At 34.6% G+C, this 72,089-nt stretch overlaps 3 protein-coding genes across 8 annotated transcripts; all 3 read right to left on the bottom strand.

The window, feature by feature from the left end:
• Positions 1-9,363: 9,363 nt before the first annotated feature.
• On the bottom strand, positions 9,364-15,996 carry LOC142541166 (metal tolerance protein 4-like). Its single transcript, XM_075647802.1, has 7 exons — positions 15,647-15,996; positions 15,029-15,198; positions 14,749-14,947; positions 13,758-13,936; positions 13,530-13,680; positions 9,835-9,965; positions 9,364-9,713 (listed from the first exon to the last, which is right to left on the bottom strand). Exons 1-7 carry the CDS (start codon positions 15,882-15,884, stop codon positions 9,534-9,536), a joined length of 1,248 nt encoding a protein of 415 aa, XP_075503917.1. The 5' UTR covers positions 15,885-15,996; the 3' UTR covers positions 9,364-9,533.
• Positions 15,997-16,655: 659 nt separating this feature from the next.
• On the bottom strand, positions 16,656-19,902 carry LOC142541167 (GTP-binding protein BRASSINAZOLE INSENSITIVE PALE GREEN 2, chloroplastic). Its single transcript, XM_075647803.1, has 3 exons — positions 18,499-19,902; positions 17,718-17,885; positions 16,656-17,180 (listed from the first exon to the last, which is right to left on the bottom strand). The coding sequence occupies exons 1-3, from the start codon at positions 19,753-19,755 to the stop codon at positions 16,776-16,778; spliced, it is 1,830 nt and encodes a 609-aa protein (XP_075503918.1). The 5' UTR covers positions 19,756-19,902; the 3' UTR covers positions 16,656-16,775.
• A 7,320-nt stretch (positions 19,903-27,222) lies between these two features.
• On the bottom strand, positions 27,223-49,578 carry LOC142541168 (chromatin modification-related protein EAF1 B-like). Of its 6 annotated transcripts, XM_075647806.1 has the most exons (24): positions 49,267-49,578; positions 45,587-45,706; positions 44,281-44,479; positions 44,131-44,185; positions 43,954-44,048; positions 42,458-43,868; positions 42,243-42,362; positions 41,941-42,096; positions 40,979-41,167; positions 40,631-40,711; positions 39,880-39,937; positions 39,273-39,784; positions 39,137-39,190; positions 38,467-38,524; positions 38,183-38,373; positions 38,024-38,083; positions 37,807-37,887; positions 37,542-37,679; positions 37,254-37,370; positions 32,011-32,102; positions 31,653-31,865; positions 31,213-31,564; positions 28,104-29,699; positions 27,223-27,756 (listed from the first exon to the last, which is right to left on the bottom strand). In XM_075647806.1, the coding sequence occupies exons 3-23, from the start codon at positions 44,367-44,369 to the stop codon at positions 28,188-28,190; spliced, it is 5,634 nt and encodes a 1,877-aa protein (XP_075503921.1). In that variant the 5' UTR covers positions 44,370-44,479; positions 45,587-45,706; positions 49,267-49,578; the 3' UTR covers positions 27,223-27,756; positions 28,104-28,187. The 6 variants fall into 6 exon arrangements, with proteins under 6 accessions (XP_075503921.1, XP_075503924.1, XP_075503925.1 ...); XM_075647809.1 differs by lacking the exon at positions 45,587-45,706 and having other exon boundaries at positions 42,458-43,697; XM_075647810.1 differs by lacking the exon at positions 45,587-45,706 and having other exon boundaries at positions 39,273-39,613.
• Positions 49,579-72,089: the final 22,511 nt, after the last annotated feature.

Raw genomic sequence — 72,089 nt, forward strand, 5'->3', positions numbered from 1 at the left:
AGTGTGTGATGTGTGTTTTTTTCGGCTGCTGGTAAGAGTCTTCAAGCCTAGGTTTTGTTTTAAAGTTTTAAAATTCATGTTTAAAAGTTGGGGTTTTGGGGTTTTTGGGTTTACAAATAATTCGGCCCTTCAATCTTAGTTAAATTAGGCTCATTAAAGCCCATTTAATTATAAAATAAAAGTTTACAAAATTATTTTTCAAAAATAATAACTTTTGGGCCTTTAAAACGCCTTCTTTTGACTAAACCAGCTTCTTATATAAAATCGGGCTCGTCTCATAAAATAATTCGAAGTCCAGCATTTTTTTAAGAAAATTTTCATCTTAATAAATCATTTTATTGAGCCGTAAATAAAATCCAGATAAAAAATTTAATTTCATGAAACCATGCAATCTAAACATTTATTCATGTAGTATGTATCATTTAATCATTTACAATCATTAAATAAAGCAATTAAGCAATTTAAATAATTTGTATGCATGTGATTTACGTGGACTGATTTTTGAACGTTACAAATCCTCCCCCTTAAATAAAATTTTCCTCGAAATTAAGACTTATCGGATAACTTTGGATAGCAACTCCTCATCTCTGTCTCGGTATCCCAAGTAGCTTCTTCCTTTGAGCGATTCAGCCACTTGACCTTGACCATCTTCATCATCTTGTTTCGCAGTCTTCTCTCATGTCTGCCCAAGATTTGAGTAGGCCTCTTCTCATAAGACAGGTTTGGTGTAAGTTGCAATGACTCAAAATTTAGTACATGTGAAGGGTTGACATGTACTTGCGGAGCATCGATACATGGAAGACATTATGAACTCCTGCGAGATTAGGTGGCAACGTCACTCGATACGCTAACGCTTCTACTCTGTCGTTCAAATCTTGGACTGAGTTTGACTTTCTTGCCAAAACTCATAACACCTTTCATAAGTGCTATTTTCACAAACATGTGGTCACCGACTGCAAACTCAAGATCTCGTCTTCTCTTATCTGTGTAGCTTTTCTGTCGAATCTGAGAAGTCTTCATCCTGTCTCGGATCTTGGCGATCAAATCCGCGGTGAGCTGAACTATTTCGGGTTCTGATGTAGCCCTTTCTACTACCTCATCCCAATGTATCAGCGATCTACATTTTCTTCCGTATAGTGCCTCGTATGGATCCATTTCTATGGATGACTGATAATTGTTGTTGTAAGTGAACTCCACTAGAAGTAGCTTTGGTTCCCAATTCCCTTGGAAATCGATCACGCATGCTCAGAGTAGATCCTCTAAAATCTGTATGACTCTCTCAGACTGACAGTCTAACTGGGGATGAATGTGGTGCTGAATAGTAGATTGGTCCCCAAGGCTACATGCAAACTATTACAGAATGATGAAGTGAACTGTGTGTCTCTGTCCGACACTATGGAAACCGAAATTCCATACAGTCTGATTATCTCTCGAATATATATCTCCGCAAACTGGGTCATGTAGAAAGTCGTCTTTATTGGTAGGAAATGTGCTGACTTTGTAAGACGGTCCACTATTACCCCAATGACATTGAATGATTTCACCGTCTTTAGAAAACCTACCACGAGGTACATAATGATGTTCTCCTACTTCCACTCGGGAATGGGAAGTGGTCGGAGCATTCATGTTGGTCTTTGATGTTTTGCCTTCACTTGTTGACACGTCAAGCATTCAGATGCGAAATGCATAATATCTCGTTTCATACCCGGTCACCAATATAAATATGCAAGTCTTTGTACATTTTTGTACTTCCGGGGTGTATAGAATAAGGGGTACTATGGGCTTCTGTCATATTTTCAACTCGAAGTGAATCCCCACTAGGAACCCATATTCGTCCCTGATATTTGACAATGCCGTCTTCGACTGAGTAACATTCCGCCTTTTGATTAATCTCTTTGTCTCCATTTCTGCAGTTGTTCATCGTAAGACTGTTTGGCTCGAATATTATCTTGGAGAGTAGCCTGTACTGTTAAAGTAGTGAAATTAAGAGCATTTCCCCTAGCATAAACTTCAAGATCAAATCTTTGAATCTCCGTCTGTGTAGGTTTCTGCAATGATAATTAGGTCAAGACTGTCCATTTTCTATTCAAAGCTTCCGCAACTACATTAGCATTACCGGAATGATAACTAATGTCAAAGTCGTAGTCCTTTATAAATTCTAGCCATCTTCTTTGTTTCATGTTCAGCTTTTCCTTTTTGGTGAAGAAATATTTGAGACTTTTGTGGTCCGTAAAGATCTTGCGTTTCTCACCATACAAGTAGTGTCTCCAAATTTTAAGGCAAATACGACTGCTGCAAGTTCAAGGTCATACGTCAGATAATTCGTTTTCAAAAATAATAACTTTCGGGCCTTTAAAAGTCATTCATTTGACTAAAACTGGCTTCCCGTATAAAATCGGGCTCGTCTCGTAAAATAATTCGGACTCCAACATTTTTTTAGAAAATTTTCATCTTAATAAATCATTTTATCGAGCCTTAAAAATATTTATCGAAAAATATTTTTTATCTTGGTCATCCACTCGTCCTCGATCTCCTTTCCCCAGCGTAATATCGAATATCCGGATAAAATCCTTAATTTCATAAAATCATGCAATCTAAAAAGTTTATCATGTAATATGTATCATTTAAGCATTTAAAATCAATTACATAAAACAATTAAGCAATTAAAATAATTTGCATACATGCGGTTTACTTGACTGATTTTTGGACGTTACACAGGTGCTGAGCAAGATGCTCAAAAAAATAAGAAGGCATCGGCTAGGACACTAGTTAAGAGGAAAATGGTCTATTCTGAGACTGCTGAAGAGGACAACCACGAGAAAGTCCATCTAAAAAAGTATTCACCAATCCCCAAAATCCGACCGCTTCATCAAAACGGTTGAATACTGATGACCCCAAGCAATCGAAGGGTGATAAGCAGCCCAAGAAGAAAAAGATTGAGTTGGTGTCTGAAGTGACTCAACTGGAAACTGCTCCACAAGTCCAGTCCACTCGATCGGTGGTTGGCATCCGAATTTTTGAAGGTGGTGTTCCTTTCTCAACATCTGCTGCTCTTCCCCTAGACCCTAAGAACAAGGACAAGGGCAAGGGAAAGATGCAACCGCCATCAAAGCCTCCCACTGTTGTTCAGACAGATGTCGCTCTGACATTGTCCCAAGTATTAAAGACGATGGCGAAAAGAATGAAGATGTTCAACAGATTGTTTGAACAACGCATACCTGTATTGTTCAAGACCAATCTGGAAGAGAACCTTGTAGAGAAATTGGCAGTTATGGAGGGGAAGATTCTGGATTGGCCGAGACAAATGAAATGAAGTAGCTCTCGCCCACCAAAAATTCGTCGATTTTCAACTGAGGTAAAGCCTTCTCTAGTTGATAATAATCTAGCAGCAGTCAAATTTTGATGCCAATAGCCGCACCACTCCCAATGATGTTGTCGTCATCTCACAACTTGAGTCACATGTCTTAACCATCGACTCCAAGATTCTGAATAAGCCGAGGGAGTTTGAAATGCCTCTTCAACCAATCCCCAAGACCACAGAAATATATGTTAGTGAAGTTCTTGCAATGTTAAGTTCGATGGGAATAGAAGAAGAAGCGGCTGGAGAAACAAAACAAGCAGCGGTTGAAGAGCCTTCTTCAACAAGAGACCATTCAACCGATGATCTTGCTGCAACCACTGGGGATGTTCATTGGGAGGTACCTCTCTCTTTTGCTAATTTTACTAATCCTCAAACATGTCTTTTCACAGTTGCTGATATGGATACACCGCTACTTGAGCTCCCTATGACCTCAGTTGATGAAATGGTGAAGTCTATGACGAACTTTGATATCTTTTGTCACCAGTATGCTCGCATGGACACAAAACAAGATACCGGTCCCAACAGAGCATCTCCTGAGACTATTTTTGAAAAGGGAGTCCCCCAGTCCCCACCTTCTCTGAATATTAGTACTCGTGTTACTTCTCATATTATCTTTTCTCCGCTGATTGAGTCCGAGATTCCAAAAGATGCCTTTCCCATCCTCCCAAGTTGTGAAGGCACTGCTGGAGCATATGACATGGAGCATGTGGAGACGGTAAATGACAATGAACATGGTCGGTTGCATAATTTTTTTTAATTCATATTATTTTTAAACTATTTTTTAATAGTCAAAACTATTTTATAAATACACAATAATTCATATTTGACTCCAAAAAAAAATTTATAACATTTCACATAACAACTCTAAAACATTATACTAACTGAGAAAATGTAAAATAATTGATACTTGGAGTTATATCATCCTTAATCGATTTTTTTATATCGAATATATAACTCACAAAATTATAATAAATTACTTGAAATTCCAAAAATTATAAAACTTCATAGTTACTTCCAGTGATATATTTTTAAAGTATTGAAGACTAAAAACATGCATAAAAAGGATTAGTTGATCATATAAGTATCAAATCATATGCAAAAATCATAGTATTAGCATTTAAAATTTTACAGTAAATGAAATACTCATCCAAAATTCACGAAACTTGAACAATAGCTTAGAATAATATAGAACAATGTTCAGAAAATAAAATATTTTTTTTCACTGGTGCTTGTATTACATGTGTCACACGCCGTCTCGCCGAGACGCGTGACCCATTTTTTTTTCAGCATATGTAAAAAAGGATTTCCTACAATTTTGTGTTATAAGTTTTCTCAAATTCGCAATCGAATCATGCCCGAAACAAAATGGCTAGTATAACTCAAACCCCTACTTTGACTGTCGTAAAACACTATTTTCGATGCTAATTCCATGAAACACTGACATAAGTGAGAAATATGACATATAATAAACAACTTTCATGCTCATACTAAGGTATAATACGGTCGGAATAGGTATATAAAATGGTAGTAAAATCAATACCTGAAAAATGAGTTTTCTGGCACTATTTCCTTCCCGAGAAATTGTGGTTTCTGAATTTTAACAAAAAACTGGCTGATGATTTTCGACACCTCTTTTTGTGATTGCTTTCTAGGTAAATAAAGAGTATCATGGAGTTTATTTAGAATTTTTGGAGGAGTTTGAGATATATAAAAGATTTTTTTCTCTCTTTCACCTTTTTTAAAAAAACTCCATCCTCTCACCACTCTCTCCCTATTCTAGACCAGCCCCTTAAACTCGAAAATTAGGCTATCAAAATGTTGAAATTCTTTAGGTGAATGCTTTTCCAAGTCTTTCTTCCAATACATGTTGGACAAATTCCGATCACCGATTGGGCAAAGAAGGAGGTGATGTGTTGGTTAAGTAAGTATGATGATGATGATATTACATCTCTATGTATGTGTGTGTATATATATTTATTATGTATTTATATATTTGACTTAGTTATTTCAATTTTTTATTTTATTAGCACTATATAATAATTAATAAATTTAAGCAATGAAAAGAAAATATTATATATGTACCTTAATTATGGGGTATTACATGTTGAATTCAAACGACACCTCTGATGCTGGACCCTCAAGTAAACCTATTTCAATTGCGGTCGATGTACACTTTGCGGAGGTCAACTTCCATCTTGAGAAGGTTTGAAAGCTCATGGTTGATTTTGATGCTCGTCTGCTAACTTCCGACGTCAAAATCTCTAATCTTTGCCAAACTGTCATGCTGAAATGTCTCAGAACTTAAATCTGATATCAAAATTTGCAAGGACGAATTTAAGAGTTCAAAGAAGCACACCAGCAATGACATAGATACATTGTTTAGACAGTTAACACAAACTGAACAAAGACTTGGGCTCGTATCAACAATCTTCAGGCGACTTTGGCACCCAGCTACGAGAAATACTAGATCATTTTAAAAAAGGTGATGTCAAAAAGGGGGGAGAAGAAAAATGAAGGCAAGACGAGGCTAGATGGCGGTTAGAAGAAGCTAGAATAAGAGCTACAACTGAAGATGAGAAAAAGAAGAGAGACTGTCGGAAGAGAGGTGGAGGATTCGGAGATGGTGGAAGCTCCTAGTTTATGAGGTATATTAGATTTTTTTTACGTAGGTGCAATAGGTTGTTACTGCTTTTCTATTATTTGTAACGATGAAACTTATTTTTCTTTTGTCACGTATTATATCTGGGGCTTAGGTTTAGTTCATCACCAAAAAGAGAAAAATTGTTAGATCATTTAGTTTTGATGATAACAAACAATAACTTGTTGTATTAGATCTAGTTGCCGTTTGATCTGTATTACAGTTACTCGACCGCTTCAATAGAATCCATTTAACTGGGCATGTAATGCTAAGCTATTCAACTGCTTAATCATCAGCAACATAATTCATATACTCGATCGCTAATGCGCACCAGTCTGTGGCACATGGACTACTCGACTGTTCTTTTTATCCAAGAACATTAATCAATGACATCTTACAAGTATCTCACATACTTCATCATAAAAGTTGGTAGACTGGTCATGTACAATAAAATAGAATATCTATAGATCTGTATTTTTTAAAAAAAGTCTATACGCAAAGCTAGTTACTTTTTGTTGTCAGTGGCCGTTTGCTCTCAGATTTGGTAAAGGTCAAATTGTTGCTCACTAATTAAAGCATACGATGTATAAGGAAAAGACGACAACAAAAATATTATTGAATTAATGCTTATTTATTGAGCTACATTTATTTATTGAGCTACAATCAAGTGTTGAATGAAAAGATGCAATAAGTACTAAATATAGAAAAACAAGATTTTTACACACTAGAAGCATTATCTGAAAATATCTTTTAGCAATCTCAATCCTCACAAGTTATACACTGCTCAACAACTCATTCATTAAAGAACATGCACCATATCTTCAAGGATCATCAATGGCTTCTGTCAACTCAATCCACCATTTCTTTCCAAGATCGTTTGAGGAGTTTTTCGACAGATTGAATCGAAGGATTCATTATTTTACGTCATTCATCTTGGATTGGTTGTTAGACTTCGAGCCTCAATCATTTGTGAGAATACTAGGAGTTTCGACTTAATCAGTAGATAAGTTCTAAGATTGAACTTGGTTATTACAAAGTGTTGTAAAACCAAAATTTAGTGAAATTTTTCCTAAGTGGAAGAAAAAGTGATATGTGAGCTTGAATATCTGAACATCCACAAAAATATCTGTCTCATTTCTTATCGTATTTTTTATCTTATTAATCCTATATATTTGAGTATATAATTCTCATAAGAACCATCATGACTGTTTTCCGCACAAATTTGTGGTCCGACCGTTTTTAAAGTGGTGAGAAAATCAGGTCTTATATATCTAAACTCTAAATCAATCCTAGCAAAGAATATTATATATATTATGATGGTAAATATATTGAAATTTTATTTACCATATCCTGAATTAAATTTATCAAGATTTTCCAAGTCTTGAGTTTCCCTATGATGGTTAGAGAATGTATATAAAAAGTGGTATATATGGTCCCTAAATCAATGCAGTTATTAAAAAATATATCATCTCGTAAATTGCATAAATATTTAAAAGATATATGTTTTCGGTGTTTGTGTAATCTCGCTCGTAGCACTCTCAAATTCAACATCAATGGCTAGATGTTAGAATTCGTTAATGTTCATATTTTCGCATATCAATCTTTACGATTATGTTTATGCGTATGTAGATCGAATTTAGTTATTCAATATGTTAAATTTCTAACATAGCTATTTTCATAACAATATCAGAAAAAATTATGAGAGTTAATAAAAAAATTATGAAAAAATTCATTGTAGGAAGGCATACGAATCCCAGGTATATGGAACAAAAAACATTGTTGGTAAATACCTTCTCCTTGCGGTCGAGAAGAGACATGCAGTTTTTTGTTTTGGATTTCAAATTTGAACTATGGATTAGTTAATGATTTTGGAAATATACATTTGTTTGTGAGACGTGACCACATGGGAGAGAGACTTGGGCTTCTTTAACTAAATAATAATATTAAATGCAATGTACCCCATTTCACACATGTGGTTATCTCAACTTTTATTTTTAAATTAAATGCGCAATTAATCAGAAGCCAAACTTTTGTGAGGCTATTTGAATTTTTGGATAAGTTATAATTAACTAAAAATTAAGAGTAATAAATGTAAATCGAATTAGTTCATATATATTTGGAGTGTTTGGATTCATTTATATACAGATGAAGATGAAGGTGAGTACCTAAGAAAGAATAGTCCACACATCGAAGGGGGTTCAAGGAAGCGGGATCAAAAGTCGAGTGGGTGTTCGCCAAATGGAGATCTTTTGATCGTCTTCATCGTTAAGACGTCAAGGGTTGAGAAAGATTCCTAAGTCGTATAATAAGTTCATTGGTAGTGTACTTAAGGAATATGTTCGACGTACAAATAAGTAGGTTAGACTGAATTATGTTAAAATTGTCCGTGTTCTCCCTTATTTTATGAAAAATGAGTAAAAAATACTTCTTCTCCAAAAAAATTAATCTATTCACCATATAAAATTTATTCATTTGCAACATTTTTAAAAATAAATTAGTGTGATTTAATTATTTCATTTTGGCTAAGCTCACTTGCCCATGACAATATTTGTTTTGTTACATTATAATGCATTCGTAGGACTGAGATTTTAGCGCTTTATTAAAAGTGATATATAGTGATAACGGAGCAACTCAATTATTTCAAACCATACAACATGCAAGCACCACGATTCGGTCGTTCTCCCAATACATACAATTATTTTTTTCCAACAACATTAAAGAGTTTTAACTGATTGTGCAAATTTACATGATTCAAAATAAGAAGTTGAATACTCAAAATTGAGATATTTAATTACTATCTTCCACATAATTAAATAGTTCATAAATAAAAATATTACCTGGGTATTTTAATAAAATACTTTAAACATGATGAGTCATCATACCAACAATTCAATAGAAGACCACACTGAAAAAATATGAATAGTTGGGGATAGTTTGAAGAACTAAAATAATAAGTCAGGGATGGTTATGAACATTTTACCATCAAAATACATTTTTTCCTCAATTGACCCTTGTCTAATTAAGAGATCATATTCAAAGGTTATCCGAAACATATAAAAGTTCTATTTATCTTTGCGATTCTATGAGTTTATTCTTTCTTGCATATGGCATCGCCCCACTCGCGTGACAACATTCACTAAGTCGTAACTTACTTTGAAATACCATATTTAAACCAAAACGTTTTCGAGATACCGCTAAAGAATGACACGTGATCAGTGTTATTCGTAGTGCAGATCTTGTTTCCATGGGAATTTGATGAATCCACCCATACATCTTACTTTGACTGCTATATTGGAAGTTATATGATGAACAACCATTCTAGAAAAGGGCACAATGACAAACACCAGCGCAGTAAGAGCACAACTTGAGCTTGCATGATTTTTTTTAAAAAAAATCATGTTATGCATATGAATCTTCAAAACAACATTTCAGCTTATTCATGTATCACAAGCACTTTTAATTCTTGATATAATCCAGCTCATATAACTGGATAATGAAATACACACATACATAAATTTGTACAAAAGGTTGAGCTCAAGGGTCACTGTTTGGAAGCTTGGCAACGATGGTGTGTTCTGGCTTGTGTTCACATTCATAATCAATATGAACAAATGCCCTTTCCACTTCGGGAATTTTTTCGATCTTTATCTGGAGAGACTCCCCAATGATGTGAGCTTCTTTTAAGGGCAACTCTTCTGGAAGTTCAATATCAACCTGGTGCAAGAAGAATGTGTTTTTATGCATGAAATTATTCAACAGGGACCACCTAAAGCATGACAGGATAATCATCCAATTTTAGAAACGAGTTTCAAAAGATTTTGGTTGTAAAACTGACCTCAACAAAATACAAAACACCAAATGTGTAAGCACGAACTGTGTCAATACGCTTGACCCCAGGGTGTGTTATTGCAAGATATGTAAATTTCTGCAGTACTTCGGGAGGAGAAGATTTTCCCACTAGTGACACTGAATCAAAAGGACAAGCTTAGATTGGGGAAAGAAGGTTACTACTACAAAATTATATACCTGTAAAATTTTGAAACACATAGGACTAAATTCACTTGGTTCCATTGCAAGGCCTACATCAGCGTGCAAATGCCGAAGGGGTCAAAATTTTATCACTCTCTCCCAAGTACGTGTTAAATAATCACTACATACAAGTGAAAAAATGTAAATTAAGGTTCACTCCAACTAAAGCACAACAAAACCATACTAAAATATATTATAGTTTGATAGGAAACTAGATTATATTCATTAATGAGAAGCAAATAATTACATATAGCGGACAAGTGATTCGTACAGAAACAAAGAGCTCTCAACGTTCTTCAATCGACTCTTCTAAGCTGTCAAAAATCTATTTATTCCATTCCAATCATACTGGCCAGCAAATACAAAGAATTAATACTGTCCAAATTTTTTTACACTTCCTGCCAAGTGCGTCCAAGATCTGCAGCAAATAGCTTGTGCGAAGATCTTGGAGCTACCCAAACCAAAGCCATCTCCTTCAAAGCTCTAAATCAAAGACATTTAGTGAAAGAGCAATAAATAAGCAGATGATCCTGATTCTCCACCTCTTTTTGGCACAACACGCACTAATTCGGACACACATCACACGAAGGCCATCTCTTTTGCATCATCTCACAAGTTGACCACTTACCCAGCACAACGGTCCATAAGAAGATTGAACCTTTGGTCGGATCGGAACTTTCCAAATGACATGAAAAAGATAGAAACCACTTATTAGAAAGAAAGACTCGTAAAAAGATTTGACCGAGAATACTCCTGAAGGATCCCCGTCCCAAACCCTGATATAATCAACCCACTCAACCAATCTGACCCTCTCTAAAGATCCTAGCAAAGAGCTTAACTCATTCACTTCCTCATCCCTCATATTCTTCCACAATTGCAAGACCCAAGATATAGAAGAAGAGGAGGAACAATCCTCCCACCGGAGAAAATGAGAAATGGACTTATTATGAACCAATGATAACTGAAATAAAATAGGTAGGATAAAGATCGTTAAAAGAAGAATCCCCCACTACTTATCCTCCCAAAACCTGACCTTATTGCCCCCTCTAGTCACTGCCCTCACAAACTAGTGAAAACCAGATAAGTTACTTCCAAGGCTTCTAAATATATCATATCTTGCTAAACCTGCGTCCCAACCATTATCATGTAACCCGTATTTGCTCACAATAACCTTATTCTATAACGGTTCCTCCTCAACAGAGCATCTCCACCACCATTTTCCCATATGAGCCCTATTTCTCAGACAAATGTTTCTAATACCCAAACCCCCTATTTCTTTCAGCTTACAGACTTGATCCCACGACCATATGACAATGTGAATCTCCATCAACTCCATCCCATACAAAATCCCTCGTAGTCCTTTCCATAATCTATGCTATATCCTCGGTACCTTAAAATCGACATGAAACACATTGGCGTCAGTGTCACATTCAACACCACTGAAATCAAAGTTAATCCCCACCCCCCTAAAAAACGCTATCTACCAAATTGCTAGCTTCTTAGACATCTTAGGAAAAACATGTTCCCAAGACGAGATTTTCATCGGGTTTCCGCGCAGTGGAACCACCCATATATGTAAAGGGCCAACTTTCCCTCCCATAACCAATCTCTTGAGTTAACCCTTCATCTTCTTTACAACACAATTAGTGACTAACATGACACTTTTTTCCATATTGATCTTTAATTCTGACATTTGACAAACTGATTTCAAGTGTGCTACTGAACAACAAATGACTCTCATTGTTGACATAGAAAAGAGTATCATCCGCAAATTGAATGTTATGAAATCTCTATTCTCTCTACTCACTTGCAGGCCCAAATGAGGTTCCTTGCTTGACCTTACCAACCAATCTGCCCAGGACATCTACTATCAAATTATTTCTCACCCTTAACTTTACCTCTAGGCCTACGATTAATAAAAATTGAAAATGAAACAGTCGAAACACAACCCCAAATCCACTTTCGCCATCTCTCTCCGAACCCCTTTTTCAGTAGAACGTAATAACCCTGATCCACATTATCATAAGCCTTCTCAAAGTTGACTTTAAACACCCACCCTTCTTTTTTTTACACCTCGACTTTTCAACCACCTCATTAGCTATAAGACAACAATCAAAAATTTGTCTCCCTTTGATAAAAACATTTCAAGTTTATGCTATTGTAATGGGTAAAATTTTCTTCAATTTATTTGCTAAGACCTTTCACCTTAGCAATACTCTTATACAAGCTGGTTGTCAAGTCTTTTACCTTAACTGAATCTTGTATTTTCGGTATCAGACATATGTATGTCTCATTGGTAATATCATTTATAACACCCCCCTCAAAGAATCATCAAAGATCTTCATCATTTACTTTAACTCCCAGCACTCATGATAAAATGCCAATGTAAAACCATCTGGGCCCGGAGCCTTTTCTCCATCACTCTCAAACACTGCTCTTTTAATCTAATCATTTGAGAAAGGTCTCTCCAACTCTACTCCAGACTCACCATCAATAGGGCACGCACCAATCAACTCCTTCTATGCCCCAACCTTTATCCCCAGAGATGATGTATAGTTTTTGAACTCTACTATTGTCGACTCAATCTGCTCACTATCTGACGTTACTGACCCATCCATCAGCTCCCAATTTATCAATAGGTGACCTGCTCTTTCGATGGTTTAATAAGGCACGAAAGAATTTTGTGTTATGATCCACTTCTCTCAACCATTTCACTTCCGCCTTTTGATTATCTATTCAATTTCTTCGACACACTAGCTTTTATAGTCTATACCATATTAAACATGAGTTGAATGTGTTACCTTTTATTGCTAACAATAATGACACACATTTTATTTCAGTGAAATTTTTTCTATCTTTATTCACATAAAATACCAAGAAAATATATAGTAAATCACACAGATAGCCCATAAAAATATGCCCAAGAACAAAAAAAGTATTTTAAAAATTAACACAACCTTCCAAACCATCATCACCATAAAAGAAAGAAAAACAAACAAGCAACCAAACAAAAAATAAAAAAATAAAAATGAAAAAATGAAAAATGAAAAATGAAAAATGTAAAGGCTTGTACTTCATTCAGCTTTGATGTAGGTTACACAGAAGAAAGTCCAACGACGACGGAGCTCAGACTAGACTTAGCATGAAGACATGTCCTAATGAATAAAGAAGTGCCACTAATGCTTACGGGCACTCAATGAAAAAAACAATGCATGATAATAGACCCAATTGAAAAAAATTCTGCAGTTCTACAAAATCCAGGATAGAGCAGAAAATAAATCAAGAGCTTTGCTTTTAACGAGTATGAGGTGGTGCATTAAAATTGGTAAGAATGTCTCGTGGGAATATGATATATAGCCTCCCAAGAGAGTAATTTTAAATTTCATTAGATTCAAATTTTAAAAATATCATAAACTAATTTATACAATCACGAACTTTGCCTAAATCAATGGATAGACCACAAATTCAAAAATGCCTGGTGCAAGGAGGAGGAGGAGGTACCTGCATTTTCTAGAACAGTTTGAGACCAATTCAAGATTGTATAAACTGCAAGGATGATGGCACCAGCTGGATCAATCCACCAAAAGAATGCATCACCAAGAACAGCTGCAACTAATCCCACCACGTTTGTCACTATGTCGAAATAATGATCCTAACAAGTAATGCAACATATGTTAGCAACAAGGACATCTATGATGATGTTTGCTGTGGAAACAAAAGCAGAAATACCTTTGCGTAAGCACGGACAATTTTGTTTCCAGAATTTCTGCAGTAAAACCACAAAGCAAGTTTTACAACAGCCGCTGTGATCATTATTGTGTATAACCATATTAGCTGATCGACATTCATTTTTTCAATATTTTTATTTTCTACCAGTTGTTCTACTGCTTGGATCAACACCTGAAAACCTGAAATGAAATGCATGCCAATTCTTGAAGCTTTTGCATGCCATAATCAACCGTTTAACACATGATCGTGACATTTAATAGTAAATGGTCATCTACTCCACCAGAGGCTGGTTTTTCCCAGAAATCAACATGAAATAATAGCTGTAAGTTATTCATACGTCAACAAAATGAAGCACAAAGGAATTTCAGTATTAAATCAAGATCCCAGCATTGAAACTTTTTCAGCCATGTGAATCCCAGTTTCTTGTCTTTCCTTTTCAACAGCTCATCAAATTTGAAATCTAGATGCATAAAGTTGTAGGGCAATAGACACCTCAAGCAAGATTAACAAAAAAATGCCAGGAACAATTTTACAAATAAATTAATGGAAGTCTACAACTACATGTTCTTGTTCCAAAAAACTAGCTCAAGAGGGAAGATTGTCCAGTTCTATATATACAACTCCCAAGAAGTTAATCCAGACGATGTGAAACATTTAACACATCCCTTTTACATTCAAGAATGAACAACTGGGAGCGTGAAGTTACAAGACATTAGCGGGTGTCCCATAAAGGTAGTCCAACGTAACGGTGTGTCTAAGCTTTGATACCATGATAAAATCATGGAATTGAGTCTAATTCTATCCCAGAAGCTAGTTCGACGGGATAAGATTGTGCAATTCCAGTATATACACTCCTAAGAACTTAATACAACGGATATGGGACTTCTAATAGTTCCATCCAAATAAAATTGAACTTATGGCAATGAACAAAAACTCAAGGGCACCAGAAAATCTTTCAAGGTAAAAATGGTTATTGAGGAAGAGGATGTACCAAGAGTCGCCATCACAGCAGCAAATATAACAATGCCAACTGGCTGCACCCTCAACTTTCCAATAGGATATTTGTATATGTTGATGTTTTTCATTGAAAGGTGGGTGAACCAAAGAATTCCTCCAGCCATAAGATCAAGTAAAGAATCCAAGGTTGAAGCAGCAATGGCTAGTGATCCGCTCTTCATGGTAGCATAGATCTAAACCATGTAAACTTTTTAGGATTAATTTTCTTTAATTGGAAAATCAAAGTTAAGGGCAGATTCGAAATTATACAACACCTTAAATGCCAGAAGTAAAATATTAGCATAATTCGAGATTCTCATGGCTCTCTCTTGTTGTGCTTGCTCATCCAAATTTTCTTCATCAATGTTGTCAGTTACCATCAAAGCATCAACTTCTTCAAATGATTTTAAGGTCGCAAATTGTCTTTCATAATAGTCTTGTTCTCCTAGAGATGTAAAAAAATGATCGATGAATAAAACAAGAAATGTAATCAAGGTAAAAACATGATCCACCTATTTTCCTCCTTCCAACCTCCAAAAGTGCTGAGCCAATCTCTAATGAAGTAGCTCAATCATTAAAAATATTCCATGACCAGGCTAGAAATTCCTCTCAAAATCATCCATAACATCAGGACAAGAAGAACCACCAGGTAAATGCTCTTGAAAAACTCACGCTCACTATATAAGACCACCGCATAAGATTACATGAACTGATTTGAAAATCAAGAAATTCAAATCCATAAATACGAGTGCAACCTTATAGAAAACGGGAAAATTCGGAAATTAAACTTGGTCAACCTTTCAAATTGAAAAGATACGCCAATGCTGAAATATTCGGCCAAGCAGAAAATACACTATTTAGTATGCAGTTCGTTACAATCTAACGGAAAATACCTTTAGTTAGGCCATGACTTCTGGAAAAATCGACGATTGAAGAAGATTCAGGATCAACCGCCCGCCGAACCTTGTCCGGAAGCCTGGCGAGAAATTCACTGCGGAGCGAGTTCACGGAGTTCCGGCGGGAAAGTCCACGGCGGGGGCTGCCGCTCCAACTACGCTTAAACCGTTGCAGTAACGGCGATTTGGGGCCACTGCTACCATCGATGGCATTGCCTCCGCACTCTGCTTCCATCTTACTTTCTTCCAGACACCAACGGTATAGTTTATCATAATATATTTGACTTAAAAATGAAGCATGAGTTGGGACATCAACTGATTAAACTATTCATTCGTTCGTTCGTTCGTTCGTTCGTTCGTTCGTGGATGTTTGTTTAATTCCCGCAACTCATGAATCACACGTAACTTATGCAAGCAAAATGCTGTACATTGCTGTGTACGACAGAAAAATATATTTTTCTATTAAACTTAATTTCAGTAAAAATCATAATAATAATATTATGGTAGAAAAATAAAAGTTTTTTACTTTAAAAATATTAACCGTAAAGTTTTTTTAAATTGAGAAGTTTTCAAATGTATTGGTATGGTTAAGTCTTCCATTTTTGGGAAAAATTTCAGACGTGGGGTTGACATAGTTAGAATTATTATAGGTGGTGTTGAAGAAGAGGATAAAAAAGAAGAAATTTTGGTGTCATCCTCAAACAGTTTTTCTAACTCACTCACACTTAATAATATAGTATAGATGATCCGCGAGACGATTTCACGAGAATTTTTGTAGATTTTTTAAAGAATATTATGTGATATATGAAACTGCCACAAACAATTTCTACTTATTTTGCATATAGATTAACCGTTTTGTGAATAATAGTTTTCTGTTTAAATAATTTTTATATAAAAAAATTAGAGATAATTTTTAACATGTAGATGTAGTTATAACAATTCTTCAGCGTATATGTGTGCGTGTGTGTGTGTTGTTCCAAATTCCAATATGTTCCTCAAAGTAGGAAAAGCTTGAATTGGGACGGCTGCTGCTCTTCCAAATTCATGATTCTTAGGAAAGTTCTACAATCTGCACCAGTGTTCATGTCTAAAAAATCGACTCACGACGTGGCCCAAACGGGACTGATCACGACTCATCTATCGAGTCCTTTGAACTTGCGGCCGTGTCAACAACCAACGGCGAAGATGCACCGGGAGATGATACACTCAAGTCTCTATGTTTCGTCTTCTTATCTTTTTGGCGTTTCTTACTCGAAGCTTTGTCTGCTTTGGAGACTATATCTGAAACTGAAAAACCCGCAACTTCAAAATTGATGGATCTTTGAGGAAGTAACGAGTTTCTAACAACTACATCAATTCCTTCGTATGTCCAAACACCTAACCGAGCCTCGCCCTTGAGTCCGATGGCAAACCAACCAAGACCAGCAGCAGCTATATCCACTGAACTCGAATCCCACCACACCCCAGAAACATGAAACTCCTTTTTCACCCACTTGCCAAGCTCCTCGATTCGCCCCTCTCCGATTGGAGGCTGAAAAAAGGATATATATTAAAAGAAACTAAATGATGTATGTAATATCCCAAAATAAAAGCTCGAAAAACAAAAAAAGTTGGAGGCAACAATTGTCTCCACTATCAAGTGTGATTATAAATTTGGGATAAAAATCAAACATGACGCTAGAGCTATAGGACTTCAAATATTTGAGCTACACCGACATCAAAAAGCCATAATCTTCAATATAATGGGAGGTGGTTGTTTCTACAATTGCTATTAGAGCTGATGTCACATGTTTGATTGCTATAAACTATACGTAGGCACTATTGTCTGGAGTATTTGAAAGGCGATGCATGGAATACGGTATGATTAAAAGATTTGATATTGCATACCATAAGCTATAATTTTTAATACTATGACAAAGTTCCCGGTCAAACAATAAAATTCTCATGAAATGCACTCCAGAATGGGAAGACCTAAGAGCACTCATTGTGTCTGTTCAAGCATATCATGGTTCAACAGATGAACAATAAGAAATAGAACTCATAGATTAACGTTATTAAGGCACTATACTTGCAACTGGTGGCCAAAATGTTTCTCTAGCATCATGCAAGAATTGTCGCTCTTTCCCATATGCAAAGGGAGCAGGGGCGAAGCCCACACCGTAATGTATATGGATTCCACTGATGATTCTTCAACATCCAGCCTCATGAGTCCACCAATATGAATTGAATGCCCCGCCTGGTAACGTTGCATAATATACTCATAAACAATTATTTCAAAAGTCGTCAAGGAAAAGTTGTGTATCCAACTAGGGTTCAATTCAGAGACATCGAATATTCTTCATACAACTAGGAAAAGATAATCAACTTAAGTTGTTTGTTGTAGATTTGATAAGCATCGGTCCAAGTTTAGCAAAACAGTAAGGTAATTTGAAACACATTTTGCCATTTGACTAACAGAAATACGTGAGAATGAAGCTTCAGGCCATCGAACAAAAGAGCACGGAAAGTTTTATGCTACCTTGATACTCCTTGAGGCTAGAACCATAAAAGTACTTCGATCACACATCTCTTAATATGAACCAAGCATGAACTAAGTTACCAAATGCCTTAGCTATTAAGCTATGATTGCCAAATTTCTCAAACCAAACCCAGCAAATTAAAAGGAGAGGCCAAAAAGTTAAGAAACAAGAAATTTATAGCAAGAAGGAGCAAAATGAATCAGTCACTACCAGTCTACCATATTTCTAATTATCCCACAATGCCTAAAAAGAAAACATTAGAACAATCAACACAAAGCATTAATCTCAAGTAGCAACACACTGAAAACTTCACCAAAAGGGGATTCTAACCTTGATCCTATACGTTTTCGGCTTCAATTCCTTTTCAATACGAACTAGCTTCTGTTCTTCAGCATTTAACCTACTTGAGATCTGATGAGGATTCAAAAGCCCGGGCGTATCAAACAACTTGGCCTTTCCTGGAAGCACTCCCTCCACCCTCACAATTCCCAAGGTGGTCCCCGGAACAGGAGCCTCCGTTAAATGAGTCACTTCGCCACCAACACATTTCCCTATTGCATTAATCAATGTGCTCTTTCCAGCATTCTGCGCTCCCACTGCCCAAACATGGCCTCGTGGCCCAACCAATTTAACCACATCATCCAACAAATTCCTCACTCCCCAGTCTTTCACAGCACTAATTAAATGCACACTGCTCAACTTTCCGGCCCCATCTTCCCTTGATCGGGTCCGAACCCAATGCTCAAGCCTTGTTGGTGAAATGGAGCTGGGCAAAAGATCAATTTTCGTCACCACTAATATTAACCTAGGTACATTACCTGGTTTCCCTTCCTTCCACGACCGATCATTTTGATCGCTAATCCTGGAGATCAAACTAGCTACTTTCCTAGGGAATGAACCGTCAAAATCTGCGACATCCACCACCAACAAAACCACAGTTCGTGCCCCACTAACGGACATCAACCTCCTCCCAACAGTGTGATCAAAATCAAAATCTGGTAACAAGTTCTCCACACTTGGGTCCCTCACCTTTCCATAGTACCTCAAACTATGGCACCTAGAACACACAATGGGCTTCTCAGTGGCAAGTTTCTCATCCAATCTACCAAGATTCGAGCTTTCACAAAAAGCATGATCGTTCGTTGCCAAATCCTGAGATGTCCCAACATCTATAATCTCATTCAGAACACCCCTTTTGAGAGAATCTGAAATTTCAGACTCATCAAAAATGGGATCCATTTTAGCGAATTTCTTGTAATGAGAGCATTTGGTTAATGGCTTGGTAAAGAACCCTGGTCGCTTACAGTCAGAATCTTGCATGGGGACACCACAGCCAACGCAAATGGGAAAAGTCTGTGAAGTCGCATAATCGTAATTTCCATCCCTGGTCTGCTGTAGAAGTGAAAAAGATTCAATTTTTTCAGGTTGAGAAGAAAAGGGTCGGTTGAAGAAGGGAATTGGCATAAGGGTTTTAGCAGGGTTTTGAACGGGCGAAGAGTGAAGGGAATTAAACACAGCATCGGAAGCCAGAGAAAGAGGAGTGAGGAGCTTTTTTAACCTCAATAATAACAGATTTCTCACAATCATTTCCTCGTATCTCTCCTTGGATTTGACTCAGCTATGGAGGCTTTTCTGGATGAACTCAGCTATGGAGGTTCTAAGCGTACAATTGGCTCCTGAATTGGACAGCTTCAAAAGGGGAAATTTTAGAGCAAAGTTGACCACCATCGAGTGTTTCTCCTCTTGATTTTTTTTTTTTTAAAATTATAAATGATTATTACAGGAGTAAAGTTCATATTTAGATTATTAACAATTTATGTTGAAATTATTTGTAATTTTTTTGTTATAATTTTTAAATTAATAACTGAAAACATGACGCAACTTTTATTAGTAGAGTTATAAATTTAATCAGATAATAAACTTCAAACTATTTTATTCACAAGTGAGATTTTTTATTTATAAAATACAATGATAGAATATAAAGAAAGATTGAGATATCAATATTAATAAAAAAATTATCTATATAATAATCTAAATTCAAAATCATATCATAAAATTATCCCTTAGATGATTATCTACACAACAATTATTTCGTTGAATATTTCATTTGGTAAGATGGTTGCTTGAAGCTTCCTGAGAGTCGGGTGTTATCTCGTTAAAACATGGACAATAAAATCAAATGGGAAAAACTTGAACGAAAGAAAAAAAGTACAACAAAAGATAATTTTCCTTGTATGCAGTGGTGGAACCATGTTTTCATTTCTACTTGTGCTAGAATTTTCTAAACCATGGTTGAGCTAATATTAACATATAGAGCCCCGGGCTACCGGAAAATAAGACAAAATTTTATGTACAAAAAATATAGGGAAAAGCGGAGCAACACATTGCTCCGCCCGTGCTTGTATGTTCTCTTGACGATGAATACGCCTCATTAAAACCTTATTAAGAAAAACCTAGTGAAGGAAAAAGAGTATGACATCTCTTACTTCTTGCTAACCACCTCATTAAACTTTATTTAAAAAACCGCTTGGGAAAATTCAAAAACAAATCATAAAGAGTATGAATTACTCCTCTTGTTACAAGCATCACTCAAAATCTTTAAGTCATTGCCCGATCTTGAGTGTTACTTTCTGAAAATTTAATATTGGTAATACTTTTAAGAGACGATCGATCACATTATCTTCAATTAATGCTTATATATGATACTTCGTGATCAAATATCTTTTGAGGATTATCAATTAATGAATGTAACATATCTATATAAAATTATTTTATTTGTTATGTACTATGACCAATTAACAAATATTCTTTTTGGAAATATCGAATTCATAGTTCAAAAGAAAAATTCAAATTTTCCATTAATTCATCTTACATTTATATTTTAATTATTTGACAATTCTAGTAAACTCTTCAGGAATATCTACTAATATGATGCATCACATGTATCTGGATTATCTTAATCATCATGATGACTTTTGTCATTTTATTGTAAACATAATCTTGGAGGCAGAATCTAATTTCATTTGATACTTCAAATTATTCTTAAATTTTTTTGTATATCAATGTTTAGTCAACACATTTATGACAAGTGAAAACATTTTTTCATAATTGACTTCGGGGTTTTTTGAGAAATTTTGGGTTGAGATTAACCTATATTGTTCATATGTCAATATCTACAAACTGTAGTTTTATATAATCATTAGTTCTCATATTTACAATAAATACAGTGATATTAAAATAATTATCAATAATCACATTACTTTAATGTCGTAGTTTTGAGAAAATAAATAATTTGTTGAAATATAATTTCTTACATATATTTTTATTTTTCAGGAATAACATTATTTTGATTTATCAAACTCTTTCACTATACTATCTAAAATTACTTTTTCGGGAGGTTTTTATACTTTTTCGGTACAAAATATTTTGAATTTATTGGTCGATCATGCTTATGACGTATTTTAGATTTACTTGCAAGTAAAATACGATATGGTTGTGCATGACATCAATTTATTTCAGATGTTTCAGGCACCTAACCTCTTACGAGGTTTTGCTATTATTTATGTCAATATCTCTTCATGACGATCAACCTCCTTAATTTTGACATTTGAGTTACTATATAATTTCATTTGAAGGGGTTATTGGTTTTTATATTTAAAAACCAATTATATTTATAAAGCTTCATACGCGAAAACATAAATTGTTCAGCTGAAACAACTATATAAAAACCAATTAGCTTTATAGCGGTTCAAATGAGAAAACATAAATTGTTCAATTGGAAAAATTATAAGAGCTAAATAATATATTTTATCTATTAATACATTATATCAAATAACGTATTTGAAAACTAAATTTTGAACTTTGGGTTCACTTTATATTTCATAAGAATTGATCGAAAAATACACTACTTTCTCATTGATATACATTTAACTTCTACGTTCCTCCCCCTCAATATTGAAAAACAATGCTTTACTAAAATAACAATTGATATTGCGTTATAAAAATCTCATTGTTATTAATTAAGATACTTCAATATAATTTCCAACATAGTTTTAATCTCTCTTAGAGACCTAATATAGTGTTTTTTTTCTTCGCACAATCAATAATTTTAATAATAAATTTTGGCTCAATTCAATATCAACAATAATTAATTGACATAATGTCTATAATATTTGATGCAGACAATATATCATATCTCCAAAAAATGAAGTAATATTTTCATAATCAATGGTTTAATAATTGTTTTGAGGCATTTGATAATTAATCAACCAAACCATTTTTACCGATTGTATATTCTAGAGATTATTATTCTCGATAAATATCTTCGCAAACATCAGATTGCAAGTCGTGGACCCACATATATGAAAATTATTTTCATTCCAAAAAATATAGGAATTTAGTCCCAATTTAAACAACTGATAGTAATATCAAATTTAACAATTCAATATATAAAAATTCTTAAAATCTTATAATTTTCTGGTTAATTGAATCAATAATTTTCTTATTGACCTATTCAAGAACTTCTAGTTCCTTAATTATGCACTACCAATAATTTGTTATATTAGATGCAATTGGGATCATATTAGATACAATTGAGATGCTCAAATCAATAAATCATATCACAAACTATAGAAATATTTGTATCAGTTAACTTTTTATTGATATAAAAACTTCTGGTTTGTAATACCAAAATAGCTAACCCTATAACATTCTTAAACTTTTATTTATTATATCAATAAACTTCAGGTTTACAATGTTAGAAAATTTCATTATCAATAAACTCCGGGTTTGTTGTGCATTTATTTTTATCACATTGACATTGATACAATGCTATTTTTGAGAAATTAGTGTTGTGTATCACCCAATTTATTTTGATATCCGCTGAACCAGTTGTCTTGATATTATGTTTGTCTATGATAAACAAAAACAACATTCATTCTTAACAATAAATTTGTACTTTATTAAAAAAATGCATATTATCTCCTCTGGAGTAAAAGAGCTCTTATAAAGCAATTTATCTCTAATAATATACTATATTTATTAAATATTGTCATTAGATTCAAAAATGAAATATTATGAAGCACATATTTTTAATTGGCAATAAGTGATTTTCTAGACCCTTAATACATCTATATTAAATTACAATGAAAATATAATGAATTTTCTCCGCAAATCATGTATCATGCTTGATAGAAATCATTTAAGTACTTCAAGTACAATACAGTGATTCGAGAGATTATTGTATATCTTGTACAATATTTCATTAAGATATCTAATATTTTTGTTGTACTACACGTACGAATGTTTGTTTACGATACTTGAAACATATAATTTTCATATATCTATGCCTATATTTTATAATATTTATTTCATTTCAAGTGAAATAAATATTCTCATTCTTTGAAAAATTGATCTACACATGACGTAAATATATCAATTGTGTTCATTCAATTCAAAATGAATCACATCAATTAGACGACTTTCAATATTAATCGTTAATTATTTACTCATGTTTTTTTAAAGAATTGAAATTGAAAAATTAGACATATCTATCTTTCATCATCTTCTACCTGAATGTAAGTTGCACAGAATGAAACAATTATGATAAGTAGTGACATGTACTAGAAACAACAAATTCGGGTTAGACTTCTCTACACCAATCTCGCATTTGGACAAAGAAAACAGTGGAAACAACATGTCACTACAACAAAAACGGTAAACGGCAACAAATTTTATCCGTTGTCGTAAGTAATTTACAACTGTTGTAATTGATGGTTTGTTGAAAGTTCGTTTAACCACAACGGATGAAATCCGTTGTCGTTGCTATTATTAGCGACGGTTTATCAAAAATCGTAGCTAATTAGCGACGGTTTATGATCACTGTCGCTAAAATTAACGACAGACATCATAACAAACCGTCGCTAAAGTTACCGATGATTTTCAATAAAGTCCGTCGATAATTTTAGCAACGGTTTTTTATGATATATGTCACTAAGTTTTCAGTAAAATAAAAAAACTACTTTTAATAATTTAATAAATATAAAAAAAACTTACAATCTGATTATGTTAACAATATTCATAATCTCTAACACTTAAAAATTTACTAAAAATTGAAACGAAAAAATTTACCATAAATCGAAACTAAAATCGTCTAAGAGAGAAAAATTTTAAGTGTTGTGAAGTGGTGTGGAAGAAAATGGACCGAAAACGCGATATTTATAGACAATTTGCGATGGTTAAGAATAGCGACGGTTGTTTATTAAACCGTCGCTAGTTTATAAATTGCGCCGGTTTTGCTTACAACCATCGCTAAATATAGCGACGGTTGTTCCAAACCGTTGCTAAATTTAGCGATGGTTTCAGTTGAACCATCACTAATTAAAAAATTGCGACGGTTTTGCTTAAAACCGTTGTCGTATTTACGTTGTTGAATGTTAGTGTGTAATTTGAAACTTTAATGCAATATAAAATAATAAGAATTTCACAAATTTTATAATTAAATCTGATGGTTGATACCAATTTCTTTCCAAAGTACACAAAATCTATAATGAGAATTGTCTAATTTTCGGCAGAATTTGGTGGAATCATTTGACAACTTAACAAAAATTTATATAGTAAATATATCATATTGTCATATCTTGATAAATCCTTCAGCTGAAAACAAATCAAATTAATTTTATTTAGATTATTAATAAATAGTTTATAATGTTTTTCAAGATAATTAACAACAAATATATGATTGATATATTTTGATATAAAAAAGAATATTGGTAAATATTAAATCATATTTAAACAACATATATTCTGAACATTCTTAAAAAATATTGATATATTTTAGATCTTAAATCAATAGTCTTCTTGAACATTGACAAATCTTAAATAAATATTATTCAGTAATATTTAAGATCAACATTTACAAAAAAAATCAATAAAGTCTTAGATTTTGATCAATATTCATCGGAAATATCAATAAAATATTGTATCAATATTCATCGGGAAACTTAACGAATCTTAAATTCATACCAATTTTTTTTCATGATATCGATAGATCATATTATAGATTTTAGATTAATATTTTTCAGAAATATTAAGATCAATATTTTTCTGGAATATTGACACATCTTGTATGTTAGTTCATATTCTTCAAGAATATTGTCAAATCTTATATGGTGAGTCAATATTATTTAGCAATATTGACAAATCTTTTATCTTATATCAAGATTTTTGAGGATGCTGATGAATATTATATATTATATCAATATTCTTCAGGAAGATCGATAAATTATATATCTTACATCAATATTTTGCAGAAACATCGACAAATTTTATATTTTGAACAAAATTCTTAAAAAAGTTGACATGTATTATATTTTATATCAATATTCTACAATATTGTTAATATATCTAAAATAAATATTTTTCATAAATATTAATAGATCTTTGATCTAAATTAATATTCTTCATGAATATTGGTAGAACTCATATCGATGTAAATCTTATAAAGTATGCTGCTGTTGGAGCATTTGAGAGAACAATGAGTGTGTCTATTATACATGTATATATTTCTAATTCCCACTAAATCAATATTCCTCGATAATATATAAGATCGATATTTTTCGAAAATATTCAAGATATATATTTTCCAAAAATATTGATAAATCTAATATACTAGATTAATATTCTTCATGAAAGTTGACAAACCTTATATCTTAAATTAAAGATCCAATATTCTTTAGAAATAAAAGCATATCTTCACATTTTAAATAATAGATCTTATATTCTTCAGAAATACAGATAAATATGTTAGCTTATAAATTTAATATCAATATTCTTAGGAATATTGATATATTTTAGATATATAATATTTGATCAATATTCTTCAAGATTATTGATACATCTTATATTTTAGATTGGTATTCTTCAAGAATAAATTCAAATATTTTGTCATAGATCGATATTCATCAAGAATATTGACAGATCTTATATCTGGTTTCCAAATTTATCATGAACATTGACGAGTGTTTTATATGAAATCAATAATTTTCAGGAAATTAATAATCTTGCATATTATATCAATAGTTTTAAGAAATATTAATAGATTAATCTTATATTTTTTAATTATAGGTCTAATATTCTTCATTAATACGCCAAGACCATGGGTTGGTATAACATTAAAAATATTTAATAATGAGTAGAACTCAGAAGAACTTAAAAGAAAAACATTTGTGTTGATAACATATCATAAATTTAATTAAAAAAGAGAGGAGATGAGAGGAATATTAGTTCAGAGAATAAACTCCAAACTATTTTGTTCATAACAGAGAACTCTTATTTATATGATACACTGATATAATACAAATATGTAGATAGAAGATTGAGACATATAAAATCTATCTACTACATTCAAAATCATACATAATTTAATATCTATTATTTTGATGCGTCATTTCTTTCTTTTATATTAAACTTTGTTTGTTGATAATAACTACTTTAGTATGTGGTATGACCAATCAACAAACAACTTCATTTTTTTTAATACCACCACCCGCTGATTTCATTTCCTCATTTTGGAGGAAAAATCAAGTTCTTTGTTTTTTATAAAAAATTTCACATCGAATATATTAATTAATTAAATATTAGAATCAATAAATACACACAAAACCGATACACACAAAACACGTACATGGTTGCTTGTTTAATTGGGGAAAATTTACAAAATAACATCGATCAACTATTTATTTTAAAAAATATCTTTCTCAAGTTTGACTACACAACTGTTGGAAAAACATTGGGATGCTCTGTGTTATCGTCGTATCAATAAGATCATTACAATGTCTTAGAAATCGAAGGGTGAAGGATTATAAAATGAAAGTTAGTATTAAAAATAAGATTAAAAAAAAGGTTTGAAGGTATTTGTTTATCATCGAAGTTGTGATGTATGGATTACGAGTTTTCGACATTTCAAATGCAATTGTTATTTTCATTTTGGTGGCTTAACTTTAATCAAATTGCTCCCACGTGCAACATGCGTGTAAAGTACTAGTGCTGCTTAAATATCTGAAACAGGTGGTTACTTGGGATATGCAAAAACTCAAACCGAACACGGAAAACATCAATCTCTAGCAAATAATTCCAATCATGGACTAGTTTTAGTTGTCCCTGAGAATCACAACCGGGAAAAAATTTACAGAAATTGCGAAAACTCAGAACGTGTGGATAATCACTACTTTGACGAATACGGACTACGGAAGGATGACTAGTATTCACAAAATTTCCACAGCCTTCAGCCATAACGATGGTAGCTATATTCTTAATACAAGGGGAACCATGCGCAACTGATCTATGCAGCGGGTTACTAAGGCCCCACCTAAGCTGTGAATAAAAACAATGAGGGTGGAAAAAGAGAGAGAGAGAGAGAGAGAGCGATCAGACTCTGTACACCTAACTCTATATTGGTCTCCATCTACCGAGAGCCCAAGGGTAACTAATATACACATAAGCTCAAAAATTGACCTGGCTAGCATTTTGTCAGGAATTATACTCAAATTTGATCAGCATGTCATCATCCCATGCCCCGATGCCGCATCACTAAACAATATGTGAGCAACACTCAGTAAACAAAGATCATGATACAAAATAGGGAGAGAAACATTCACAAAGGATAACAATAAAAGGCCAAAATGAACAATGAGATAAAAAGCAAACTGAGGCACAGTGAGACTGGGAATATTTTCTATTTTCTGAAACAAATATCCCCATCTATATTATCTACTTTTTCTATTACTGACAAGAACTCGAGTTCCCAAAGGACCGAGATTTCAAGATTTCATTTTTAGTGGATTGTCCTAAATATTGGATAGAATAAAGATATTGAATCGAATAAAGAAACTAAAATAACAAATGTAAACTAAAGATGCCGTCGTAGTATAACTAACCTGATATGGCTGTCTCAAGAATATGTAGTATGTCGATCCAATCTGTGGGCTAATCATCGCCATAACATATCTGTTGGCTAGGCATCACTCCAATCTAGAGTCATCAGCAGTACCATAAAATTTTGCACTCCCTGCCTGGTGAATCTGTGACTGCTGCTGAGGCGAGGGAGATGGAGAGTGAGAATGTTGCACTTGTGGCGGCTGCTGCTGCCGCTGCCATTGTGAACTCACATCATGCGTAATAGGTATTAAATTGGCTGATGATAGTCTCTGCCCATGTCCTTGGCTGGATTGAAGTGTGGTCTCACTTAAGTTAGCTGGTTTGGACACGAAGGACCCCAAACTTGTTTCTGAATTTAACACATTTGATTCATTCACTGGTTCTGAAGTATGCCACTGGTTCAGAGGCAATGTTGTTGCTTCCATTTCAGTGGAGTTAGAGACCGGGGGATGTGCTTTATGTATTGCTTCTGAACTAAACTGGTGGTTTGATTGAACCACCTTTTGGAGAGCCGATTGACTTTGATTCATAAACTTTTGATGAGGTATCACCTGTGGGTGGTTTGAAGAAGCAGTGGCCAAAGGCGTAACAGACTGACGTGCAGCAGGCAAACATGGAGCAGGAGCAACTGGTGGAACATGACCTTGATTGGTATCAGAATGAGAAATCATTTGCTGTAAATGCTTAGATGATGAGGATGATTGACCAGAATAATTTTTCTGCTGAGGCAGGGGCTGATTAGACAATTGTGAAGATGTGTATTGCCTGGTCGGTGGCACAGCATTAACAGATGAACCAGTATATGAATCCTGAGCTTCCGTTAAAGAACCATTCAAAATGGTTGGATCAATCTGGATGTTCTGACGAATCATCATGTTCCCTCTGCCAACTCCCTTAACACCCTTAGCTTGCTGTGGAGATTGTGACTGCTGCCGCTGCTGTGGATGTTGCCTGTTGGTTTGTATAAATGGCTGTTGCTGCTTTTGTCGTTGCTTGCTTGTCTGATTGGTTAACACACCACAACCTGTTTGAGTATTACGGATCACTCCCTGAGTTGGAGTATGATGCTTTTGTTGCTGCTGAGACATTGCATTAATTGAAGAAGGTGAAGTCAAAGGCGATACAGATACCGATGGAGAATTTGCCGGGGATTGAACTAGCGGATTGTTTTGCACTGCAGATGATGCAGGGAGATGAGACTGTGGTTGTACATGTGGAATAGATGAATTAGATGCAGCAAACTGTTGTTGCTGCGGTGGCTGCTGCTGCTGCTGCTGCTGCAGAAAACGTTGTTGCAGCTGCCGTTCTTTAGCCAATCGAATTGCATAGGCTTGCTGCTGGGGATTAGAGGCATGATTGGACAGTCCTTGAAAATGTGGGTGACGAGGACTAGGAACTTGAGACTGTTGTGAAGATATTTGATGGGACTGCTGATGATGGAGGGGGTATGATGACACTGGTGAAGACACGGTCTGGTTAGTGAAGGGGGAATTCAACCCCCCAAAGTGAGACATGACTTGGTTGCTTCCTGAAGACACTTGGATCTGAAGATCAGGAGTCATCATCTGCCTCTGAGAATCCTGACTCAGGCCAGGCTGTGCAGCAGAAAACAACTGTAATTTAGAGGAACACAGATGCTACAAGCGCAAATGGGATAGGAAAAGCATAATATACAAAATTAATCGAATATTCATGCAAACGACAAGATCTATGATATGCTACTCATAAATAGATCACACTGTAAATAAATAAAGCAAATAACATCTCATCAAAACTTCATTTCAGCTCGCTTATTACATCATGCTCGTGCGTCAGTGTGTTAATCTCTCCACAGTTTCCAAGTAAACGCAAATTTGCTACAAACAGCAGCCATCATGTTATCCTGCGTCTTTACTCCTTTTAAACTTACTTACAATGTGTTTGGATGCTTAAAATTTTGGATTCGGATTTGGAATTAGAATTGGATTTGAAATTGGATTTGGAAATTCATGGAATTGGAATTCCATCTTGTGCTTGGTTTGAAATTTAAAATTATATTTAGAATTCATTTCTTGTTTAAAAAAACAAGATTTGAATTTCGAAATTTAAAATTTTACTAAAATAATCTTAATTATCTTTTACAAAAATCAAGATTTTAAACATATTATTCATATTATTAGAAAAAATTAAAAATTAAAATAATTTTAACATATATTTCTATATATCATTTCAATTATATATTTGTGTTATGCAACCTAAATAAACTCATATATAATTAATTAACTAATCTTAACGAACACAAAATGAATTATTAAAATAAAATAATCAAACATCACATCTAAATATTCAAATTTAAATTCTACGAAATAAATTATTTCAAAATTAAATATTCAATCATATCCTAATTTTATAATAAATAGAAAAATAAATTATTATTGAATAAAAAATTGTTCAATATTAATGACAACTATAGTAATTGATCTCAAGAATAAAATATGCAAAATAAAAAATAAATAAAATTTTCATTTAATCCAACCATTACATATAATAATTAAAAATTTTTGTTATGGATATTCTTTAGTATTATTCAAATCCAAATCCCATCAAATCTAACCAGTTTTGAGAAGATTTGTTTATACACAATGAAATCCTGTCAAATCTCTTACAATCCATTTCCAATTTTAAAATCCAACTAACCAAACGATTAAAACCAAGATTTACAAATCCAAATCCCTCCAAATCCTTGCTTCCAAACATAAGGTTACTGTTTTATATAACTGTGTTACTGAATAAGGTTCAATGGTAAGGATACTTCGTGCCATACTTCAGTTACTTGCAACGTTGTAAACGAGGTCAAAAAGTCAGAAACCTTAAAATCCTTGTACCAAATATGTGGACCCAAAATCTAGATGGTAGAGCAAAAAAAGTGAGGAAAACGTCAAATTAAGAAATTAACAAATCATTAAAAGTCGAGAAAGACTACCCCTCCTATATCATCAGGACATAAACGTAAATAACACCAGAGATCAACTAGTAACAGCAATTTTCTTCAGAAACCATTTCCATCTTTAAAGGACACTAAATATCAAAGAGACTGCAAAATATTACAAAAGATCCTATAATACTTACCCGCATCATGGGTGAACCCTCACGAGGTCTCAAACTCGAGTTTCCTGGGCCAGATCTTACTCCAGGGTGCATGTTTGCTGACACCATACTCCCAGAATTAACCGAGGATGATGAGGCAACACCATGGAGTCCGTGTCTTGCCATAGGCATGCTCCCACTAATGCACACCATGCCCATGCCGCTACCACTGGGAGGAACACGAACGCCACGGTCAATTCCTGGAAGAGCTCCAGAAGAGGACAAATTGGATTGCTGGCCATTTCGACCTGACACCATTTGATTATATTGTTGAATTCTTTGCTGTTCATCAATTAATGATGATGCAGGTCTAGGAGCCCCATATCTACCATCCCTGTAAAAGGTAAGGAAATACCCACATTCCTAGTCAGTTAACTAAAGAATCTGAAAAAAAAAACTGTGAGCCCATAATAGCTTATTACCTGACAGAACTGAGAGGGCCAGGTGATGATGGAAAATTATTGGCAAGCATCATATTCGAGGATCCTTGCAATGCAGAACTAGCACCAGACGTTGGATGAGTTGGAGCCCCAGCACTTTGATTCGATATAATCAATCCACTAGAATATGTTCCTTGATGCCCGAGAGAAGGAATATCAGTGCCAGACACATTGGCATCACACAAATCCAAAGGACTTCGTAGAAGCAAGGATAGTGGAGTTTTGAGGAATGAAGGGGCCAAAAACAACCATTAGTCATTTATGCACCGAGAAATTAAATGGCAACAAAACAATTACCTTTGTTTTAATAACAAATCATCATATCTATGGCAAATCTCACCTTAAAACAGAACCACCACCCATGTTATTTGGACAAACTTGAGAAAGAGCCATTGTATGAGAGCTGTGAGGAGGTTGTAGTTGTTTGGGATCCTGTTTACCATCATAGTGAAAAGAAATCACATTAACAAAAAATGTAATAAGGCGATCGAAAGAAAAGTATATTAATAAAGATCAAAGATCTTCCCACATTGAAAATAAAAGCGTTCTTCGGACAATGTAACCATGGTACCACTTAGGCTACAACAGGTTCCCAGATAGTTCAAATCCACAGTTTCAGATGCACAAATGGAAGACCAAAATATTCAACATGCAACTACCCCACTGAACCCACCAAATACCACATATCCATTGACTTGCCCCTAATTCAAATTGCATCCCAAAATTGCTTCATTTCACATATCAATCTTGAATCCCAATAATCGTACAAAAAAGAGTGAAGTGCTACTAGCACATTGGAGATGAGTCGGGTAACATCATAGTTATTTAAGGAGCAATGCTAACTAAAGCATAAGGGTGCCCTGGAGCCTGAGGCGCAAGGCGAGAAGTGCGTTTTATTAAAGTGAAGCGCATTTTGTATTGATGTTTAATATTCACATATATAAGGCGCAGTTTGACTAAATATTATATAAATAATAGCATAGTTCACAAAATAATGTAAATAAAAAATTCAGAATTCAACATTTTTATTGGCAAGAGCAGGCACTAAAGGATAGTAGATTGATTTTAAAATTTGGATAACAAAGAGTATATTGCGAGATGGTAGAATTGAAAAAAAAGGCGCTCTAATTGAAATTGCAACACAAAAGAAGAAACAGTAGGCTGGGATGAGGCTGCGCTGAAATTGGGAGAGGAGAGTGTGCTGTGATCAAAATCTGAGAGAAATAAAAAGCTATTGCTCATGCATACAGAGTTTTTAATAATTAAATGGTACTGGCTTAAGTTAATTGGGCTTTAAACAACTGACCGGGCTATGGTTATCTGTATACAAGTAAAATATCCCATCGATTAATGACAAAAAAATAAGAAGGGCACCAATTTCAAAAGGCCAGAAAAAGCGCAACTTTCGCTTTGCTTTTGCAAGGCGTGCGTTTGGGTGCTTACTTAGGTGCGTGGAGTGCGCCTAGGCTTTATAACTATGGGTAAGAAGCCTTCCCACAGGTGTTGTCGTTTCCATGCAATCAAAGATACCCATATACTTATAAACACATTTATTGATCATCCTACGCTCGTCACCAGGATTGTAAATAAAAATGGTGATAAATGGTGCCTCAACCTCAAACCTTTGATCATATATCAATCAATAACCTCAATACATTTTCTAACCATGCACACGTCTCTTCAATTTCTACACAAACATTTTAATCAGTTCCATTATAGCCTGTTGTCAAATTGACAACTTACAATATTCTTCTGCTACTTGAACAACATTTAAAGCTCCAAATTCGTTGAGGAATTAATAAATGTTGTGATGAAATAGCAAAGCAAGAAATTTTTGCTTGTGTTATTGCTAATACCATGTCTACGGTACATTTGAGTCATGTTTCTAAATTTCTTACAATCATATGGGAGTTGCTTAACTCTCCAATTGTACCTTAAAAAAGAAATGTAAAGAATGGCTTAGTAGAGTTTAAAGAACATCAACACAAGCAATGCCGTCGTATACACAGGAGATAAGTGGTGCCTCGGAGGGGACTTTAATGTCGTAAGAAATTTGGGAGAAAAAATGAATAGTCTATTAAACACCACGAGCATGAACTGTTTTGACTGTTTGATAGAACAGTTGGAGCTCCACGACCCACCATTGTTGAATGCCAAGTACACGTGGTCAAATTTTAGGGCAGACCTGATTTGTTGTCGCTTAGACAAATTTCTCATTCAAGAGGTTGGAAGGACATATTCTCCACATTTAGACAAACGGTGTTACCCAGGCCAGAATTACATCGGATCACTGTCCTCTCTTGCTAGATACCGCTAAGTTGAGATGGGGGCCCGCGCCGTTCAGATTTGAGAATGCTTGGTTGTCCCATCACAAATTTAAAGATTTGGTTCGGACGTGGTAGAATAACGGGGGTATTCAGGGGTGGGAAGGTTATAAATTCATGAGAAAATTGAAATCTCCAAATGGAATAGAGAAGTGTTTGGAGATGTGGGAATCAGACTTAAAGAACTAACCAGTAAGATTACGGAGCTGGATGAGCTGGAGGTTGGTGGTACTTGGTCGGAATTACTCAATGAGGAAAGAAGGAAAGCAAGGTATGAGTTGGAAAAGGTATCATTTTCAAAATTCCAAATAGAAAGTCAAAAAGCCAAAGTAACATGGCTCAAGGAAGGGGATCAGAATTCAAAATTCTTTCACTCCATACTCAATAACAGAAGGAATAGAGCATTGATAGACAGAGTAGAGTTGGAGGATGGAACGGTGGTTACCGAGGAGAGTCTCATTGAAGAAAAATTATTAACTTCTACACAAACTTGTATAGGAAAGCAGACGAGGTAGACAGGGATTTTGACGGGGGGTGGGGGGGGGGGGGGGCGGGGGGGCTTTTAACGGGTTGGATTGGAGTCCCCTACAAAGTATTGATGCAGAGGAGTTGGAGAAGCCATTTGACGAGGAAAAGATAAAAAAGGCGGTGATGGACAGTGATGGATCCAAAGCCCCAAGGCCGGATGATTTCACAATGGCTTTCTATCAGAAAAATTGGGACACAGTAAAAGCGGATCTAATAAAGGTGTTTGATGATTTTTTTGAAGATGGTATTGTCAATGGAATCACAAACGAAACCTACATTTGTCTCATTCCAAAGAAAAAGGAAGTGAGCAAGATCAATGATTTCAGCCCTATGGCTATTAGCTTGATTACGAGTTTGTATAAGATATTGGCGAAAGTCTTGGCAAGTAGATTGAAGAAAGTCTTGAGCAATACCATTGCGGAGAATCAGTGTGGTTTTGTTAAAGGCCGACAAATCCTGGATTGTTGTCTTATTGCAAATGAAATTGTGAAAGAATATCGACGGAAGAAAAAGAAAGGATGGGTACTCAAAGTTGACTTGGAAAAGTCATACGATAACGTCGATTGGAGATTTCTAGATTTCGTGTTGAGTAAGAAGGGATTTGGTGAGAGATGGAGGAGGTGGATTAGGGGGTGTGTTTCAAATGTTTTCTTCTCAATCTTTATCAATGGAAGGCCGCGTGGGAAAATAAGGGGGGGAGAGGATTAAGACAAGGTGATCCATTATCACCTTTTCTTTTTAACATTGTCGTCGATGGGTTGGGGCGGATGGTAGACAAGGCCAGGGAAGTGAATGAAATAAGAGGTCTTCAAGTAGGGAAAGAAAATATTGAAATATCGCATATTCAATTTGCGGATAATACATTGTTTTTCGCAAAATCAAAGAGACACGTCTTTGCAATAGTCGATATACTCAAATTGTTTGGTACCAATTCGGGGCTGAGAATAAATCTAGAAAAAAGTGTTGTCATGGGATAGAATTTTTCAGAAGAGGAAATCGATGAAATGGCTTCAACAATCGGATGCAAGAAAGAAATGTGGCCGATCAAGTATCTTGGGGTACCTTTGGGTGGTAATCCCACATAATTGGAATTTTGGGAACCCGTGTTATCTAAAATGTCAAATAAGTTAGCAAGTTGGAAAAAGTCGTTTTTATCGAGGGGGGCCGACTCACTTTGATAAAGGTTGTGCTAAGGGCGATGCCATCTTATTTCATGTCTCTCTTTAAGGTGCCGGTTCGGGTGGCTAGAAGAATGGAAAAATTGACGAGAGATTTTTTGTGGGACAGTGCAGATGGGGAGAAAAATTGTCATGTTGTCGGATGGGAGCAGGTAAGCAAACCGATGGACAGAGGAGGATTGGGAGTGGGGAACATTTGCCTCAGGAATAAGGCTCTTCTTGGTAAGTGGTGGTGGAGATGTTCGGTGGAAAGGGAGACCCCGTGGAAAAAAGTAATCAAGAGCATATATGGTCTTCAGGGTAACGGGTGGGATATGGGGTTGGCGGGAAAAGCGACTTTTAGAAGCTCTTGGAAATGTATCTCTCGCTCTTACCAGGCTTTTCATCAACTCATAAGGGCGGTACCCAAACAAGGTAACATCATTCGTTTTTGGGAGGATGTTTGGGAAGGGGATTTCTCGTTCAAAGACCGTTTTCATCTTTGTTCCGGATATGCATTTCAACTAATAAACCTATTCGCAACTTCGTAGATTTTGTCGACAGCAGTGACAATCAGTCTTTCAGTTGGGATGTGAGGTTTAGAAGAGATTTGAACGATGTTGAGTTACTTGAGTTCACTTCTCTTTTAGGAGTACTGGAGAGGGTAAGGTTAGAGTCTAGGATTGAGGATTTTAGAGTTTGAGAGGGAGATAATTCCGGTTTGTTCTCTGTTAGATCTTTTTACAATTCCTTCTTTCCATTATCAAATTTCCCATTATTCTCATATTTTAATAATATCTGGAAAGTACACGTCCCACAAAAGGTTCAAATTTTCTCATGGATCGTGGCCGTGGGGAAATTACCGACTTGTGCATCAGTGCAAAGAAGATGGCCAGACTGCGTATTAAGCCCGCATTGGTGTTGTGTATGCCGAAAGCAAGAGGAAAATCAAGATCATTTACTCCTACATTGCTCCTTCTCTGGTGCTATTTTGATGAAAGCCTTAAAAGAGTTGGGATTCCAATGGGCATTTTCAAGGAAGGCTCAAGATCTATTCATTATTGAACCAGGGTGTCACAGTGGAAGAAAGTCATCCCGAGTCTGGTATGTGATAGTCCATTGCACATTTTGGTCGATATGGTTGGAAAGAAATCACAGAATATTTGAAGATGTGTCGGAGTATGAAGAACAAGTTTGGGAGAAGATAAGCTCAGAGTTGCCAACTGGTTGACGCAATTGCCAGAGTACAATCACTTATGTATATCAGACGTAGTTAGAGACTGAAAATTCTTATGGTCATGAAAACAAGTGATAGTGTCATAGAGTAGTGCTTTAAGGATTTATCTTGTAATACTCTTGCGGATTGCTTATCCGCCTCTAGTGTAACATTATCCAATATTATAATAAACTTTGTTTACTATAAAAAAAAATATATATTTAAAGGATACTAAAAACCTTGAAGTAGATCAAACTTTCAGGAATGACTCAAGAATCTCACTTAGAAACCATGTGAATTGAACTACTTTAGGTAGGAAACAATCTGAACGTGCCATAAATTAATGCTACACAATTACCTGGGTCTTATGATAACGAAGTTTCTGGCCAATTAAGATGATTTTCTCACGGTGAGATCTGAGGGTATCTTCTTCCATAGGTTCCTTCAAATGCTGAAACAATTGTCTGGCACTCCCCTGTACAACATTCATAAGCAAAAGCAGAAGCATTATCATTTTGATTTTAATGTTTAAACAGGGCCGGTGATTTATAGTGGATAAATAATTTGATACGAATGTAGATGTATTTAATTAAATATAAACGGATTCAATAAGCAAGTTAATAAAAATTGATAAAAGGTATTTTACTTTAGGAATGCCAGGAAGTGTAGAAGGGTAAGGCTGCGAAGACCCAGAATCCTCGGCACTCTCGGCTCCATCACCAGAAGTTTTATCCATCAGAATGTTATGCCGCTCCTTGCATTCTTTAGCATTACGAAATATGCACTGATTACAAAGAACAATTAATGATTTTACACTATATCAAGTTCTAGGAACTTTTTGGAATGCATATTAAGATAAAAAAAATCAAATTATCAAGAAAATATCAACTAAAATTTTGAAAAACATGTACCTTAAATTGCATCGTACTGTTAAAAGCATCACTTACAAGCTCCCAATTCGGACCCATATCATGTACCATGACAACAAGTGCCTAAACAAAGTACAAAAACAACTAAACACATACATACCTCCAGAAGCAACAGGAAGAAACATATCTCAAGTTTCAAAAGAGATATTTGTCGGTACTGAAATGTATGCATGTACATGCAAAATATATATGAATCAACCTGGTCCTCGAAAAGTGACCATGGAGTCCGTGAGTCTGGCTGCAGCTGCCCAGGAGGCATCTGATGAAATGCAAACATCAACTTAAAGACAGTAACAAAGCATAAATTAATAAGTAAAATGTCGAAAAATGGAAATGAGGAATTGCAACTGTATAATACCTTAAGAGTTTTAGCTTTCCTTCCACGCTCCCGGCCACCAAGCATTTTATAGAACTTATTTGGATGGTACATGTTACTCATTTGGGATGCCACCGGTGAAGGAACATGCCCAGCAACTGTTGAAGTGTTGTCAAAAGAGCCATCCTGCGATGGCTGTATACTCTTCTTCATCATGGGCCGATCCAATATTCCTTCATGAAAAATGTATAGCTAATATAAGACAAAGCAAAGAATGCATATTAGGAATCAAATACAATGGTTGACTTTTAGGATTAAAGCATTACCGTTGCAGCCGTTAGATTCAAGTTGATAACTATCTGATCTCTTTTTCGAATGATCCCTCTGAAATTGTAAAATAGACGATTCATTGTTCATCTCAGTTATGCATATAGATACCAGAACTAAAAGGAATTTTTTTTTTCCAGAAAAAAAACCAAGAAGGTTCAACCCGAACACAGAAACAGAGAACATACTTTTTTTATTTCTTTCCCGGAACTTTGAGTTAAATATAAACACTGATAATTCATTGTACTTGAAATAACTTAGAGAATCTCCCTCAGACTGCCCAGTACAAAGATATTTCGTCTTTGAGGTCTGTGTTCTGATACAGATGAGAATACCTTGAAACAAAGTAATATATGCAAATCTGCATCTTTTTTAGAAATTGAAATGACAAGGAGCTCCATCTCAAGGAACATCACAAGAAAGAAAATTTTATAAGATAAGAGTGTGTGGAACCGGTAATTATCATTCCTAATGCTACATGGTACATTCTTTTCAGGAAACTGGAATTTAAGTTTTCCATTTCTCTAAGAAAATTTCCGTACCATAGGCATTGAGCAACCAAATGCAGATTATGAGATTCCTTGTAGAAGCAAGCTTATATGCCTCTGCTATGCATATTAAGTGTTAAATGATGAACAAAACAAAAAGTTCAGCGAGTAAAATGATCACCTGGTCATTATGAAAATTGGAATCAATCTGCCATCTCTGTTCAAATGCAGAAGTCTGCCTCAAATAACAAAGGCAGTCAATAATATGACAAATAATATCTTCAAACTCATACTTAAATAAATATACTACTGTCTACCGGATGCTTTACTTTCTTCTTCTTCTTCTTAGGTTTCGTTGAAACTTCTGCAGAGTCAAAAGCTAAATTCTTTTCAAATTCACCACCAGACTCAACTTCCAAATTAATTGGAAAAGAAGATCCACCATGCAGACTACTCTGATCATCCTGAAACGAATTGGTATCACCACTTGAAGCATCTGTTTTATTTGGTAACTGAATGCATCCAGATGTTCCTGCACTGAATGGGCTCAAGATTCTCCTGGAAGCAGTTCTCATGCGTTTTGTAGGGATTGACACATTGAGATTGCTGCCTGGTCGTTTGGCGAGGAAGGAAGATTGCTGTGTCACAATTTTATTCTCTGAAATATGCATGGGCAAATAATCAGAACCTATTCCATATTCCCTAGCACCATATGCATGTGCCGAGAATTTCCGCTTCTTTTGGCCGAATTTTGAAAACTTGCCATCATCATAGGCCATAGGCATGCCAAATGTGCACGCATCGCCATCATCCTCATAATATGAATTATCTTGAGATTCAAAATCGGCAAAGTGAAAAACCTAGTCAAATAAATAATACGACAGAAATCAACATAGAAACAAGTAACTACCATCCGAAATTTACCTGCCACAAGATCACAAGCAGATGTCTCCACTTCCTCTCGCACATCACTTCCAATTCTCTAAGAAAAAAATATGAATAGTGTTGGACATCAAAATAATAATTACGTACAAAAATGAGATACTTCTTATAAAACACTTCAATTCTAGAATCTGTCGCTCTTTGGAATCCATAGATTCAGCATCCACTTCACTTCTTAACGTGGGTTATCACAAGATGGCCTTCTTACAACACACTTCGTTGAGAATTTTTTGACTTTTAAAATTCTTGGATTTTTTGGTTAGCCATTAGCACAACAGAGAGAGGAAGAGAGAGCTAAAACAAAGATACCAAGATCATTTTTACCTACACATGGACTTGGACATGAGTCTGATGTAGAATAATTGGCAGAATCATTCCCTTGAGTAAACCCTTTGTTTCATTTATTAAATATTCCACAAAAAATTTGTACACAATATTAAGAAAAGGATAGGATGACGTCAGTGGTACAAGGTGTTCCATTATTCCCAACTTGTCCCACGTTAGAAATCACCAACTTCATGTCCCACTTAAGTTAGACTCCTTATTAATGAAGCCAGTACTTGGAAAAATATCTTCAGAGGCAGTGGCAGAAAAGTAACTTAAGGCAAAACTAAATGTTGCTGTGATTTAGACAATTCTTCAGGTTCTTCTATAATTTCCCTAGATTCTTACATAAAGCCAATCTGCGAAAATAAAAGAGAAGTCAAGGTTCAAAAGCAAAGTATTCATTTACCTCATAGTGAGCCACAAGAGATTCAATTGATTTTTTGTAGGTCACCATAGCCCCGAGGGGAATTGCGTAGAAGAGGTTTTCCTGATTGACAATTGCCGAAAGTAAAATTGATGGGTAATCAAACAGGTTCACAGCATCACATAGAGACACCATGAAGATATTCACCTTTACTACAAAAATTAATATAATTATATCTTGAAACATACGTATATAAAGCTAGAATGAATAGATTACAAGGGACGAGATAAGGGGGCAGGGGGTAAACGAGATTTGAGGCACACACACAATAAGTGAGGAAGGGGATTTGTTATACGCATGATATATGAAAAAATTAATTGTAATTCATACTTCGGTCAGACTATCCTCCCAAGACATGTCCAGGATTCCTGAATCAGATACTTTATCCAGGGTAAGTTGTACGTCAGTTTGGTAATGCAGAACATTTGAGTTGTTATATTTCAGAAATCTTGCCATATAAGACTGAAGAGCAGCTGCACCATCCTTTTGACTGGGCTGCTCGAGTTCTTTGCTTATCTTCTGCAAAAAAAAAAAAAAAACAAAAAAAAAAACAAACTCCTTAACTAAAACACCAAATTGCCTTAGTATTTATGCACCTTATATTCTAAGTTACAGACTGGAATTTATGATATACTGGTATGTTCTGCAAATACATCCAAAAAAGGTCAGATATCATATATTGGCACATTCTTGGATAAAATATCAACACAAACCCAATACTTCTACAAATGGTATCCAGGTCATAAGATATTATGATGCTACAGTGGATTCTTGGAAGGTGTGGGAAAACAATAAACATCCTCAACAAAAAAAAATTCACCAAACCATGAATAACTCTAGAGTATAGCAGACAAAAACAACAATCTTTCGAGCTCCAGCAACAACAAAAAAAGGAACCATTCCCATGTATAGTTAGTACTTATTATTAAACCGTGTTGTATCAAAATAAGTTACCTTTTATAATTAATTCAACATTAGATGTTTTTGACTAGTGTTCGCCTCCTATAAATGATTCAACATTAGATGTTTTTACAAGTTTTCACATACAACGAGATAGTATTCGTACATGGTTATCAGTTTGAAAAATCGAAATAGTAATTAACATTAGTTGTTAAACGGCAACAAAGTGTCGAAAAATAAGTTAAACCACAACCAGAAGCACAGGATGCAATAAGAGACATCAAACATAAGAAAACACCATCCACATCAGTAAAAAGTCTCTGTCATAATTGACTTTGTAGATGGAATAAAAAAAGATGGAGGAGGATCAGCACAAAAAAATACAACTTTACCTCTACTGAATGCCAGAACTTCATGACAGCCCTCGCCAAGGTACGAGCAACTATCTTTGCCTTCATGCTAGAACTTTTTTCTTGCTCTCTCACTCGAGAACTAAAAGCAGCTCGATTACATATTTGAGAACTTGCAGCTAGTTTCCAAATACGCTCCTACGTAGGAGAAGCAAAAAAAAGAAGTTTATTTATTTAAAGAAAATGGAAACAAGTTCTGGGGATAACAAGACAATAATGGATATTTTCACTACAGAAATATTTACAGAACAAATATTCCAAAAGAAAAGGCATATCAAGTGAACCTGTGCAAAATCATTTGCCAACCATGCCATTTCTTCAAGCACATAATCCCAATGAGATTTACGAGGAATCTCCGAAGGTAAAGTCAAAGTAGATAATTCGGCTAGTCTTTTTCGCTTTGCCTGTTTGATGTATCACATCAGAACTATGAGCCCAAAAAAAATTATTTGAGCACAAAAAGGTGAAAGATAAAGTTAATGAAAGCGTGAAGATCTACCTCTATGCTCTCTGCTTCTTTTAAGATCGATTCTTCATCAACACTAGCTAATTTCAAGTTTCCAGGAGTTTGGACATCAAAGGAAATGGTAGAAACCTTTGATGAAGATCCAGCCTCAGCAGGATCAGCAATTGAGTTACGTGTGACTGTGAAAATTTCACTCTGAGGGAAAGAATTCTCAACCAATGGGACAGTAGGTTTTCTCCCTGATTCTGACCCACTACAGCCGCCAGCTTCTATGACACTAATGTCAGATTGATTTGTCAACTTGTCAAGCAATAAAGAACTACCTTGAATTGTTTCTTCCTGAGGCGGGAGAGGGGGACCATTTTGCCTATGATTTAGACATGCAGAGGCACTCTCTTCATCAACAGAAAAATTATCAATAAGCTTGGCCTCTTTTGTTTCTCTTACTCGTACTAGCAAGTCTTCTGGCCCTACATTTTGAGTCTCTACGTCTCCATTTGAGTCAATGGTACTGATTTTGGTACCTGTCTCGGTATCATTATTTCTATCAACATCTAGGTTGGTTTGGGAACAAGACTCGGAATCGAAACCATTTCCGTGACGTGCTGCATTGCCATTATGAGCATCATTTGTAATCGTATCACCCTTTTCATTGACAAAACCATTCATCTGACAAGAACCATGATTCTCAACTTTTCCAGTAGCTGCCCTTGGCTGATGCTCAACTACCGCAGAAGCCATCTCTTCCATTGACTGCAACACAGCAGGTTCATTGCAATCCTTTCTCATAGGAGTTGTTGCAGCATTTGGTAATGATGGTTTATTATGTCCTAGGGGATTATTTGAATCAGTAGCATCTAAAGCAGAGTGGCTAGAAACACCTTTGATCAGATCCTCAGTTGATACCACAGCTCTTGCATCATTCAACTCTACAAACTGATGATCATCTACACATACATCTGGACAGAGGGTACCATCTTTTCGCCTTCCAGGCTTTGAATTACAGTTTGAGGATACATCCAGGTTTTCTACATCAGATAATGTTCCTATTACATTCCCGGGCCCGTGGTGTGAAGGTAAAAAAGATCCATGAGAGCCAAGCTCCGGATTTACATCACTTGAGCCAGACCTAGCCCCATCACGATTTGAGCGTGTTCTATAACGTCTCTTATATGCTTTTCTAGGGAGCCCAAAAGCAGATGAATCCCCATGTTCCCTGGTTTTATGGCTCCCATCCCTTTCCGATGATTGCTCTGGTGGCACAACATTACCCCTAATGGGATGAAAAGAATTTCGATCACCTTCTGAATATTCATGTTCAGCATCTAATAACATGAGATTATCAGCACTATTGGGTTCACAGACAGCAGCTGCAAGTCTACCACTACTTTCCACAGAGTCTCCATAAAGCGATGCGGTAAATGCAAAACTATCCTTTGGTTCACTAAAATATCATTGAAAAGAATTAAAGAAATCCAGATTCACAGAAACATGAGAACATCTTATCTTACCATACAAATACACAATACCTGGTCACAAGATCATGTTGCAGGTTTGTAAATGATGTTGATTGCACACTAACTGAAGCAGCATTCCCAAGATTAAAATCTAGAGGATTTCCACCCTATTTAAAAAAAATAAAAATTCAAGCATGACAAAAACTTCAACATACATTCAGAAAAGGCAAGCAACTGACGGTTACATACTTTTTCAAGAAATTCCAATTCTCTTTTTCTTTCTTCCCGAACATCATACTCTTTCCTGGAAACACAAACAATTGTTAATGCCTATAACAAAGAACAAGTAGCAAATTGTCCCTGTTATATTGCAAAAGATTAGGAGCATAAGAATATTACCTAAGCTCTGCTTGAACATTCTCAATTGATGCTCGACACGGAGAAGATTTGTTAGCAATACCAACTCCGCCTTCAAGAATGCCTCCCATAGAATCAAACTAAGCACTGATTTAGAGAACTTGTTTGAAGAACGATACACACTCCTAAATGAACAGCTACAGATTATCTACTCCATGTCCTCAAGACATGAACGGAAATCCTGTGAAACAAGAAACAAAAAACCTTATTTACAAGCAAATAAGGGGAGAAGAGATACAAAAAAGAAGAGACTTCATTTTAAAGGAGGGTGAACGGAGAACACTCCAAAAACTGTAAGACAGTAAGAGATTCGGCTAAAGCAGAGGATGCACCAACATAACAATCATTCAAAAAAGCCTTGCTAACTTTAAAACAGCAATAAAGAAAACTAGCAAATGGAAAAACAAAAGCGCTTCGCCTTTTAACTTGCATAGCCCTTCCATACTTTGTTTCCATGACTTGTCTTGTTTACAGAACCCAGCTCAAGTCATCATGGACACAATGCCCCCTGAGTCCTAAGCTTGCCATTTTTTCCTACTAAAACCAATTTCACACAAAATGTAAAGCACTTTTGGAACAACAATGTCAACAACCAAAGATTGCAACACAGCAAAAAGGGGCAACTTCATAATCAGCTCAAAAAGTGTCAGTCCTCTTAAATGAAGTAAAGGTAATGTGATGACAACATTTAGAGGTATTCAGCTGTCCAGTGTAAGATAAGATCATATATTCATCACAATTCAAGTACTACCAAGGTGAAGAATGGTCTACACACAAGTATCAACGCAAAATAAAGAAACTGAACTGCTACAATTAATTCAATTTCACAAAACCAGAAATTTCAATAAAATGAACTGCCACAATTAATTCACAGAGAAAAGCATTCTTTCGAAAACCCCAACCCAACTCAACCATCTCTACAAAATGAAGGGAATGATTCAGGACAAGTTGTGAAAACAAAAAAAATTAGAACATTTCGAGCAGGCACAATTAAAGATTAAATTGAATTTGATACCAATAGATTCGAACATGATTTATTTTGTTCGAGAGCTTGTATGACACCCTTGTCCCACATTAGTTGAATATAAATTCAAAATAGTTTATAATGACAAACGATGTTCTCGTAAAACAACTTGGATTAACCATTTTCTTAAAACGATGACGAATATTAAATAATTGATTGTGCAGTCATGTTTGCGTGGGCAAGGCCCAAAGTGTGGCATAATGACATCAGAGACAGTCACTAGCAAGAACACCGCATAATAAGTGTTATGTGTATGAGAGCCACCTTTTGAACTTGTGGAGCAAAGCCCTGTATGCACAGGAGCCACGATTCTAGTGTTGGTGGATCAAGGAGTTAGGGCACGTCGAGGACGTCATATTCTGAATGAGGGGTGATTGTGATACCCTAATCCCACAATGATTGAAGAAGATGAAAGATAAAATAGTTTATATTGAGATATAAGATATTCCTATAGCAACATAGGTTAGTCATTTTCTCAAAGCGATAGACGACTATGAAGTAGTTGCTATAGAAGCTCATCGTGCAAACATTCTTGCGTGGGCTTGGGCTTGGGCTCGGGCGTGACGGCCAGTTAGACATATTATATTATTTTAAATATTTTCAACTTTAATCACATACTATGACTATATATCACCAAAAACATTGACAACTTTTGATATATTAAATAATAATATACTCATATAAAAACCAACTAGCCCTAATTCCACATAGCTCAAAGAAGTATTTTGACATTTTTTTCAGTGTTCTAAATGGCAATCGAGACAGCCACCTAAGCACCTAGGCGGTAGGGAGCCCTCGACCGCCTCGCCTACGCATGAGGCGACTGTTTTAGGCGGCCCAAGCTATACGGCGGTCGAGGCAGGCGGGCCAAGTGAGGCAGTCAACACTTTTAAGTTGTAATCAACAAATTTTGAAGAATCCACGGAGGCACACACCAGGGTTTATACCTTTGAGTTTGTTGAAAAATATATCATTGAAATTGGCCCGCAACATGTTGTTCAAGTAGTGACGAACAATGCCACAAACAATATGGCGGTGGATGGAGGTTGTGACAACCTCAAATTTTTTGGACCTCTTGAGCGACTCATACAATCAACCTCATGCTTGAAGCAATTGGAAACTACCCAAGTTTAGCGGAATGCTTGAGAAAGCAAAGGCCTTGACCATATTCATCTATGCACATCGTAGAACTTTGGCTATTATGAGGAGATATACCAAGAACAGTGATATTGTGAGGCTCGAGGGTGACTAGATTTGCTACTTCATTTTTGACTTGGAAAGCTTCAAAGGCAAGAAAGATCAATTGATACTCATGCTTACATCCGAAAAGTGGAGCAAAACAAAGTTAAGGAGTAGTGTGAAGAGGAAAGCGGCGGAGGCGACGGTAACAAGTATATCTTTTTTGAATGGTGTTTCTTTGACTTTGAATGTTTTCACCCCTATAGTGAAAATTTTATGTCTTGTTGACGGTGACAAGAAGACCTCAATGGCTTTTTTATTGGGTGTTCTTGAACAAGTCAAAGAAAACGTTAAAAAGTCTTTCAAAAAAAAAAAGGAAAATGTCATCGTTATTTTGAAGGTTATTGATGAGAAGTTAAGGGTAGACTTGATAGTTCTTTGCAGTATACCGCTTAGTTATTGAATTCGTTTTTTTACTTCAAAGATTCAAGCATATTAAATGACACCAATGTTATGAATGAGTTTTTGAATTAGTTTGCATTTATATATTTATTTGCACATTATCTAGATGATATAATATTGTATGAAGCTTATTTATGTTTAAACATTATTTAATTACACATCTTACATAAAAAATGATGACTATTTGTGATTATATTGCATGATTATATATGATTATCTATAAAATTACTTTAAAAAATTCAACCGCCTAGGCGGCCCGCCACCGCCTCCCGCCATTTACAACATTGTTTTTTTAAAAAAAACTTTTTTACAGCTAATTCCTAGAAAATTGTATTGTAAAAGGTCTTATAATATGTGCGACGCATGACAAACGTGAAGGACGAACATTAAGCATTACAAGCTAGAGCATGGATAATTGAAATTTAAGCATTGAAATGCGCACTTGCTTTGTAATATAATTTTAATCACCCCGAGCCAAACATATAAAATACAACGAATTATTGATTAAATGCATAAGCATTTATCGGCCAACAATTAATGAGCCCAGGGGTTTCTTCGGGAGAAGAATTTCAAATGTTTAAAACTCAATATAAAGGTTTGGATATTTTATTTTACTAAAAATTATGAGATTATTGTCATGTAATATTGTAGATAAACTCGCTCTTTTTTGCGCATTAAGCACATTTAATACAATCAACCATGACTTTGGTGTTTTTTACCCGCGTTTGACCAAATCATTGTGTTTTACTCACACATAATCTTGTTTTTATTATTATTATGGTAATTTACTATTTTTTGAATTAAATGCCACACAGAAATAAAGGGCATGTGTACAAACTCCATACCATTATTTGAGTCATAATTTTGAATTATAAAAAAGCTGAGTCTGAAACAGCATGATGTGAGGGCACCCCAACATTATATATTTCATCAAATAGTAGAACAACACACGTCTTTATCCTCACTATGCGGGGTCAGCTATATGGTTCCTCCTACACCATTGTGTTCTATCTCCTATTATGTCTTCATCTATATTTAGATGATGCATATCATACTTAATTGTTATTATCCAAGTCTTTTCTGGTCTCCCTCTTTGTCTATTAATATGGGTACTAGTCATGGTCTCGCATCACCTAATTGGAACTTCAATTGGACGTCTTTGTATATGTATATACCATCTAAAGCGTTTCTCCCTCAAATAGTAGAAACCAATACAAATTCTAAATTGCTTATTTTTCCCCATTGCTCAACGTGACAACTGATTAAACTGTTAGCGAGAGTCAATCCTCATCCATAGTTTATCAACTCAGTTAGAAACATCAGTTGAATATCAAACTAATTTAAACTATACAATTCTAAGTGGTTAAATTTATTTTAAAAAAAAAAACTAATCCGAATAAGTTTGAATTAACACATGAACTAAAATACAACATAAATCAACATATTAAAGGTTAAATTACCATCAAACATAGCATTAAAATTTATCTTTAACAGTGTAGTGAAAGAAACAGAAGGTAATTCTGTCATTGGGAAAAAAAATGGTTATCTTTAATCTGTTTTTAAAAACTTGTTTCTAATCTTTGAAAAAAAAACAATAGTACCAGATCCTTTTTTCATTTCTTCCAAAAGAACATAATTCTAACTTAAACATTCATCCCTCGTCGAAAACACCAGAGTATTATTTCATAGCACAAAGCGTCAATACATATTTTAAAAATTGTAATAATCCATGTCTCGTGACTATTTTATAGCACAAGATGTCAATACATATTTTAGAACTTGTAATAATAATCCATGTCTCATGAAACATGAAATGAACCCAATGGAATTGTATTTGATTTCTCTCCAACTTAGTAAATTATGGCTTCAGTAATTCCGAATCTTATAATACAATGCACATCACTTATCATCCTCTATGACCTAAAAAAGTAAGTCAGAGTTTGTTCAAGTTGTATGGAGATGAGCAGCCTATGTAACACGCTCGTGAAGAGTGACTTCGTGACTATCATGTTAAGCTAATAATTTCACATGCAAACCAAATGAAATCCCCAAACAACTCGAATGCCATATAACAGGGAAGCTCACATGTTCCACACAACTCGACACCATGAGAACACGTAGCAACTCAACCAAAACACCTAAGACGCATTGCGTAACAAACAGTTTCGTTGCGTTTCCCCCCACAAACAAACCCAAAATTCGATAATGAAAAGAATGCGAGGAATGAGAATCTAGGGTTAGTGCACAGTCAAGCAGAGCTCCAAATTATAGGGTTTCAAGACATGATAATGTGATAATATTACCTGAATCGCTATTAAAATCAAACGAATTGAAATCTGCGGACAAATCAAAAGGGCCCCTGAGTTGGTTCTGCTCCTAGGGTTGTTACTTCTGGTGCGCAAAGGGTACCCCAAAATTTACCCTAGAATTAACAAAAACAACCAGGGAAACCCCCTAAAACACGAATATGGAGGCGTATACATATATACAAATACTTGTATGCGTATATAACTGTGCGTTCTGCGTGTACCCCTTCGTGTTCGTCAATTTCTCTCTCGTCTCTCTCTCTTGAAAACTCATTCGGGTTGTTGAGCCTGTCGTGTATGAGATGGGCTGGGCCTGCATGGAGAAAAGGACCTTTTGAGAGTATCCAGTTACCACAAATTCGACTCACTTTTATTCACCTAATTAAATTACTTTGCAAGATAATATTGTATTTGTGTACCTTACTTATAAATAAATCAAATCACTGGACGTAACCAAAAAAAAAGTCAATAATTTATTGGATGAAAAAGACTTTCCATTTTCTGTACGAGATCATATTATATAAGTAGATCTTTTGTGAGACGGTCTCACGAATCTTTATCTGTGAGATTGATCAACCATACCGATATTCACAATAAAAAGTAATACTCTTAGCATAAAAAGTAATATTTTTTTATGGATAAGCCAAATAAGAGATCTGTCTCACAAAATACGACTCGTGAAACTGTCTCACACAAGTTTTTGTCTAATTATATCTAGTCGCAGTTTTTAAGAAGTCAAAACGTCTATATTTCATCAACCTATAATCATATTTCATTGCACAAAAACAAAGGATATTTCCTTTTAGAACATGCATTCGGAATTTGATCCATCCACCAAAAAAGCTTCAAGGGGCATCGGATTAGGTTGATGTAAATGCTATCACAACAGAAAGCAGCTAGTATTTACTTCCACAAAGGATTTGTTGAAGAAGTCATAATAAAGTAGTAGGAATGGTATATGTTGTGTCACCATAAGAAGATGTGAGGTTTTATCTTCATGTCCTCTTAAACCATGTTAAAAAAACCTTTTTTTTTTAAGAATTGAGGATACTAAATGAGATTACATATACAACATAAAAAAATAGTTGAAATGAGGGAACTTTTCCAATATGCTGATTATGTTCGTCAATGTTTGCAAGAATGATATTTTTTTGATAAGTTATCTTTTTAAAGAAAGTTGTTTGTCTCCATATTGATGTTTTGTAAACCGAAAATTTCACATATATATGTTTGAAATCACGATTGATCAATTTCAGCAAGTAATTTATTTTTCACAAATAAATTGTTTATTGAGATATGAAGATTACTACACTAACATAAAAATAGATTGGATTATTTTGATTTCCCATCAATATGTGTCAAGTTTTTAAGAGATTGTCTCTCAAGAATAATCAAGGATGGGTTTTCAATTCAATTACTTAAAGAATATTTGAGATCTATTGAAAATTTAAATGATCATATAATGATGGCTTTTGATAATATAATGGAAAGTTTTACATGCAACAACTCAAACATTTTCTTAATTGAAAGATCGAGAGAGACCAACGAACTATTTTTTATTGATCAATTCTGACACAACTGTAAGAGTTGTATTGTTGTTCGACAGATACCAAAAATAATAAAAATATCAGAATATGATATAAAATAGTGAATTTGTGTTTAATCAGAATTAAGTGTTGTGCCAGATGTTACAACATCTCGGACAACATGCAGCGAAATATTATATTTTAAAATACAAATTGACTTTAAATAAATAGATGAACAAGATTAAATTTGCACAAGTATAAATACTTGTGCGGTGCCTCAGGGTAAAAATTAATCACTAGAAAACTTAACCGTTTACAAAAACCTATCACTAGTGATTTTCACAAAAATCAATTTTCTCAACAAGTTGAGAAAATAAACGGCTTTTCTAAAACAACCAATAAATTAAAACTTAAGCAAGTAAGCAAAAACTAAATGCCAAAAGTTTGGAGCAACAAAACCCAATCTTCAGCCAACACTTGCACGCATGTTGTCTGAAATGTCTCCAACAATTACGGCAACACTTGATATCAACAAGCTTCAATGCAGCACGTCCTTTAAAGAAATACTTCTATGAAATTCTAAGGAGTGCGAAAGTGAGCGTATGATTGATCCAAGAGTCCCCACGAACATCACCTCACGTAAATCACCTAGCCGTAAATCACCTCCACAAAAACTCTTCATGAAAAAATACTTTCACGAAAATCTCTTCACTAAAAATCTCCACGAAAAATTCCTCACGTAAGAAAACTCCTCATCAAGACAGCAACAGCTTTGTAAGTCTTTCTCTGAAATTTGTGTTGCGTCAAAAAGCCCCAACTTCATGACTTAAAGCCTCTTATTTATAAACGTAGGGTTTATCAATAAAGAATCTTGCACAATAAAGAAACAAGGATTCTATTAGGAATAAAATATCATATCATATTAAAAGAGAGCTTATCATATTTATCACTTTATCTAGAAAGGCAAAATCTTATTAAATATTATACACAATCAAATCAACAAGGAAATATAATATTAGGGAAATTATTTAAGATAAGAAATTATATCAATTAAATAAAGAAAATATATTTCCCTTCAACAACTAAGAAAAAATGATAAAACTATCATTGTAGAATCAGTTTATTAGATAGCTATAATGTTGTTGCAGGGAACTACACATTCACGTCTACAAATCTCAATAATACCAACAAACAACATCAACGCTTTGCAAAATTTAAAAGCAGTACGATCTTTTATAGTTTGTAAGACGTAGAATAATTGTATTATTGACGAGGCTCCAATGCATATCGTTATACTTTTGAATATGTTAGTGTAACTTTTCAAGATATTATGGATAATCAATTGTCATTTGGAGGAAAAACTATGATTGTTGTTGGACATTTTAGGCAAGTATTACTAGTTGTTAAACGGGGACAAATGGGAAACCAAATTGTTGCATGCTTTTTAAAATAAAAAATTTGACATTCTATCAAGATATTACTTTTGATGAACTTCGGACTGAGAAAGTTACTTTATAAAAGCAATTCCCATAAATCAAATGCCTCAAAATCAAGATCTTGATATATTATGTATTTACACGTAATGATTATATAATCACACACAATATGAAGTGTGCTTTAACAAATCTTAAACGACTGATCTTCCTTCATCTATGTTGATCTACTCAAGATCTATGCTCCAAACCTTCTCCGATGTTCTCTCAGAACTTACCCGTAATCGAGTGTGTGGGCGTCCATAGAGAGAACTCACAATATGATGTCTTATATCTAGTGTCCCAAGACTTCTGATTACCACACTATATTTATAATAATTGTGTTGGAGTTCAATAAGAAACCTCGGTTGTAATGGAACTCTTGTGCACATATCTAGCACAAATCAACATATGTCGTGTGTACCTGCCACGCCATGTGTCCTAATCATGTGGCAACGCAAATCTAATTAATTTTTATCTTTTCACTACAGTCCAATAAATTATTAATCTTATAATTTATTCAAGTTCTACTCCGAGCCACGAAAGAGACTAAAAGATTAGTTCTAACACCTGCGAGGGTGCTTCAAATACAATATTCTCTATAAGCTTCAATAGCTCGTATTCTAAGAATGTAAATGTAACATCTACTCATTTTAAAAGTGCAGAAATATTTTTTTTAAAAGCTCACATTTTGGAAATATCATTTAAAATAAATCGTAATTTTCTGACAGTGAAAATAGTGCAGTTTAAATTATTCAAACACATCCAAAATCATACGTAAACATAAACGAGTAAAATTCTTATCATAATGAGGAAAACATGCGGTCCTCGGGTCGTGTCACCGCACCAGGTCTGCCTGCTCAGAGTGCGGCACCTCCAGTCCCCTCACCAACAAGCTCACCTGCATCACACACGCCTAGTGAGTCTAAAGACTCAACACACCTGTACCAAGAATAACAAATACATAGACATGGCACACAACAGTGAAAAATACCATACTCAACATATCTTTCATTAACTTAAAAGCATAACATAAACGTGTCGTGTAAAATCATATCGTGTCAAAACATGTCATCTCGTGTCATCATATACGTATACATTTTCTTTTAATTGAATTCAGTTCATTAATTGTGACTTTCGTATCAGCTCTATCGTATCAGCTCTATTCGATGGATTCATCTACATATAACCACGGTACCGGGCGACGGGGACATCAGCGACAGCATTACCCGTCCACTGAGCCTTGGCCTCAGCTCATAATATCTCATGTCATCGTATACATATACATCGTCAGTCACAACCAATTTTCCAGCTTGAGCGATGTTACGATAAAAATAATATATCTCTCATTTCTTATTAGAAAATTATGAATTTGCTATCGAATCGAAGATAACAGAGAGTGCTACAAATCATTTGTTGAACATATTTCAAGTAAACCAACCAATAAGTCGCAGAATTTGAAATAACCGAGGGTGACGGGTTTTGATACCTAGAAATTCTACAGCTTGAGCGACTTTACGATAAAATCATATCTTCCCTCGTTTCTAATCAAAAAATTACGATTTTGCTAACGAATCGAAGATAACAGATAGGGCTACAAATCATATGTTGAACACATTTTCATAAAACCAACCTATAAGTCGCAGAATTGAAATAACAGAGGGTGACGGTTTTTGAGACACCGAAACTTCACCCGAAGACTCAAGATATTGATCGGCTCTCTCCTAAAACCCACAAAACTTCGACTCCAGCCTATAAACCTCTTCCTAATCGAACAAAACAGCTCCCTAACGACTTAATACAGCAGCCCTTACACAGCAAAACCGGAAAAATCGTGAGTTATGCATAGAACTTGAACAACCATGAACCACCGAATGCAAAGGCGTTTGAATCGTGCAATATCTATAAAACCTACACGCATGACACATATATCAGAATATTTACAGCATGTTTGATGAGAAAATAATGATACAAAGCGTGCATTGATGTATTTTACGCAAGAACGTCGGTGAAACGAGCGTTGGGGGAGCGCCGGAGGAATTTTTCTTTGCAAGAAAGGTGATTGCCGAAGCTTTGCTGATGAAAGTTTGCTGAAAACCGAGGGAATTTGATAGGGGAAGGGGGAGGTGTCGGCTAGTGCAAAATAATTAGATTTAATGGGTGATTAGGTAATATTAAATAGCTAATTAACAAGATAATGGGCCCTAAATGGCCTTTTAAAAATTTAAAAAGAGTTTTAAGTCCAAAAAGCTTAAAAGTAGGTCCATTAAGTTCAAATACACACCCGAAAAATATTTCATTTAGGTACGTTTTGAAAATATTGCCCGAACCCTCAAAAAGTCCTCAGACTCACTAAATTTTGCGTATTGGTTAAAAATATAACTCGGCGGGTAAAAATACCCAACAAAACTCATTTCTTGAAAAATACCTTTAAAACACCTTATATTAATTAATAAAAATTAATCATGTAATAAAAATAATTTTCCTGATAATTCCCCGGACTCCGTTCCTCGTTCGAGCGTGAAATGCAACTTAAAACTCTAATGCGTGAACTTTAAATAAACCATGAATTAAAACACAAAGTAATGAAATAACTATGCATTCAATGATTTAAAATATTTTCATAAAATACCAAAGAAATTTAATAACTCGCATGCATGTGGTTCGCGTAGACCTTCAAATTTTCGGGACGTAAAAGTAAACATCGATGAATTAGATCGAGTTTGGTTTTAAACCAGGCGGAAAATACTCGAAATAGTCTTTTGTTAAGAAAATTGATTAATTTAAAAGCCTTTTTCCTTGTGTGAACTGAATAATTGAAATAAGGAGAATCGGTTCTTACATTTATTAGTTCAGTTATGGTGAGAACTGAACTGATAACAGCTCGAACATATCAAATCAGTTTGAAAACAGTAGTTAAACAGTTAAATGCACAAGATATGTTTATGGGTGTTCGGAGACTTCAACTGCTCCTACGTCACCCCTTCTACCACATCGGGTAGGATTCACTAGAAAAATTTGATTTATACAACGCCTTGTATAAATCCACCCGGCTTAGGATTTACACTACTGCCTAATTGAACTATTAGCATAGGCTGAAGGTAACGCCTTCCAGCCAACACTTGTTTAACGTCTATGTGTTAAAGACTACATACACAAGTTTAATGTCTTTGTGCAATATTCACTCAACTTATCAATAATCTCTACTCTATGTATATGTGAGTGATTGTATGTGGTAACTGATATATGAATACAACACGAAAGTGTTCTCACAAACGGAGGGAATTATGCTTCTAATCTAAACTAATAATACATTGAAGTGTTCCCTCAACTCTGGGCTGATTGTTTCTTGTAAGATGATATATGTTGAGCATGCCCTTCTACTCTTCTTATGATTAACACACACTCTGTTTTGTGTTAGGTGAGATTTATTAATGAGGTGGGGCCCACACATTAAATAAATTAATATAAATTGGAATCCCACATCGGAAAGTTTACAAAAATGATTGAGGGTTTTAGTTATAAATAGAGCTCAATTCCTTCAGTTATTGTATCCCAAAATCAAAAGCTTTTCAGTTTTGATAAAAAGAGAGTGCATAGAAAAAAAAAGTTTATTTTTTTCTTGAGTGTGGGAATTCTCTTGTGTGAGTTAGAGAAATTATTTTTTCGGTATACTCGGGTTTGGGAGTGTGAGATATTTAGTGTATTGGTGTATACACTTGTTGTAATATTTCTTCCGGTTATAAAAGTTGCAGTGCTCCGTGGACGTAGCCTATATTGGGTGAACCACGTAAATCTTTGTGTTCTTGTTGATTATTTTATTCCGTATTTTTTGGTACTATTATCATCGTGGTCGGCATCGCTTCGGTGTAATTTCCCAACAACTGGTATCAGAGCCTTGTTGTGAAAATTCTTAAAAATTCTGAGTATGCTATGTTGTTGCAGCTTTGTCTGATCTTCCACATCAGAAAAGATTTTTTAGATTTTTTGCTAAGGCTAGAGAAGTGATGGCTGGAGATGATGGATCGGGACCGGGAATCAACAAGTTTGACGGTACAGATTTTACGTTCTGGTGACTACAGATTATTGATTATCTGTATAGCAAGAAGTTGCATCAATCTCTATCAGGAAAGAAGTCGGAAAAGATGGAGGATGATGACTGGAAGCTTCTTGACCGACAAGTGTTAGGTGTAATACGATTGACTCTAACGAAGAATGTGGCACATAACGTGGCGGAGGCACGAACAACGGAGAAGATGCTGTCCATTTTGTCGGACATGTACGAAAAGCCATAGGCAAATAATAAAGTACATCTCATGAAGATGTTATTTAACTTGAAGATGAGAGAAGATGCATCGGTGGCTAAACACATCAATGAATTCAACACGATTGTTTTACAGCTAACATCTGTTGAAATTAAATTTAATGATGAGATTCGGGCACTTATTCTTTTGGCGTCTTTACCAGACAATTGGGAACCAATGCGGGCAGCGGTTAGCAACTCTGTTGGAAAAAGAAAGCTAGAATTCAATGATGTCAGAGATCAAATTCTTGCTGAAGATGTTCGCATGATGGATTCGAGTGAAGGAACATCATCGAGATCTGCTCTAAATCTCGAGAACAGAGGAAGGGGCAGGAGTGGCGAAAAGAGTTTTAACCAATGACATGGTAGGTCCAAGTCAAGAAATGAAAAAGACAAAAGCAACTTTGAAAAGAATGTGAAGTGCTGGAGCTATGGTGAGACTGGTCACTTGAAAAGAAATTGCAAATCAACAAAGAACGACGCTAATGTTGTTACTGAGGAGGTACATGATGCTCTATTACTATCCATGGAAAGCCCGGTTGATTCTTGGGTTATAGACTCGGGAGCTTCGTTTCATACCACTGGTAATCGTGATGTATTCGATAATTACATTGCGGGAGATTACGGAAATATTTTCCTGGCTAATGGAAAACCTTTGGAAATAATTGGTATGGGTGATATCCGGATGAAGATGACAAATGGATCTGTCTGGAAAATCAACAAAGTAAGACATGTACAAAAGTTGACACACAATCTGATTTCAGTGGGACAGCTTGACGACGAAGGTCATAAGGTGACCTTTGGTGATGGTTCCTGGAAAGTGAAAAAGGGAGCCATGATTGTTGCTCGAGGAAAGAAAACTGGAACACTTTATATGACTTCAAGTTTGAGAAACAAATTAGCGGATGTGGATGCTGGAGCTAATTCAAGTCTATGGCATAGTAGGCTTGGGGATACGAGTGAGAAGGGAATGAAAATGCTTGTTTCAAACGGAAAGCTACCGGAATTAAAGATCGTTGAACACAAGCTGTGTGAAGCTGTATTTTTTGAAAAACAGAAAAAGGTGAGCTTTTCAAAAGAGGTTAGAGAACGGAAATCGGCGGATTTGGAGCTGGTACATACTGATGTATGTGGACCATCTCCCGTGACATCCCTTGGAGATCACTCAAGATATTATGGCACTACTGTTGACGATTCGAGCAGGAAATTTTGGGTTTATTTTGTGAAAAATAAATCGGATGTTTATGAGACCTTTAAACAGTGGGAGTTAGCCATGGAAGATGTGATGGATTCACTGTCATCCAATCACATGTGGGAGTTGTCAGAACTTCCTGAAGGTAAAAAGATTTTACATAGCAAGTGGGAGTACCAGTTAGAACATGACGGTAGCAAGCGGTACAAAGAAATACTTGTTGTAAAAGGTGAAAAGGAAGTCATTGGTTACACTGCTATTTTCTCTCTGGTGGTAAAGTTAACTACTATCAGGACTGTACTTGGATTGATGGTAAAAGAAGATTTACATCTGGAACAGTTAGATGTAAAGCCGACGTTTCTTCATGGTGAGCTAGATGAAGAAATGAATCAATCACAGGGATTTGAAGTACGAGGGAAAGAGAAAATGGTGTGCAAACTTCAGAAGAGCTTGTATAGTCTCAAACAAGCTCCAAGACAGTGGTACAAGAAGTTTGATGGTGTAATGAATAATGATGGTTGTCTGAGATATCAGGCTGATCACTGTTGTTATGTGAAACTTGATGGTTATTATATCATACTACTGATATATGTAGATGATATGTTGATAGCAGGAGCTTGTCTGGAAGAGATTGATAAACTCGAGAAAGAGTTATCAAAGGAATTTTCTTTGAAGGATTTGGGTGCTGCAAAACAAATCCTTGGAATGGGGATCCTTAGAGATCGGGCGAATGAAGTCTTGAAGCTTAAGAAGATTCTGGAAGCAAGAATCCAGCTGATATGCTCATGAAGGCTGCTATCATTGAAAAAGTGAAGTTGTGTTTGACTTCAGTTTGTCTCCTGGACTAACAAAAGAGATATGAGCTGCTGCACTGATGGTGTGAAGACATGATTGAAATCAAGTCTTCAAGTGGGAGAATTGTTAAGTGAGATTTATTAATGAGGTGGGTACCACATATTAAATAAATTAATATAAATTGGAATCCCACATCGGAAAGTTTACAAAAATGATTGAGGGTTTTAGTTATAAATAGAGCTCAATTCCTTCAGTTATTGTATCCCAAAATCAAAAGCTTTTCAACTTTGATAAAAAGAGAGTGCATAGAAAAAAGAGTTTATTTTTTTCTTGAGTGCGGGAATTCTCTTGTGTGAGTTAGAGAAATTATTTTCTCGGTATACTCGGATTTGAGAGTGTGAGATATTTAGTGTATTGGTGTATACACTTGTTGTAATATTTCTTCCGGTTATAAAAGTTGCAGTGCTCCGTGGACGTAGCCTATATTGGGTGAACCACGTAAATCTTTGTGTTCTTGTTGATTATTTTATTCCGCATTTTTTGGTAGTATTATCATCGTGGTCGGCATCGCTTCGGTGCAATTTCCCAACATTTTGTTCATGGTCATGATCTTGTATTTATAGAGGTTTCGTGACCGCACATCAAGACTCATCAAATATGTTCATTGCATTGAATCTGTTCTTCGATATTTGTGATTTGTCCTTTCTGACAGTCATTCTGGAACATCTTGACTTTGAGCTCTGCTGCAACGTTCGTTGTTGTCCTTTAACTGGACAATTGCTTTCCTCAATGCGCATAGTTGGATTCCACTTAGATAAGTTTGTCGTGTTCTGCAAACTAGTCGGTCCCTAACTGATATTCTGAGCTGGTCAGTTGAACTGGTTGGTGAAATCAATTAGCTCGTCGGCTGAATTGATTTCACCTGATTCAGTTGAACTGGTCAGCTGAGCTTTTCATCAGTTGAGCTATTCATCAGCTGGCCGAGTTTCTGAAAGGTCTTCTGCTGAACTACATATCAGCAGGACAATCAGTTGAACTGGTCTTTGATATATCAGTTGAACTGGTTCAGTTTGGACAATCAGTTGGTGCTTTCAGTTTGCATCGCGATAGCTTCGGTTTAGCATCAGTAGCTTTCTGCACACTTAGATAATTCATTAGAAACAAAATAACGAGTTTTTTTAACATCAAAATCAAAATTGAGAACATGAAATGTTCTATAAAGACCTTGTCAGACACACTTCGATTAAGCTTCCTATAAACTATTTGAGCTTAGTCAACTCTTGACCAATCAAATTAATATATTAATTTCATTCTACTACACTAAAACAACGAGACTACACTCTCAATCAAAATGAAATTATAGAAAAAAATTCGATAGTGTTTTCCTCTTAGTGATAGAACTAACAATTACATCCAGAAACAAAATATGAGATATGCCCGAGATATTGAGTTCTCATAATTTCTATTACGTATCGTTGGTGGCTTGGAAGACACTATAAATAGTAATTTTATAAAGTTACCAAATTCGATGATCATACCATGAGAAGGTGAAAAATTAACTCATGTGTTGATTGATTATATTTTTCCTAACATGATAGATCATATGCATGATGCAAACTATATGGTTGATAGATCCATTATTACTACAAAAAATTTTAATGTATATGAAACCAATGAAATTCTCATTTAAAAATTTAATGGATAAGGCCATCCACAATAGGCAATATATTTTCTTCCAAATATTTGTAGGTCCCATGATCCACATCATCAATCAAATATTTTACTATTCAAATATCTCAAATTTCACAATCAAATATCACACCAACCAAATATTTATTGGTCCCACTGACACTTTAATTAATATTTTATTTTCATTTAAATAAAATAACTTAAAATTTTATAAAAAATTATTTCACCATTTTAATTAATTTCATCTATTATTTAATATGTAATTTTTATTCGAATATTAAATTAGAAAGTTTATAACGATTATTTTTGAATATTTTTTAGTATTAAAAAAATATTTTTGAATTAGTTTATAATAGTTACAAAATATTTTTGAATATTTAAAAAATATTAAAATGATTATTAAAATTAGAAAGTTTAATTAAAAGATATTAAAAAAATGGAAAAAAAATATGAATAACCGGTTACAAATTTGTAAATTAACTTGGCACACAAATCAAGAAAACACAATTGTGAATATTTGGTGGTGAAAAATATTTGGATGACATGGCACCCACAATACCCACTACTTTGGGTGCCCTACGAAAGTGTACACATCTTGGGACTTATTTTTTCCAAGAAGAATTTTTTATTTCCTTTCGTCTGAGTGTTTTTCCACCTCATACGATTACATTAAAAATAGGTTTTCCAATCTTTTTCTTGAGAAATGCTGAAGTAGGACAATGCAATCTAACAAGATTAATGGCACCACAAAATTATATAAAAAAACATTTTAATTTTAAACATGCTTCAGCTCCTATTATAATGAAAAGAGTTTTTGAGTTATTAAAAAAGTGATGGTAGAGTTATGATCAAAAAATAAGAAATGTTGTGAATTGGGTCGAATCCACATAGATCGAGAGATTTATTTCTTTCGAGAAAATAGAATAAAAAATGGGATTTTTTAATAAAAACTAAATAAAATAATAGAACTAATTTAATATGCAAGAAAAAATAACTAATCAAGAGGAATAACTAATGAAATGTAAAATTTAATATTATCAAGCTCTGATTCAAAGGGTTTCACTATTCAAATGTATCACTGTTCATCGGCTAACATATTATTTATTCATTCAGTTACAAGTAATTAACCTTAGAATTATAGGATAACCGCTAAAATCCTTGTATTTTCCTAGTTTAATTGACCAAATTAAACCCAACATGCATCAAAACTTATCAATAATCAACTCGACACAACAACGTTTCATATTAATTAAAAATATCATTTTCGTTTTTATGAAAACAGTTAATCATAAAATCTAACAATCGAGATACATGCAATTGATAGAAACAGTTTCATTTATTTAATTAGATTAAATATGCTATGATAGCACAAAACACCTAATCTATCAGATTCTTGTACCAATCGTTCATGACAATTACAGATCACTGAGTTAATAGATAGTCGTAGAAAATTATATATCCATTTAAATTGTCATATTAATTAACATACAAATTTCTTAGAATTAAATATAAATCAACATATACTTGAAACACAAAATAATATTAAATTAAGCATAAAACCTCACGATGATAAAATTGAAATAGTATAAATATCTGTTAAATCAGAAATAAAACTTAGTCGAGAGTTCTTGAGAAAAGATGAAAAATTATTACTCCTTCTTTTTTGTTTTTCACCTTGAAGAGAGTGAAATTCTTATTCTTTTGTGTGCGCCTCCTTCTTTTCCTTTGTAGGTGTAGATGATTTTTTACGAGCCCAAGGAAAAAAGCCCATCAACAAAAGAAACCCAAGTTGTAAAAAAAAGATACCAAAAGAGAGTACATAGTTTTTATAAAATAAAACTCTATCTTATATTTATTTCTCCCAATAACAAATCTCTCTCCAAATATTTTTCACAAGTCAAAGAGCATAAGTAGGAGTTTAAAATCTGGTATTATCTTCGAATTTCAGATTCAGTGGTGCAGGCAGCTGAAGAGATCACGCCTTGTGGAAAATCCACTTGTGAATTTTTTTCTGCTTGAAATCCTCCAACAAAGTTAATATAAACAACTTTAATTGTGATAAAATCAATTTTTTAATTGTGATATAAAATCACTTTTTTAGCCCATATTTATTCCAAGAGTAGAAAAATTCATCATACAACAAAATAACACAAAAATGTATAAATTAAGCACGTTTAAAATGACAACAAATGAGAAATACGACAACAAAAATACAAACTAGTACGAGCCTATCACAAACTGTGAACCATGAACGTATCGTTGAGCTAATTCTTGTTTCGTTGTGTCGTGTCTTGTAACATATTTTGATCGAGGGAGAACAAAATGTTAGTATTGGGGGGTTGATAGGTGTCATTTTCATGTGTTTTGTGAGTCGTTTTAAGTTGTATTCATGCATATTTTTGTTATGTTGATTTGAGTTTAGTTTGATTTAAGCCCTATTTGCATAATGTTCAAATCTTATACGCTTTGGTTTGATTTGAAGGTAAGTTGACCAAAAAAAGATGATGTTGAGGCCTAAAATGCGAGCAAGGCGTGCTAGGGTTGGTGAATTTGTCCGCCCCAGCTTGCAATTGAAGAAAGCAGAGAAACTCTGTAAGCAATGCGCACTGGCGCTGATGTTTTCAGCCGCCTTAGCATGCATGAGAAATTCTTTGGAAAAAATCTGCAAGACAAGCGCGTTGGGGTGGGAAATTCCAGCCACCCCAGCGTGATTAAACCATCATAATCCTTCAAAATTACAGTCTTACGAACAAGACTATGAGCATACTTGGATACATCAACACCAACCATGAGTCAAGCCCAAACTAGAAGTCAATTTCAAGTATCCAAAGAACCAATAACTAATAAAGTAGTCAAAAGAACCCAAGTCAAGAATGAATAAAGAATTAAACCGATCCTGGAGCTGACTAAATCAACTTCTGAAATCAATGTATTCTATAGCCAGGGACGACAATTCATATTCAGTCACAAAATTAAATAATCTCACAAGGTAAAAATAATCTTAAAATTCAAAATGAAGATAGGGATCTTCGTGATCCAATCCTAGATCAGAGGAACGAACGAAAATGCACGTGGGATGGAACAAATATTTCTATACCAAAGTCAAAATGGAGAAAAAAGCAGCCGATTCTTCACAATAAATTGGGAATCTTATAAAAAGGCACCAACAAATCTGAAAAAAATCACACAATCAGAGCAAAGAAATTGCAGTAACTACTAGACATAAAGAAATGATCAAAGTAACGAAAACTTACCAGAGACTTTTGTTATTAAAATGTAAATTTTGAATCTTGAAATAGTTTCAGAATTTTTTCTTTGAAATCTCAGCAATGCTCAGCCGCTTCATATAAAAGAAAGGATCCACATTTACATCATTTTCATTTTTGGTACCAAGAGACCATAGTGAAGTGATCACTTGTTTATTTTTCAATACACACAATGTGAGGCCAGATTAAATTTAGAACATAAAACTATACTTTTCTTATTCTCATTTTGTTTAAGGTACGTAGGACAAAAGCTATAGCTAGTAGTAATAGTGCAACTCAAATCTTTTAAACCGCACAACAGCTCAAGCACCACGGTTCGATCACTCTACCAAGCAGAGACAATTATTGCACCCAACAATCTCCCTCCCAATAATTGCACTCCTTGCAATCAATGGGAATCGAACCCGTGACCTTGGCTCTGACACCAATTGTAGGACCGAGCGCTTGCCGCTTTACCGAAAGCTATAGCTAGTAGTAATGTTGCAACTCAAATCTTTTAAACCGCACAACAGCTCAAACGACACGGTTCGATCGCTCTACCAAGCAGGGACAATTATTGCACATGGTAATGATGCAACTCAAATCTTTTAAACCGCACAACAGCTCAAGCACCACGGTTCGATCACTCTACCAAGCAGACGTAATTATTGCACCCAACAAGGTACTTGTAAGTGTCTAAGATTTAATAGACTAAAATGTACTTAATCAAATGCAGTTCATGTACAGAACCTACTTAGACATCCCACGTTTCTGCTAACTATTCAAAGCACTGAAAAGCTTAAATTTTCAACCACTCAAAAATTATAAACTATTTCTTTCGAAGCACCTGAATGCTGAAACTTATCATATTACAAGAATAGTCATAAATTATAATCAACAAAAGTGCAGTTACCCATGGTGATTGCACCTAATATTTGAAGAAACAAGAATTAGCTACTGCATAAAAGCTTCAAGAATTGTTCCAATGGGTCCAAAAATCTGAGAACACTACCATCCCACGCACCTCTTTTTGGAGCAGGAATAAATTCTAAAAACCAAGATGAAAGAGCTGGACCACCTCCTAAGACGACGCCGACTAAAACACAAAGAATGACCAGAAAAGTAAGATTTGGGGAAAACGCACTTACAAAACCAGCTGCAATGGCAACGACAACAGTGACAAGGAATCATTTCCCAAAAACCCAAAGAAGTAAATTATTTGAAATCAAAATGAATTGATACAAACAATAAATTCCTAATAAGTTTTATTAAAGACAAAACAACTTAATCCAATAAAAGAAAAACAAACTAACTTGAAATTCAAAAACAAAACAGAAAACAAAAAGGTCAATGTAATCTCACCCAATTGAAGAGGAAAATGTGAAACATAAATATTTTTTTTCTTGGAAACTTAATTTACACGGTATGTTTGCACAGAAGAAAACAAGCAAGATTATATTTAACACATTACATCCTCTCCTTCACGACTTAAACTAAATCCATTATATTGCTTTTCACCAAAATCAAATCACAAATTTTCCCACGATTTTGAGAATAAGTATTCTTGGAAAAGCTTAGCACGTAGGGAAACGAGGAGATCGATGACGAGAAGGAAAACCCATGGAGAGCTAACGATGGCTAACGAGATCAGGGATAAGGTCCGGCTGAGTGAAGCAAGGTTATAACAGCGCATGTATAAGCACACGCCACTAACAAAAATATTCGCAGCATTCTTTTAATACATGTCTTCTTTGCTGTAAAGTGCAACAGTAATAACAACCCACACATGAGCGGAAACCGCAAAAACTAATATCTGCCATATCTTTTTAATGAACGTCGTCGATATCACGCCGCAAAAGTCATATTTCTTGCGGTGCTTTAGAGAAGGGACTCGAGGTTGATTCTTCGATTTTCATCGCTAGTGTTTTATTTGTTAATATTATTTCCCACATGGAAATTGATTATTTTAGTATATTTCAAAGTCATAATTTTAAAAATGACCTTTTTTGTTACACATTTTGCATTATGTCTTATTTAATTAAAAAAAATCCTAAAATACCATTTTTCTATGAATACGCATGTTCCATTTTCGTGATTCATTTGTTTAATTATCTATTATTTCTCTTTAAGAGTTGATTTAACATTTGTTCTGTTTTATTTAATTTATAATATATTAATTTTTTTAATACTACTTACTTATATCAATAAACATATTTTAATAAAATTAAGAATTGTTAATTTGAATTAGTGCATGCGAAACCACCAAGGTTATAATATTTTAATTACGATTGTTGCTCATCTAAAATAATATAAACAAAATCACCAATCACCATGGTTATGAAACGTAATAATTACATCAATGCGAGTTTACACAAATATAAAAAAAATCTGATGGTCTCAATTAAGTCTCTACTTTATTCCATGCTAACAGTTTATGAGTATACACAACAAACCTTCAAAAAAATAAAATGCATAAAAATGATACTCGACAAAAGAATTATCTTAAATTATCACTAATCTATGTCCAAATGCATGGAATTCATAAGATTATTTGAGAAATTGCGAAAATCAAATAAAGAGTTTGAGATCAAGAAATTGATTGCGAATAGAGTTTAAATGATAGGGGATATCTATGTAATTTGATATGATAAAAAGAATATTTTGGTAAATTAATTTAACTGAAGAATAAAATTGATTATAGTAATTGTGTGAAGTCTATTTATGAAAATCTCCCATGTGTGAATGTTATTTTATACAATTAATTATTAAATTAAGTATTAATGTTTGAAAATTTATTAAAATTATTAATATAATATAATAAATATATTTGAATTTTAAATATTATTAAAAAATATTATATAAAAATTGTTTATATCATTTGAAAAAACTTGAATGAAGATAATAATATTTTGATTTTGGATTGACTTTTTTATTTTGGTTGAGTGAAACTATTACTAATAAAAAATAGAATATATATGTAAAATATATATTATATCAAATTTTTAAACAATAAAAATATATTTTTTAAAGTCAAAATTTTATCATTTATTAAACGAAAATTTGATTAAAAAATTATTTTTTAAAACATGTTAAAAAAATATTTATATTTAATTATAATTAAAATATAATAATAAGCAAAATAACAATATACAGATAATCAATATACCAAAATTTACGACACTCTTTTAAAAATTAAATTGGAAAACTTAGTATTATATAAAAAATTATATTTTATTTAATATGATAGAAAGTAATAGTGTTGGCTAGGGGTGATTAAAATTTCGGTTAAACCGAATTAACCGACCGAACGGAACCAATTCGGAAATTCGGTTTTCAAATTAAAAAAATTCGATTATATCGATTAATTCGGTTCGATTACGGTTTTCAAAATTTTGAAATCGAGTTAATCGATATAATAAATATTATTATTTATCAATTTTTATATATTTTTTAATTTTAAAATCGATATAATATGTATTAATTGTGTTCAAACAAAACTTATACATTTGTGATGTGTGTGATTTTATTTTTTTATGAATTTGTATATATTGTAGTGTTTAAGAAAAATTACATATATAATTAAAGTTAAATCACAATTTTTTTAAAAACTAATCGGTTAATTTGGTCACCGACCGAATTAACCGATTTTAATTCGGTTCAATTTTCATCGGTTATCAAAATTAATTCGGTCGGTTCGGTTATGACTAAATATTTCGGTTCGATTCGGTTATGGTTAATGTGGTTCGATCGGTAACCGAACCGACCGAATATATATATATATAATATTTGTGTAGTTGTGTTAGAGGCATTTGTGGCCCTTGAACAACACGAAGGTTAGCCCAAACCAAACCAAACCAAAGAAAGTTGCCTACAATCTATTCGCTCACCGGAGGTTTACAAATAAAGGATAGGATTCAACTAATTTTGTTTCTCCGGATTTGATTATTATCTTTTAATTTAGTTATGTCCAAATAAATGATGATCCTTAGTATCGTTAATAAGTATTAGATATTAGGAAATCATCCTGTAGATTTATTTCAGTTATTTCCAAATAAAGATGATCATTATAATGAAGGATTATATTAGGAAGTTATTCTGCAGTTTTTGGCAGATTCATCTTTATCATTTAGGGGACTTCTTGTAATTAAGGATGTGAGTATAATGAAATAAAAAGACAAAAAACTTATGTGTCGTATTTTGTGAGACAAATCTCTTATTTGGGTCATCCATAAAAAAATTATATTACTTTTTATTGTGAATATCAATAGGTTGATAGACCTACTCAAATAAAAATCACAAGGTCCAAGTCAGAGCTTGTCATATTGTTAAAAGTGCCAATAAATATTTGAATGAAATAGTATAATCAAGTACATAGATTAAGTATTTGCTTTGTATAAGGAGCATATGTGATTCATTGAGTGAATCGTTCAAATATTATTTTAAGAATCAACATCTGCCTAAATTAGTCTTCAAGATTGTTTTGGCTCTGCTTCCATATTCCAATTGTTATATTTCAGTATAATACCGAAATGATTGTTTTCAAACAAAATGTTGGGGGTAACTAGTATTGTCTTCATAAATAATTGATCAAGAAAGAATGCAAAAGAGGAATTAGAATTTCAAGCTTGTAATTTCTAATGTAATTTTCTCAAATCACATATCTTGTTTGATAGTAAATAAATATTGTTGCTTTCAGTTTTTTTGTGTTGGTCTCATGTACAACAATTTGATATAATAATATGAAAATAAAATATAAAACTGGACAACGAGATTTACGTGAAAAAATCCTAAAAATTATTAAGGTAAAAATCACGGGCATGGTAAAAAGGATTCAACTATAATATTTTATAGTGTACAACCATTCACCGTATTTCAAAAGAGAACACACACTCTCTTAATACAAGAGAAGAAACAATTCACAAATATTATAGAACTAAGCACTCAAATGCTATAAGATGAGAGAAAACTTGATAAAGAGATACATTGAAATGCCAAATGATGCATCTACTTATAGATGTATCATTCCAGTGTGAACCTCTCGTCCAAAATTTCAAATCTGCTGCCTAAAAAAACGTGTCCTTTGATTGTTGCCTAACAAAACGTGTCCCCACCTCATTTAATGCCACCATCCACATTTGCACATTTTTCGACATTTCTCTTACTTGGAGATTTGATTGAGAATCAAACACATCTCCACGCATTTTTTCAATCTTGTCATTCCCTACTGCTTACGTTTTTGTTAGGCCATTTGAGGATCTACACCACTCAAACTTATCAATGTTCACTTGCTTGGTCAAAAAATCAGCTATGTTATCTTTTGTATGGATCTTCTGCATATCCACGTTTCCTTCTTTTACTACTTCTCGAAAAAGTGAAATTGAACTCTAATGTATTTAGTTCTGGAATGAAAGGCTGGATTCCTTGCGATGTGCAAGACGCTCTGACTGTCACAAAATAAATAAACCTTCTCTTATTTGTGCCTGAACTCCTTCAATAACCTTTTAGTTCATATTGCCTCCTTGCAAGCTTGAGTATCTGTCATGTATTCTGCCTCCATTGTAGATAATATTACATCTGTTTGCAGTTTTGAAACTCAGTTTACTGCTCCATCTAAAAGTGTAAACACATAATCAGTAGTAACTTTTCTCTTATCAGGATCATCTGCATAATCTGAATCGACATAGGCCCCGAGTGTAAAATCTGATCATCCACATCATTTGAGGTACCCTTAATATATCTAAAAATCCTCTTAACTGTACTCAAATGCTCTCGTCCAGGATTCGTCATATACCAAATAACTGCTCCCACTGGTTGAGCAATATCCGATATTGTATAGATCATGACGAACATCAAACTTTCTGTAGAGGCCTATAAATCAGTGTTTGAAACTTTGCGGAAAAATTTAAAATATTTCTTTTTAAATAATTAAAATTGCCACATTCATAAATGAACTGATAAATAAATTTTGATGTTCAAAATGGCAGCGGAAGAAATTAACATTTTCGAAATAACAGTAAAAGTTTATCCAACGACAATCAAAATGTTTGAGCAATCAAATAATAATAAATGCTGAACTGAGGTCCTCGGGTCCTACTACTGCCGACTCGAGCTGGCTCACCGGTCCCCGCCCTCGGTCCCGACATCATCAGTACCTACAACAATCAAGTCTAGTGAGTCTAAAGACTCAACATGCATATATCGTAAATAACAAGTAAATAAATAGTAAAATTTTGCATGGGATAAAAATATCATGTCATGAGTCATACTATGAAAATAACTTGTCATGAGCAATTATAATACGTGCATAACTGAACTGAAAATCATAGTGAAAATGTTTGCTCCTTGGAGCCCTGTACTGAAATAGCATGTAATAATTTTCTGGTGAGATTATGGTCTACGCAAGTGGTCCCTGAACTGAACTGAACTGAGCTGACCGGTAACTGGCGACCGGGTTTAATAATGTACGTCTGATCAGACTACTGCCACAGTATACTGGGTGAAACAACTGAACTGACGGTAACTGGCGACCGGACCGGTAACTGACGACCAGGTTTAATCATGATAGTAAAGTGACCACAAGCAATATCGCATAAATCTCAAAATGAATATTTTTGCACGTAATATAATTAATCAACATAATTAAATATCCTGCAATAATTTTACTGAATGGATTGGATCACTCCCAGGCTCGCTGCAACCTACATATGCCATGAAAAATATGCAATAGCTTTTACTTGACCAAACTATGCAATTAAATCCGAAAACTGAGACAATTGCGCCTACGGCTTCATATTTAATCATGACTCTGTACCAACCCGAACCAATACCGAACCATCAAGTAGTCATGATTAAAATACTCCTAAAATGATGAAGTAATACCTCTAAAATGGTGAGGGTCGAAATCTAGGTGGATGGAGGCCAAAACATGAAACGCTCTTTCGAGAGTTCAATTTGGCACATCGCACCGTAAATTCTCGTACGACCTCAAAAATGATCCGAATCACAAACGGCCAAAAACATGACCTTCCTAACTCGATGAGGCACTGTCCAGTCTAAGGCCATAGGCTAAAAGCCAACCGAGAGCTCGAAACACGCCTGAGAACAACAGCACCACTTGCTGTCAAATTACAGCAGCTGTGCAATTCGCATTTCTTGTGTCGTTTTCGAGACTACCAGCCATTGGGGCTTGAACCACAGACCAGAGACTCTTACCAACATCCCAAAGAATGATTTGAACCATGGCTAAGGGCCCTAGGCCAGCCAAGATCCACACCATTCCACCATTTTCGAAACATATAAGCTGTAAACATGAAGAAACCGAAATGGGGAGGGGCTGTTCTTGTGTTATTTTGTAAAAACCGATTCACCATGGACCAAGCCTCCAAAAGGATGACTTAGTCACGTTTTAGACATGCTAGGGAAGTGATCTAACCATGGCTAGAGGCCTTGTGGCAGCCATGATCAGAATCATTTCCTATATGACAACAAAAAAACTGAAATTCGAAAACTCAAATGGACAAAAGGTGGAGTTGCTGTCATTTTCTTGCTTTCCAGCGAACATGGGTTTAAATGAATGGACCAACATGGTCCTAATGCATCCTATTACATGTCTAGATGTTGCCTTGGGAGCCTGGAATAGAACCAATACCTGAAACCATCAAAATCAATGAAACCCGTGAGGAGCACAATGAAATCCGAAAACTGCATGTTTGTTTTTCTGAAAATTGCTTGATATATTTCGGTTTTTGGCTATCAAAACATGATCATGTAATGTAACATGATCATGTAATGTTAAATAATGCTAGTAGGACTTGATTGAAGAGTCAAGGAAGAATATATGGATGCCTGGTTTCGTTTGAAAGAAAAACAAAAGAATGAGACGATTCGGCGCGGAGGAGGTGGAGCGCTTTCTACCTAGCTTGCTACTGAATTTTTTTTCCCTCTCTTGTTTTAGCTCTGAATCCCACGGTTTATACTCTGAAAATGCTCTCTGATTTCGGTGGATAGGGGAGGAGAATATTGGTTAGGGGAGTGAGGGAGATGGGTGCAAAATATAGGGAACAAAACAAGACCAAGTCTACAAATTTGAAATTTGAATTGTGGTTTGATATCAAATTTTTGTTGGGGTGTTAATAGGAGGTGAGGTGGCCGATTCTCTCATGCTAGACTAGGTTAGGATAAGCTCTAATATTAATTAATTAAGGTTGATCAATAATTAAAAAGGTTTGCATGCTAAACTTAACAAAGAATGAGTCAAAGATGATGTGTTGGCAAGGCATTGCTTAATCATCTAGGGGGCCGAAATTTACACAATAAAATGAAGGGGAAATGTTGATTATTTAGTAAATTTATAACCCTTTAAAGCCTTACATATCCTTAAATAATTTAGTGAATTAACCCCTTAATTATTGGAACTTAAATGAACTTACTTTCTACTCACCTCAAGTTGTTTAAATAAATCCCTAAACCTCCTTATTACTTAAATTAACTTACTTGCTAGCTAAAATAAATTTGGAAATGTTTTCTGAATCTTAAATTTTATCTCGAAACTCCAACTCCAGTCCGACCTCACTAATTTACTGAAAAGATAAAAATTTA

This window comes from Primulina tabacum, chromosome 3 (assembly GCF_025594145.1).
Source record: "Primulina tabacum isolate GXHZ01 chromosome 3, ASM2559414v2, whole genome shotgun sequence".
Classification (NCBI taxonomy): domain Eukaryota; kingdom Viridiplantae; phylum Streptophyta; class Magnoliopsida; order Lamiales; family Gesneriaceae; genus Primulina; species Primulina tabacum.

Excerpts from the sequence above, each read along its gene's own strand:
- LOC142541166 (XM_075647802.1), bottom strand. The coding sequence starts at position 15,884 with ATGGAAGCAGAGTGCGGAGGCAATGCCATCGATGGTAGCAGTGGCCCC. Across the intron at positions 13,681-13,757 it reads TTGTCCGTGCTTACGCAAAG|GATCATTATTTCGACATAGT; the intron begins GTATTTCTGCTT and ends ATTACTTGTTAG. Across the intron at positions 9,966-13,529 it reads AACTGTTCTAGAAAATGCAG|TGTCACTAGTGGGAAAATCT; the intron begins GTACCTCCTCCT and ends CTTTTGATTCAG.
- LOC142541168 (XM_075647805.1), bottom strand. The coding sequence starts at position 44,369 with ATGGGAGGCATTCTTGAAGGCGGAGTTGGTATTGCTAACAAATCTTCT. Across the intron at positions 39,938-40,630 it reads CTCTTGTGGCTCACTATGAG|AGAATTGGAAGTGATGTGCG; the intron begins GTAAATGAATAC and ends TTTTTTTCTTAG. Across the intron at positions 38,525-39,136 it reads CCAATTTTCATAATGACCAG|AGGGATCATTCGAAAAAGAG; the intron begins GTGATCATTTTA and ends TTACAATTTCAG.
- LOC142541167 (XM_075647803.1), bottom strand. The coding sequence starts at position 19,755 with ATGATTGTGAGAAATCTGTTATTATTGAGGTTAAAAAAGCTCCTCACT. Across the intron at positions 17,886-18,498 it reads CGAAAACGTATAGGATCAAG|GCGGGGCATTCAATTCATAT; the intron begins GTTAGAATCCCC and ends CAACGTTACCAG. Across the intron at positions 17,181-17,717 it reads ATTTTGGCCACCAGTTGCAA|CCTCCAATCGGAGAGGGGCG; the intron begins GTATAGTGCCTT and ends TCCTTTTTTCAG.